The sequence below is a fragment of the Eucalyptus grandis genome, chromosome 5 (genome assembly GCF_016545825.1).
Source record: "Eucalyptus grandis isolate ANBG69807.140 chromosome 5, ASM1654582v1, whole genome shotgun sequence".
NCBI classification, from domain to species: domain Eukaryota; kingdom Viridiplantae; phylum Streptophyta; class Magnoliopsida; order Myrtales; family Myrtaceae; genus Eucalyptus; species Eucalyptus grandis.
In genome coordinates, this window is record NC_052616.1 from 36,111,186 (window position 1) to 36,183,274 (window position 72,089).

Genomic DNA, 72,089 nt, shown 5'->3' on the forward strand with positions numbered 1-72,089 from the left:
AAAATTCTTAAGTTCTTGCTCAAGTACCAAGTGTTATCATCTCTATGGAATCGATCCATGTTGAATCAATTCATTTCTTTGGCTTGGACGATTCTAGTTCCGTTCGCAAAAAACAAATGTTGAAATACACGTTGGCAACTAACTCCATAAGAGTTGGTAATCCAGAATTCATTGATTACTTAATTAGATAAAAGTCATAATTCACTTGCATAAAAAGTAGTTTCATATAAGATTTGGTAAATCTAAGACATAGTTATAAAGATAAATAAAATTGGGCAAATGATAATAATATAGGTAATTAAAAAGAAAAAATAAACTTGGCAAGTAGCTGAATGAGAGTTGACAATAAAAAACTAGTTATCAACTTAATCAGAAAAGTTGGTAAGTGACTTTAATTGAGGCTGGCATTTCCTACAAAGAGTCGGTAAATAATTCAAATGAGAATTTATGACCCACTACAAAAGTTGAAATTAAAAAAAAAAGTATTTATTTGTAAGTAGCTAAAATGATGTTGGTAACCCAAAACTAGTAGGTGATTTTTTTTTACTAAGACAAAAGTTAGTAAGTCACTATAATTTAAGCTGGTAATTTGATATAAAATTTAGAATATTTGAACGAGTATGTTATGCTAATCAACTTTGATAAGTTAGTATAACGATTGCTAACTTGCAAACTATAAATTAATATTGTAATTTCATATAAATGTTGGTAAGTTACTAACAACTTACGTGAAAGGAAAATGTCCATATCTATTGCTCACCAACAGTTTTTGACACTTACCTGCACTTATTGAAAGTCACCGGCACTGGTAAAAAACCTATTTTTGGGCGTGGAACAATTGAATTCCTCCTATGGTTTTGATGAGGCGTTTCATTTGGGTAAGTTCTATAGCTCTTTCTTTTGGATACTTGTTGCCCTCTCCAAAGTATAACAAAAGTTCTAAACGATTTGTGTATGGGCTATTTGAGTTCTTCAAGTTTCATTTTTGTCAATTGAGCTCTACAAATTTTCGATTTTGGTCAACCGAGTTTGAAACTCGCTACCAGTGGCCTTTTAATTTCGAAAAAACACATATGGCTAACCATAGAATTGACAAGTTGCTTTTTCCAGTTATAAGAAATTGATACTAGGATGTCATCGGCTGAAAAATTTACTGACTCATTTGAATTGAAACTAGATTGACCAATGGACAAAATGTTAAGTAGTTTTATTGCACTTATCCCATTTCTTTGGAAGGAATAAGAAAGTTCGCAACATCTGATAAAGGATTATTAATGTGTACAGGCCATGGTGGGCAATGACATCGTGCTTCAGGGTATTTAAGAGTTTTTGAATTGAAAATCTAGACCAACGTTAAAAGTTTTAGATAGCTCTTTTTGATTAAGTGTGCATATATGAAACATGTATCCATCATAAAGAAAAATAAGTACATCGTCATGTATTTATCAAAAGAACATGAATTATTTGGATGACTAAATGTTGAAGCCTTAACTTGTTTTAACTTGTTGGGAATACATATTGTTATGGTTGTGATCATCAGAAAATGTGATGCACTGCTTTGTCATTTTTGGCTGGTAATTGCTCGATATTTGCTTATTCAAATTGCTAAAATTGATCCTACAACTTCTTTTTTTCTGTTTTTATCAGAGATGAGTCAGAGCTTATAGAAAGAATCGTGAAGGAGATCTCCACTCTTTTAGACCGAACACCTTTGCATGTTGCTAAGTGTCCAGTTGGGATTGATTCCAAAGTGGTTAAGCTAAAATCTATGTTAAACCTCGAGTCTGATGATGGTGTTCTTATGATGGGATTATGGGGAAGGGCAGGCATAGGGAAGACAAGCTTAGCTAAAGCCATTTATAATGACATTTTCAGACAATTTGAAGGTTCAACTTTTTTGGCAAATGTTCGAGAAACTTCAAAAAATTGCAGGGATTTAGTTGCTTTGCAAGAAAAATTACTATCTGAGATATTATCACAAAAACAAAGATTAGTAGTGTCCAATGTTGATGCCGGTACTCATCTAGTACGGGATAGACTTTGTCGCAAAAAAGTTCTCCTTATCCTTGATGATGTGGATGACTTGCGTCAATTAAATGCTTTAGCAGGAGAAGGCAAGTGGTTTGGTATTGGAAGTAGGATCATGATTACCACAAGAGATAAACACTTGTTAACTTGTCACGGGGTAGATCAAGATCATGTGTATGAAGTTAAAACATTGGAGGATAGTGAAGCTAGAGAGCTACTAAGTAAGCATGCTTTTGGGACACACCAAAAACTAAAAATCAAGGCAGATCTAGTGGATAGTGTTTTGAATCATGCCGGAGGCCTTCCTTTAGCGATTGAGGTGCTAGGTTCCTTCTTATGTGGTAGAAGAGAACATGAATGGAAAAGTACACTAAAGAAACTTTCTAGGAATCCTAACAAAACCATTAATAATGTGCTCAAAATAAGTTATGATGGACTAGAGGATAATGAGAAAGAGATTTTTCTCCACATTGCTTGCTTCTTTAAGGGGTGTGATAGTGACTACATAAAGAAAGTTATTGACAGTTGCGATTTCGAGATAGATATAGGATTAGAAATTCTCATTGAGAGGTCCTTGATAAGTATTGAGCATAGAACTGTAGAAGTCCATGGCTTGATTCAATTGATGGGCATGGATATTGTGAACCAAGAATGTCATGATGATCCCAAGAGACGTAGCAGGCTATGGATGTATGATGATGTTCTTGACGTTTTGTCCCATGACATGGTAAGACTTGCAAATACAATCAAAATTGTGTTCCTTATCTTTGACTCTAATTACTAAATACGCATTATTTAAATAGTCTGGTCTTGTATATACAGGGAGATTGTGTAGTAAAAGCAATAGTATTGGAGCCACCAGAGCACAAAGAGGTATATATCAGCCCTAATGTTTTTACAAAAGCGAGTAGGTTGAGACTACTCATCATGCACAATGTGCATAATACTTTCAAGGTCCTATATGTCTTCCTAATGAGCTAAGATGGTTTGAATGGGTTGGAGGTGCTTCTTGGTTTCCTGAATTTTCCCCTGGTCCAAAGAAATTAGTGGGACTTAAAATGAGCAAAAGCAATATTACTGGATTGCCAAAACAATTTCAGGTGAGCATTTACCTACTTGAACTTTTTTATCATCACTCCGTTTGTATATGTATATATGTATTATATGTACTAATACACAAAGAAAGTGTTGTTCCTATGTTTTAGAAAGAACTTCTCTTTTTTTCGTTCAAAAATGACACTAATCACTTGCTTTAGAAATATTCTTTTATGCAGCAAAGTTGGCCTTTGAAAAATAACGCATAAACAATTTTATTGGATATAAATATGCAAAACTAGGAAATTGTATAAAAGTATGTGGGAGGAAATATAATTCAAGATTTGAATTTTTTCAATGAAGGTCATTAAATCATAAGAAAAAGATATTTAGAAATTTAAACTTTTTTTTGAAGGTTATCACAGCATAAGAAAATTGAAATTTTAGTATTGAAATATTGTCGTAAGATAATGCGGAAGCTATTTGACCTTGCAACTAAATCAATGTGAAATTACTAGTGATATAAACAAGAAACAATAAAGAACACGAGATTTACTTAGTTTGGTTTAGTATCAATACCCACTTCAATGGGATATCTAACGGCAAATAGTTCAATAATTAATCGGAGAATTATAGAGTTACATGTCACACCCCGATCTTCGGGCACGCGCCCATCCCTGCATGGTCGATTAAATAGCAACGTCCTAGGATGAATCGCCGACCCATTCATTTTAATATGCATGCGGAAGCAATTAAACAATCCCCAAACTATAAAACAATGGGATAGAAAAATAAGGTCATATTTTTCATAACTGAAAAACCATAACCACACTTTTATACAAAGCAAACCTCATAGTATATATTACAATACTATTCATAGAAGTCTAATCTATTACACATAGTTTCACGACTTAAGGTTTGCAAAATAGGATGGGGGTCTCAGTTCTCATTCAGGTCATACTCTGGATCCTCCTCTGGATCCTTCTCAGACTCCTCTTCTTTAGGGTATTCTTCTTCTTCTTCTTCTTCCTCTTCCTCAGGCTCCTCATCAAGGTCTTGCATCTCTGATCTTCCCCCAGTTCCTCCTCCTCAGGTTCCTCCTCTTGCTCAACAATTTCCCCTTCCTCTTCGCTCCAGTTAGCGCCCTTGGCTGAATTCACTAGAGAATGAGAGACGTCCTTGAGCTTAGGGTTCTTGGCATCCATTACCGACCCATCCTTAGGGTCTACCGTCCCCATCCCAAACGCTGCCTCTGAAACATACAATGGTACGTCACCTTCCGAGATGGGACCCTCTCTTCGCCCATCATAATAGTGATGATACCATGATCAATACTCATGGGGCACTAGGTCGTCTTTACCCACGTCAACCCAGACTTTGGACTCTACCAAAATGTACTCTAGTCCTTTCGGGTGAGGGTGTATCGAGAAGTGATACCCTACTTCGGTGATTTCCTCGGGGATGCCAAAATGCATAGGAGGACGAGGAGGTAGAGGTGCTGCCACCTAGGGGCCTGAAATTTTATCCCACAATGAGGTGAGATAACGTCTAAAAAAATTCTACCCTCTAAGACTCGATTAGAAGGCCAATATGCCATAAGGGCTGCCTATGCAAAACACGAATCGGAGGACATACCTTAGCCTCTGTTTCCTTCCTGCAAGTCAGTATATTTCAAATATATACAAACCACATCAATTCACCCAATTAGATCGAATTATTGATCAATCGACTTAGTCGATTATATGTCAATCAAACCATTTCGCGGTCATTTTAATCCGTACTATGTATTCTCCAAGATGATATATCTAGTCACCAAGTCACGTGCATTCTCTAAGATGACATACTCAATCACCGAGCCACATGCATTCTCTAAGATGATATACCCAATCACCGAGTCACGTGCATTCTCTAAGGTGATGTACTTGATCACCGAGCAACGTGCATTCTCCGAAGTGATGTATCAAATCAATGAATCACGTGCATTCTCCAAGGTGATGTACTCGATCACTGAGCCACATAATACAGCATTCTTTCTCACCTTTTATCATACTCGATAAAATAGTAGGTGTGGGTACATGATTGGCCTTAGCCAAAATACTATAATTTCCTTTCCACAAATCCCACCATTTTCTTTAGTCAATCAAAATATTTTTGGCGTTGTCAACCGACACCCGGTAATTTTCCAATTAATTACCAAAATGAATTAATTTAGGAATAAAATCCTAAATCACATTTAAATCAATACAGCATGAATTGGCGATCAAATAAATAAACATATTGCATCACGATAACCAGCATAAAATTCCGATCATTGACCATCCCGGTCTAATTTCTAGAAAATAAATAAGTAATTAAATAATTACGGAAATTATTAAATAAATACAATAAATCCAACTTAGGCCTGTTTTAGCCTAATTGGAAGCCAAGACGAGCCTAGAAAATTTCCAAGGTTCGTTCAATAAATACTAGAGCCTATTTACTCGCTAATTGCTATATCTAACCACCTAAGATGCATCGGCAAATATCTAATTTAATTACTCTAATCTAATCTATCCACCTAATCACACTTAATTAAATCTAATCAACCCCTAAACGTCATTAGCATACTAAGTGAGGATTAGTGAATTAAACTCACTTGTTAATCGAACCGCTCGGTTCAATTCGATGGGGATGCGACGGGGGCCGACTTTTTCCAAAGCAGGCCTAGGTTTCAAGACCGGAACACCTTCAAAACAGGCCTAGATGGTGGCTGGAAACCCACTAATATTCTATTATGTTATTGCTAAAACAGAAGAGAACAAAGCCGATTTAGAGTGGAAATTGATCGGGAAAGGGGAAAAAGGGCAAATTGGGCATCGGCGGGGCTTATCGACAACGAAATGACGGAGCACGGGCTCTGGCTAAGCTCCACAAGCTATTGGACAGTGGTTGAGATGGTGTGACAGGGCTACTGGGCGAACGTACACTAGCGGCGACGCAGGTGGTGGCGTGTGTGCGTGGACGGCAACAAGCGTGCGGGGGCAAGGGCTTCAGTTGGCTGCTCCGGTTGTCTCCTCTCTTGTTGCTGTTGGTCGAAAATGGTGAGGGGGAAGCAAGGTGATGGCCAGCTTGCTAGAGGGAGAGAGAGAGGGGAACAAGGGTCTTACCACTTGCTTATCTTCCATCCCATGGTCTCCTTGACCATTCTTGGCAAAGTGTGGATCATTGGCTCTCAATGAGCCACCAATGCCTCATCTTTGGACTCTTAAAGTGGTCCAAAAGGCTAGGCAATGGGGGGCATACGAATTTGCAAGGGAATGACTTCAATTGGATACTTAAACTCTCATAATTCAATCCCAACCGGCCTCAATAAATTCCGTTATCAAGTCAATACTCAAATTAGTATATTTCCTCATCAATTGAACCATCTTGCATCCCAATTGCACGATCAAAAACAATCCCGGCCTCTTTCTAAACAAAAACGGTCATATGCCGTCTTTTTCCCAAAAAGTCTCGGGTTTTAGAAAAATCTTCTGAGATTGAGTCGATACTCCTAGAATTTATTGTGACGTGACATAAACTTCAATTTCTGAAATCGAACTCAATTTCATGATTAATTTCCATTTGGCATGTTTTTAGCGCGACCTAGTCTATCAGGTAACTTCCATAAATTTTTCAATTCAAATGACCCATGGTTGATTTTCTTCAAGTCACAATGAACCTACTCGACTCATTGGCGACTCTCGGTTGTCCTGGAAATCTCCATAATTCAAATACGGACACAGGGTACTAAAACAATAAGAAAATTGGTCTAGTGCCGGCCGATTTTCTAAATTTAGTAGTGTCACCCACGATTAGCCACACCTCTCAGTCGAACCGACCTATCTTTGATCTCAAATCGATTTTATACTGTGTTGTAATGGCCTCTAAAGATGAGCACAGTCGAGAAGCCGATTCTTGGTCGAATTCTCAAATCTATTGCCTTAAAATTCCCTACTGATTTCTCCAGATAGTCTAGTTATCTCGAGAGTGATCAGCTCTGAAAACAGCCCTATATGCGCGTCAATAAAATGCCCGATTTAGTCAATAGAAAACAAGATTGGAAATCTGAGATGTCACATTACAATTACTCATACACACAACCCATAATGAAGAAACAAATTAGTTCAGATGGAAAACTCATTGTACAAAATATCATTGTGCGCTCCTACTCCAGTGCATGACTAAACAAGAGCTTCCTGCTTGTTTCTCTTTTGTGCGGTTGCAGATGAAGGGAGACAAAAAAATAAATAAATAAAACCCCCATTTTATTTTCTTTCTCCAACCAACCTTCGGCTTTCTTCAGAGTGTCCTCTTTTGTTTCCCCTTGTGCGGCTTTTTAAAGGAAAGTCCACTATGAGGCATTCAAAGGAGTTCAACTCTTGGTCTTCGTCAAAAATTGGATATATCACGCCGATCCTCGGGCACGCACACATCCTTCTAACTTGGTCGATTTTATAATACTATATCCTAGGACTATGTATCGCCGACCCTTTTTTTTTATTAAGCACATGCAGAAGCAGTTATAATCCCCAGACAATAAATACGATGTGATAGAAAAGTAGGGCCATATTTTTCATTTTGAAATTTATAACCAAACTTTTATACAAAACACAAACCAGAGTACTTCACAACTTTTTACTCTATCTCTATTCACATCAAAATGGAGATCTCAAAAGAAGATAGAATCTCAATCCATCAGGGTCATATTCAAGACCCATCTTGATATTATCTTCTTCTTCCAAAAATCCTTCTCCTCAGGTTTCACCTCCGAGTTTTCCTTCTCAGACTCCTCCGCCTCAGCTCCTCATCGGGGTCCTAACATGTTTTCCCCAAACTGGGATGAGACTATGTCTCAGCGAGTTCTACCCCACTAAAGCTCGATTAATAAACCATTATACTATAGGCTGCCTAAATACGCACAAAGCAGATGACTTACTTTGGCCTCAGATCCCACCTGCAAGTCAGAACAATTCACAATAGGCACCCATTTACTCCAAACAAATCAAACCAGTTGATTACTTGTCACACAAATCATTCTCCACTGAGGAGTATCTAAAAGCTAGGTCACGTGTATTCTCAAGGACGACATTCCAAGTCTCCGAGCCACGTGCCTCGAACCTTGGGCCCACGTGCATTCTCTAAGGCGACCTCTTCGCCAAGGTGGTACATCAAGTCACTGAGCCACGTGCCATTTTAGATGCTATTTCTGAATACTAGACCCACGTGCATTCTCTAAGGCACTCATTCGCCAAGGTGACGCATCAGATCACCGAGTCACGTGTCCTTTTTACGATGCCCAAGCCCACGTGCCTTCTCTTAGGTGCTATCTCACCAAAGTGATGCATCAATTCACCGAGCCACGTGCCCTTTTAGATGCCAAACTCTATCACCGAGTCACGTGCATTCTCCAGGAGGACTTGCGAGTCTCAGGAGCCACGTGCATTCTCTTAGGCGACCTCTTCGCCAAAATGACATACTCAACCATTGAACTCACCTGGATTCTCCAGGTGATATTCCGATTCACCGAGCCCACGTATTTTCTTTCAGGTGATTACCAACTTACTTTCGATACTAACAACCAATGTCCAACGATTTCTCAATCAAATAATTAACAATCAACTCAATATGAATAACTCCTAAAAATTCATAATTAAATCAGATCCAAACAAATTGCGGCTCAATTAAATAAACGAACTGCACCATGATGATCGGCACAAGATTTCAGTTGTCGGCCATCTAAATCTTAATTTTCCGAGAAAATAAATAATTAATTAATTAATTTCGAAAATTAATTAATAAATATTAAAAATTCCATTTAGCTCAAAATAAAGCCCAATTAAATCAACGGACTTCACCATAGTCACCAGCATAAAATTCCGGTCCAGGCCATCCCAATTGAATTTTCGGAAAATAAATAATTATTTAATTTAATCCCGAAAATTAATATTTAAATACCAAAAATTCCACTAAAAATTATTGGGACTAACAATAAAATTTAGAGGGGCTGACTAGATTAATTGAAAACTGAAACAATGTATCTGGTAAAAGATAATAGGATGTACTTTGATAGTACCAAAAACAAATTTGAAAGAATCAACTAAGCTGGTGTTACTATTAAACAATTATATGCAATAATGAATATATAAAAAATAGCAGACAATAATAAATAGTGATTTGATTTTATCCCCAAGTTTACAGACAATAATAAATAGTGATTTGTCCACTTTTCTACATAATAGCCTTAACATGGGTTGCAATTCACTAGTTATCTTAAGAGAAGTTATAATCAGTATGTATTGCTCTATTATAAGATATATCACATTATTAGAACGCAAATAACGCTATCACTCTTGTACACGTCCTCTTGTCACCTATTACAAAGCAACAAGAACACTACAAAGAGAATTATAGATGGATAGTAGCACGGTTTGATTAGAACAGAGAGATGATATAATAAAACAAGCTTTCTCTACATCCAACCCTTTTTAGCCACTTTAATCCTTTTTATTAGACATCTTCAATCCATCCCTTGGAAATGCTTTTGAGGATGTAAGAGATATTGGGAATTGAATGGATTTGTCGCTGAGATCTGCATCGCCGATACTATCCTTTCCTTTGGATGATTGCAAGGTTTTCCAAGATAGAGTCTGCAAGCATTGTTAAATTATTTATACCTCTGGCTATTTGACCAAAATAGTCATTGGTGCTCTAACTCATTTTTAGTTCTCTGGCTGAGAACTCTTAGCCTGTTAATGGCTATATTCTACCCATATAATGGTCATCCACAAATGCACTTATTGAGCAGCACCTTTCAAGACTACTACCCAATACATTGCTTCTTATCACCTTATCACTATATGCACCCTTATCACTAGTTCATTGGTGTTGCCCATGCTCAAATTGTATGGAACGACTTGCGATCGATTATCCAATAATCGTCCTAAGTATGTCATCTTCCAAACACTTTACATTGGTGACAGATCGATCATGTTATCTCAAATTCCTCATGAACACCTTGTCTTATTTGACTTGTTCTCCTCCTGGCATGATCCTCATGCTTGTAATCAATCTTCATTGAACTCACAAAGACCAACACAATTATCACAATTTTTCTTAAATCATCATCACGTTATTAAGATGAATGTCTTCACTTATCATAGAAGTAGTAAACCAAGGATAGTTTTGGAATCTCCAAAATACCATAAGGATGTTCTCTCAACAAGAATTGTTGTCAATTGACCAAATCTTGGATTCCTATATTTGAAAAAAAATATTTTATCCAAGATATGTCAATGTCAATTATCCAAGATCATTATCTGAAGAAGGAAACACCAAATCAAAGTCCAACTAAGACTTTCTTTTTATACCGCATCCATTCTGAATAGATCTACTTCCTCTAATAGGGTTGGCTCCAGTATAAAGGCTCAAACTTAAGATATAATTTAATAACTCTCTACCCTAATGTTTGTAGCCAAGTCCAACTATTCATCCACCATAGTAGCTCTCTCAATGCCTTAATAGGTACTTATTCTCTACAAACGCTAATTGAGCTTGAGCTCTGGCATTATGTCTAATGGGTTCTTCATTGTTGTGATCTTCTTCACATCAGCCATATATTTCGCCACAACATCTCAAATGAAAATGGTACTTAATGTCGTTGTACTTCATTCACTCATGATAAATTAGATTACAAGCTAGATATTTTGTACCCTGGTTATCCTAATGTATAGCAATGTTTTGCTACTCCAACCTCAAAGTCTGAGAGCATACCTCTTAGCCATATAATCTCATTCGTTGTAAAAGACAATGTCATGTACTTTGCCTCAATCAAAGACAAGGTATTTTGGTCTTGTAAGTATGCCTTCCAACTCACTGCACCACTTGCTTGTCTAGTCACATTGTTCGCCAAGGAACTGCACTCATTCAAGTCACTAGCATGATTTGAATTTACATGACCTGTGGTCTCTTTACCATTATCGTCCATTTGATACACTATACCAATATTTGTTGTCCCCTTCAAGCATATGACTATCCATTTCATAGATTCCGATTGTACATGCCATGATATACATAATGATACCCACTACATCAGAATAAGGAACACGGGGCATATGTTCCTCTTCCTTAGTCTATGATGAGTTTAAAGTGCTTAGCTAAAGGTATACTCACAGATTTCACCAATCACATGCCACAATCTTCTCAATATATTTCTTTTTATATAGATGCCAAAACTCTTGTAGCCCTATCACACAATATCTAATACCTAATATGTTCTTTGCAATACTTAAAATTTTTCATTTCAAACTCAGTATTGTGGCACTTTAGCATGTGAATATCAAACATATCCTTAATTGTTGCCAACATGTTATCAACATATAATAACAGCTAAATCAAATACCCATCCTCCAAATTCTTAAAGTCAACATAGCCATCCAACTGAAATTTGAACTATCCAACTATTCATGAAAGCATCAAAACATTTATACAACCACCTAGGAGAATGTTTCAGGCCATGCAAAAATTTCTTTATTGAAATAGTATATCCCTTAAGTTGCACTGTGAAGCAACATTGTTTTTACATTTAGCTGCTCTAGCTTGAGATCTCATTTAACAACTAAGGCAAGTAATAATTGAATAGAAGTATGCCTTATCTTATGAGAGAACATCTTATTGTAGTAAATGTCCTTCGATTGAGTATGCTCCTTCACAGCAAGTCTCGTCCTATACCTCTTTAACCCTACACTAGGAATACCCTTATTCTATTTTTAGACCTAGTTACATCTAACTATCTTCCAGCTTTTTGGTACTTTGACTAGATCCTATGTTTGATTTCGATAAGGTGACCCCATCTTTTTGCTCATAGTCGCTAGTCACTATGATGGCTTAGCACTAGCCATTGCCTCATAATGAAATGAATGTACATTTGTCTCCACCTTATCACCAATAGTCCATGCATGAGCAATATTTGTATGACCATAATATATTGGTAGTTTGATTTGCCTTCTTTATTGCTTGTGGCTATATTGTGTTGCAACTTTACTAGTTATTCAATATCATCAACTTTAGGAACTATAATATCGGCCTCTATTACCTCTGAGTTGTCTAAAGTCTCCACTTAAAAATCCATTTCACAATTGACACCATGACTCATTTGTTCTACTAGTGTTTGAAGAGTCCACCATTGAAGTATAGCAATTGCATCTAATGTCACATCTCTACCAACTAGAAAACCAAGTGATTCGAGACAATTACACTATAGCTAGTAGCCTTTGACCCATGAACATAACCTAGAAATATGCATTTCTTTGCCCTTGCTCAAGCTTAACATCATTTTCATGAGTATATGCAAGACATCCGAATACTTGTAGTCTAGAGTAGTCAATAGGACTCAACCATACTTCCTCATGAGCTTTCACTCAATGACACATGATGGAGATCAATTAACCAAGTAGCAATCTATGTTCACTACTTTAGCCTAAAATTCCTTGCCCAGTCTTATATCCGAAAGAATACACCAAGCTCATTCAATCAAAGTTCTATTTTTTTCATCGTGTGACACCATTCTGTTTTGGTGTCCAAGGCATTATGTTGTATCCTGCAACCCCTTCTCCCTTCCAAAAATTGATAAAATCTTTACTACAAAACTCCATGTTGTTATTGATCCTAAGGCACTTAATTTGTTTATTGAGTGCTTCTCAATATGTGCCTTAAATTTCTTGACTTGTTTGAACACCTTAGATTTGTGCTTTAGAAATCCATACCTTTTTTTTTCATATAATCATCTATGAATATTAGCATAAATCAGAGATGGGCCCAGACTTATAAATGAATATAACAAATCAGTTACTTGGTCAAATGCATAATATTAGTGAATATAACTCCGCTCTACTTCCTAAAGATGTATTGCTCACATAAGTCAAGTTTCTCTGTCTTCTCATCTTTGAGCAACCTACTCTCACTTAATACTAGTCTCATTCTTATGCCCTAATGGCATATGCCATATCTTAGTCAAGTTTGAGAATGACTCATCTAATGAAACTATAGGAGCTCTAGTCATGGTCTCTCCCAGTAAAATTCACTATCTTCCCTTCATCACTGTGGTGGCACTTCAAGAGATTTTCAGTACTCTTACTTCAATAGTACACTTAAACCTGATGTTATCGAGTGTTACAAGAGAAATATGGTTATTCTTTAGGTTTGGTACATGCCTCACGTCTATCAATATGTGCAATACTTCATTGTGCATCCAAATCTAAATTGTCATTGTCTAGATAATCTTTTAGGCTATGTTATTCCTCATTGGAACTTTATCACCATGTGCAGTCTAGAAAGTTATAAACCATTTCCATGAAAAATCATATGATAAGAATACCCTAAATTCTAGCACTATGCATCTCTTGACGAGTCAATAGCACATTCAAGACAACCTTTGCACCATTGGTGCTTTCCTCGGCAACTTCCGTAAAATTGCACTACTTATGGTTTTAGTCAACAATCACACTCAAGAAATCTGAATTGTCATTTTCTTGATCCCATTGGAACTTTATCACCATGTGTAGTTTAGAAAGTTGTAAACCATTTCCCATGAAAAATAATATGATAAGAACATCCTAAATTCTAGCACTATGCATCTCTTGATGAGCCAATAGTCACACTCAAGACAACCTTTGCACTATTGATGCTTTCCTCGGCAACGTTCGCAAAACTTCACTACCTGTGATATTTTGCCTATTATCTCTATTTTTTAGCTTCAAGCAATCTATCATAATGTGCCCCTCCTCGTGATATTCAAAGTATATCACATAATCGACTTTCTATGGTGAGACTTCAATCTATTTTTACCTCTACTCTAGGATTTCGATGTTGATCCCTACCTCAAATCATAAGTCCTCACGCCACCTCTTGTGCTAGATCCTCATCTTGCAACTTTGTCTACCACTCTTTAGAGAACACAACAAATCGTACCTCTCATGAGGTAAATGCAATATGCCCTATAATAGTGAATTAGTGAAACATATCCATGACTCTAGTAGAGAAGCCAACAATAGCATGCCTTATTTTTCATCATCTAGGGTCTCTTCAACGTTTTTCAAGTCCATTATGAGTTTGTCAAGCACATCTAAATGGGATTTGATGGAAGAATCTTTAGTATAACAAACTTGAAACATCCTCTTCAACATGTATAAGCGATATTCAAACCTTTCTTTGCACATCGTGATTAAAGTTTTGCCCACAACGCTAGAGCATCCTTCTCTTCGGGCACCATCATTAATGCCTCATTTGACATATTCGATAAGATTATACTCCTTCCTCTCTCAACGACCTCATCTTTATCAGCATCTTTCATTGTTTCTGGCAACTTAGCCTTGCCACCTAACGCCTCAGCCAAATCTTGGGTTTTTATTAACGCATGCATCATAATGCTCCACAACCCAAAGTTATTCCTCCCGTTAAACTTCTCAAAATTTCTACTATTGTTTACACATAATTGCAATAACAGATTTTCTAAACAATGATCAAACAAGGAAAAATCTCAAATCAAATCCAGAAAATTATAACGGTAGCTCCGATACCCACTATGGCAAAATAATGCAGAATCTAACGAATCTTGAAATTAAATCAACACAATATTACTAGAAAATAAAAGAGAAATAAAAAATGAAATATTTATGTGGCTTGGGACCTATTCCATGGAGATAGCCAGCACTAAAATTCCAATCAAAGAATTTTAGAGTCACAATCATTTACACACTCAAGTGTTTCCCAGTTCTAGACACACCTAAACCCACAATGCTCACAAAGAAAAAAATAAGTTTGGATGTAAAACTATGTTGCATATATATCATCGTGTGTTCCCGCTCCTATGCCGAGCTAAAGAAGAGCTTCCCCGTTGTTTCTCTTTTGTGTGGTTGTAGTTGAAGGAAGACTGAAAATAAAAGCCACTTTATTTTGTACCTCTGAGACCCACCTAGGACTTTCTTTAGAGTATTCCTTTTTGGTTCCTCTTAAGCAGCATTTTGAAGTGTTAGCAATATTAGGTTATTAAATATCTTTTGGACATATTTGTGATATTTTCTCTAATTTTCTATATCTATTTTGAATATGTATATATGATTTGATTTCCTTTGATTTCCTCTATGTAATCCTATAAATAGGCTCTTTATGCACTCTTTTCAATATTTCGAATTATACATAAAATTCCCCAATTCTCTTTTCTACTTCATATTTATCTTGAAGGAAAGTCAACTGAGTGGCAATCAAAGGAGTTCAACTCTTAGTCTCATACCTTGGATAGATATGAAAAAAACCCTTGTTGGTTGACCAAACGTTAGATTGATAAATCCCAACAAAGAAAAAAAATTATAATTCAAGACTATCATTTGAAGAATGCAACACCATGTCAAAGTCCCACTTGAACTTTTCTTCTATGCATCATCCAATACGAAGGTCCACATCCTTCATTCGGGTAGAGTTCAATATACTAATTCAAGATCAAGACATAATTATAATGTATGTGAGATAAAATAGAATAACCAATTTCACATATTTGTCCATGAGTATAATATTTCTAAAATAAGTAATTGAGTATAATTGAAGAAGAAAGAATTTTAAAAATGGAAAAATTGATAGGGCAAAAAAAATGGAAAACCCTTTACAAGAGCTAAGACAAGAAGTACGGATGGATGGTTCTTTCTTTCTTTATATAATAATATAGATGAAGTTCAAATACTTTTAAGTCCAATGTCTCTAACAATCGACATAGTTATATTTCAAAATCAAATCAAATCTACCTAGTGAAAAATGTGAAAGTGCTAGTGTAAACTATGTAACCTCATTCGAATCGTGTTGGTTGTTTACACATAATATTTTCTATTTCACTGAAAATTTGTATGATGAGCATAAAGTAAACAAAAATATAAAGAATGAATCCATTGATATTGTGTATAAAAATGAAAACACCCAAGAAGTAGAGAACTGAATGGCCAAGCGCTTGATTTGGATGTGGTAAATTAGAGATTCTAATCACAACATCTTCCACTGAAAGCAAACTTAAGAGGCTAGTTAGTTATCAAATAACTAAGCCTTACTCAATGTACAAACCTGAATAACAAGATTTACCCTATATTGACATAATTAGCTCTGTCAAAGGGTTTAGTGCACTGTGCTGTAAAACAAGGCATTGATAATTAGTTAAGTCAATTCATAAGGAGCAACATTTCTAAGCAAACATAACGAAATATTTATTAGAAGCTTTGCCAATAATGTTGTAATGCGTTTGCAAATAATGGGATCTAGTAGTGGTATACCATTAGTTTCTTAATCAAAAATTAGAGCTAGATATTGAATTGTACAGGTGAATTCTTTTTCTTCATAATTGCTTTCAAAGTTGGTTTCATTTACTTTGTGTGACTTTGAAGAAATTTAAAATATTATTTATTTTTGGAAAACTTTCATTGTGATAGAATATAGTCTTGACATTAAGCTGTTATATGTAGTCTAAATCAGAATTAAAAAAGGGTACACTTTGATGCTCACCACATGACATTAACTTTGCTTCTCTAATTGGCACATGGCATGACACATGGCTTAATTTTGTTACGTGGCCCACATTTGCATGGTTGATGAATGTCACTTCACTTTAATCTTTTGATTGCTACATGGCTTGACATGCGGTACAGTTTTACCATGTGGTCCGCATCTGACCAATATCCATCAGCTTTTTGATTCATCATCTCTAAATTTCAATCTCTTATAGTATGTATGTATAGATTTGTACTTACTAGTAAAGTTCCTAATTGTTTACAAATTTCTCAATACAAGATATAATTATCAGAAAATCAATTTATAGTACCATTTTATGAAATGTTGGTATTGCTGTTTTTGCAGGACTTCCAAAAATTGAAGTACATTAATTTTAGTAACTGTGAATCACTGGTTCGTATGCCCGACCTTTCTTGTGCTCCAAATCTTGAGGAATTGGTTCTCTGTGATTGCAAAAACTTGGTAAAAGCCCATGAATCTATTGCATATCACAACAAGTTACAATTGTTGGATTTAAGGGGGTGCAGAAAATTTGAAAGATTCCCTGATATTCCATGTAAACTCAAAGGCTTGAAAAAGCTTAGTTTACAAGGGACCGCTATTAAAGAACTTCCTTCATCAATAGAAAATCTTGTTTCTTTGAAAATAATGGATTTAAGTAACTGCAAGAACTTGGTAAGTCTTCCATCTAGCATTTACAAGTTACAAAACATTGAACTCTTGGAAGTTGGGTATTGCCCAAATTTAATAGGATTTCCAAAACACGAGAATTCAGCTGATCCGTGCATGAAGATTGGACTTTCAAATTTACTCTATTTATCTCTTGGGGGATGTAATTTTTCCGGAATAGAATTTCTCGAGAATTCTTCCTGTTTTCCCTTCTTGCAAATGTTAGTTCTGGCAGAGAGCAATGTTACTAGCCTTCCCACATCTATTCCTAAGCGTGATCATTTGTCCATATATGCAATTTCATATTGGCATCAATTACAAGATATACCCGAGCTGCCACCATTTCTGAAGCATCTTTCGGCCAACAATTTCAAATCTCTTCAAAAAAGTGGAGATTCATATTCATCTTGTGTTTTTGTTCGTAAAGTGTTGACCATGGCTGACATTCCCTCTTTGGACCAGGTTAGACTCTCTCTCTCTCTCTCTCTCTCTCTCTCTCTCTCTCTCTCTCATGGAGTATATGCAGGATGTATTGTGCTCTTGTATATTGCAATAGTAGTAGATGCAAAGGCTCAAGAAAAGCAAACACATATAAAGTGATTATGCACGTTTTTGCATGTAATAAAGTTGGCTACCATACTATTAGAGGAATAATTTCCATCACATGAGAGTTGTATGTTAATGCCAACAAGGGTCAATGAATCTCTACTTATATAGAGAGCTCTAGTTTGAAGTGGAATTCACTAGGATTAATAACTAAACTCAAAATGATTTTTTTTATTTGAGAACTATGATTAACAAACTTTAGTACTTTCTAACGGTCTATCCTTACAACAGACGCCTCCTAATTACATAATTTGGCTCCCTGAAGGAGAGATGCCAGAGTGGGTCCTCCCTATTGAAGAGAGTTCCGTATCATTCATGGCTTCGAAGGACTTGTATGACAAGTTTCTTGGGTTGTTTCTCTGTGTCATTTTCAATAATGATGAACAAACAAAGTTTCCAATAGTTGAGATTTTACCACATGTGAATGGCGAAATGAGGGATTGCAAAGGAGGAATGAACTTCTTGGCAATGGATTCTGATCAAATCGTGCTTTGGTATTTCACACCATATGATATGTGGGGAGACGTCAATTTTGGTCAGATTGATGGGAGTTATGTACACTTTAGCCTTACGGTATCAGCTACAAAAGTGAAAAAGTTGGGATTTCGAATAATATGCAAGCCACTTGATGACAATTTAAAGGTTGGGATTCAAGATAATCGGCTAATTGATCTAGCTTTACTCCGCGAGGTTGTTCTTGAACCAACAAATTTAGATGTTGAGAGTCCACTTATGCACCAAGATAGTTTGATCGAGACAGATCTACAGAAAGACTTGCGGGATTATCAAAGGAGTAGTGAGGAACATAGTCAAATAGTATCAAAGGGAAATCCTAAGCTTATTCTCCCTCATGGCATGCGAGACAAGAATATGTTGACTTCCAATTCGATCGGCAGAGATGAGGATGGAAGCGTTGGCTTGCAGCTTTTGTTGTTAGAATGATCAAATAGGTAAATGAACTCGCTGATCTCCGTTACAATTCATTCTTTCTTGTTGTTCTTCTCGCCTTCTTTTCTCAAAAGAACTTGTGACCCGCTATTAATACCTGCTTTTACCCATATATTAACATTGAGGCAATTTATGTGTCCATTTTAATTGGCGTTAACTTGCTAGCTACAACGATGAAAATAAGCATGCAAAGGTTGTGGCTGGAGATTTACATGAGAAGGGGGATTGGGTGAATAATTTCGCGTGTGTGGAGAAAATTTCATGCGAAACAAAGTCGAACAACAACAAGTTCACGTGCTCTCACCTGTGGCGAGTATGCAAACATAGATTTACATTTTTTGATGTTTTTATTTGCTTGCACCTTAAGTTCTCGCCACTTTCATTTCCTTGTATTTTTGTCTCAAAATTTATTTCCGTTCAATGTAATCTCAATTCCATTGCATCCACTTTTATTTGCATTTAGTGAATTTCAATTAGATTCACCCCTCAATTCAAGTCCCACTTGTGCATTTTATAATTGAGTATAAAATCGCGGAACAATCTCGGTTGTTCTCCCTTTACTCAATTATCACGAGAAACATATTCGACTACATGACTCATAAAAATTACCCCATTATGTCATTTTTATGGAAACAATTTTTTTTGAAAACTATTAATATCCAATTTTCACGGAACAAAAGAAATCTATCAAAACTTATTTTGGTCTTTGTCGAAATACCCTTCCATCGTTATAGAATATAATATATATTTGATGATCGCTTGTTTAAATAAACTATTACCTTCTGTTTTTCTCAAATCCCATTAATTAACCCTAGTTAATCAAGGGTTAATTAATTTTATTTCCAAATGGGATTCTGTAAGTCTTTCTTCTCTTTATTGAGTTTCTTTGATTTTCCCGCCGTAACCTCCTTCTTTTTCTCCGCCATAGCCAAACTTCCAACTTCATTGATACGACGCCAATGAGCTCTGACGCATTGAAGATCGCCACTTGCCAACGGAAGTCGACGAACAGAAGAAGAAGCTCGTCTTCCGGAAACAGAATCCCTAGCGAACCGACGGCTGACGGAGACCGCCCAGTAGAGGCGACGGACTGCCACTTGCCGATGGAAGCCATGGAGGCGCTACGTAGCCCGGGTCTCTTGAGGTTCGGGCTTCACGCAGCTTGCTATAAAGATCGAGTAACGCTTGGCAGATCCGAATTTTATTAAGTTGATTTAATACTTGAGAAGGATTTTGAATTTGATTCGGTTGGTGCTGCAATTGCGCGGGAACTTAAAGGATGTGTCGTTGAATTTGTTCGAGTGACGTTGAATTGGTGTTTCTTCGTGAGTTCTGTCTGTGAATGCTTAATAGTGAATTCGTAGGTTATCAACATTACAGGCTGCAAAACCGGGGACAATCTCTGGAAGGTGTAGCTTTTCTTTCTTTGTTTTCATGGGTGGCAATTTATTGAAAGAAGTAGGTGAAGTCTAGGTTCAAAGGAAAAACAAGCAAGGGATTTGGGTGCTTTTTGAGGTGTCTAGGAAATGTGGATGTGTAGTATGTACTTATCATACAGATGTGCAGTGGGTGATAGGTTTGCCAGGAGAATTGAATTCTGAGAAACTCTGGGATAGGGCTCTGTCTGTATGTTTTTTGAGGCGCTTGAAGAGGCAAAACAATAGAGGAATGAAGAAGATGCAGTGAGATGGCAAGCCACCAGGAAAGGTCGCTTGACTGTCGAGTCCTTTAACCACTTCTTGACTCTGGCAACTAGAGAGAATTGAAAAACAAATTTACTTGGGAGAGTGACAGTAATATGAACATTGGTTGTGCCCATGTATAACTGGTTAGGTGGTTATTTTCTTTTGCCCTTTGGACTGTGGATATGAAAAAGAAATAATCACCAGAAACATGGAGTTTACATTAGTTATCCAGTAGAATAGAGACAGAAGCTGATTGTTGATTCTGAATTCTCAAGCCTTTGCAACAGTTTAAAATTCTCTTTTTATACTTATGTGCTATAGCTTTTATGAAGGAAAATGACCCAGAAGCTAAAACTACTAGATGCTTCTTGAATGTTTGAGTGAAACCTGATTAATGAAGGATAAACTTCTGACATACCAATAATAAGACACACTAGAATGAGCAACATGTAGTTTCTCAAATTAGTTGCAGTTTTTGCTTTGGTGTTGTTAGGGCCATATCGGTTAAAGTGTCGGGCAGGATTTGCATCTGAATTACAGGATGAGTATGTATTACTTATCATTACTTGGAAGTTTGTGACCAATATATTATACAGGACCTGCAAGATCTTGATCTTATAGCTAGGAGATATGATCTGAATGTTTGTTTATCATTGCTTCTCCACCCCTTTTTATAAATTTTGGATAGCATTGCTATTGTTCTGAATTGATACCCTTACATTATCCACTCACAGTTATTGTTAATCTTTTTTGTGTTTCTACTTTAAACATTTCTTTAATAAATGCTAATATAGTATATCTGAACAAATCTGTTAAAGAGTGGAATTTTCTATGCATTATGGGGCTGTAAATGGTTTTGTTCCCATTATTCTTTCATAAAATATGACTATGGCTAACAATAGCAAGAATCTTGCTTTACTATGTACAATGTTTCACGATTCTCCTGTGCCATCGTGCTCTGTCTGAATTTCAGACCAAGAATAATCAAAGAAAAAGCTTTAATCAGAGAGAGAGAATAGATAAATTACATTTATTTTATTGATTGAAATAAAGCTGTTGCAAGCTTCTGGACCAGAATGTTGACCGCTCATAGATTGTGCTGTATTGCATGCTTGAAAATGTTAACGTGCTCTTGATGGCCTCAACGGATTATAAATTTATAGATTATTCTGGGTACTATTTCTTGCTTTGCATTACGTGAGAGGGCGAGTTGTTATGGTGGCTTCACCTCTCTTGATTAATAAGGTGTTGTTAGAGATGCAAAATTCTAAAGTTGAGGGAAGCGAGTCAAGAGACTCTGCAAAATCTCAAGTTTGGGGAGTTTAATTGCAATTTCACGTTAAATTTCGAAGAATATAATGCTTGAGTACTAGAAATTAGATCAAATACCTAATATTGAGGAGCAAAGAGAGTTGTCCATGTTTCATGCATAAGATCCTCTCTTAGATTCTCAGTGTTGTGAGTATTTGAAGATAGATAATAAATTTCCGGATAAGGTGTATCGATGATTCTGTCTTACAGAAAGTGATTTTTCCAATAGGATTCATGATCTAACGCAGTTGGCTTTGACGAAAATCCTGTCCCTAGGATACATTGTATGCACTCTAAGCTCCCTCACTTAGTCTGCATACCGAGCAAAGGATGAGCACCATCAAGCCTTAAAAGTATAGTCAACATGGAGCAAATACGAAAGAGGTGATTTGAAGAGGAAGAAGACAACTTATATTGTGTTGTTATTATTTGCTTTTGTTAACTATTTTTTATTTGATCTACAAATGCTCTCAACTCTAAGAGGAAGAAGGAAATGGCACTGAGAGATGCACCTACTCAAACATTAAGCAAGAGTAAAAATAAATAAATAAATGTGAAGGAGAAAACATGTTTCATGAAATTCATTTCCTAAATTATGTTGAAACTACACTAAAAGCAACTTTCCCTCTGACAAATTTCCAAAGTTTGATAAGCTTTCTTTATTTTTCTCCTTGTTTTTTTCCTAGGCAACAAGACATGCAAAAATGGAAGCTCTTGATATTCTTCTTGAGCAGTGGCGGTGGGCTGGATTTCCATCTGCAGAAGTTGCAGAGAAATTTTCAACATGTTCCCTTTATGTGAGGTGAACCATGCATAATGTGTGCAGTAGCAGCATTATCAATCGTTGGTACAGCTGTTGGTCTACTGAAATAATACTAAACTTTCATCAAATTTATTTATTCAAATATGATTAGATGACTCTTAGCCATTTTTAGGTGTAGAGGAAGCATATTAGGGCTGTGTAGATGATAAATTTGGAGGTTGTGGCTCAATAGTCATTGCATTTAAGTACCTCTGAGGTATGCATTAGGTCAGTTTCGGAACTTGCTTTCGTTGCTGATTTCATATCTACTTAGCGCCCCTTTGAAATTGTGACGTCGTCTATTGACAAGTATAGCTTACTAGAGGTTTATATGACTCCTCATGTTGATTAATGATGGATATGGTTTCATAGTAATTCTGTTTGTTGCCACACTTTAATTATTGCGACACATAACCATGAAATGAAATGGAGGTTTATGGAACTAATTTTCCACTTTTTCTGTTCTTTCCAAGTCTAAATCTAAGAAACTCGAGTTTCCAGAAGTGTCAAGAAGTTAAGTTAATATTATATCTTTATTTCCCTTCTTTGTTTCCTTTTATTTTTTAAATCAATGTGACTTGTTAGACATTTACTTTTTTTTTTCTCTCGGTTTGCCCTAAAAAATTTACTTTTCTAGGAAGTACTACAAGTTAAGGTAACCTTAAATTTTTCTTTCCTTTTCCCATTCCCCTCTGTTTCTTCATTTCTTCTTCCTTGTGTTTTTTTCACTCTAGCGAGATTCTTTGATGTCTTTAATGTTCTTAAAACGGTAAATATAACATCTTCAAAGAATTATGATTTTTAACTTTGAGGAATTTATGCTTTCTGATATGCCATGGGCAATGTACGCAATAAAGAAATCTCTTTTCTTGTTTATTAGTTGCAATCGTCTCTTCTTGCATACATGAGGGCATGTGCTTGTTAAATTGTGGTGTATGGCATTTGTTTCCAATATTTAGCAAGCTTAGCTTCTTCAAAGAAATATGATATATTAATTGAGGAATTTCTGATATGCCATGGGCAATGTACTCAATAAAGAAATCTCTTTTCTTGTTTGTTAGTTACAATTGTCTCTTCTTGCATACATGAGGGCATGTGCTTCCTAAATTGTGGTGTATGGCTTTATTTCCAGTATGATTTTTCATCTGTCTAATGCTGCCATGATCTAACATTTCATGTTTTCTAACCTCATTCAGAAGTCATTAATTTTTTACTCAAACTTTGTTGACATAAAAAGTTAAAAACTTAGTGAAATAGGATCTATTTCATTGTGATTGGAGCAGTGCATAAAGTAGCTAATCTAGATTACAGACAACGTCTTTCTGTTGAATTATTAGTTCTAAAAGAAGAAGCTCAAGTATGCTGCTCTTAATAATCTGATTACAAGTGAAATGTATTGTGGGAAATATGAAGTAGCTCATTGCCTTTCTGAATACGACATCAAGCAAGAGGATGCTCCTTGCAGATAAAGGACCACCTTGTGAATCTCAAAAACTATCCCTAATTATTGCATATTTTCATGATAGAGAGAATGAGACTGTTGTTAATAGGGAGCATGGTTCATATGCGACGTTTGGAAGATAGAGCTAATTGAAACCCATCCTAGCTAGTATTAGTATACATGTAATCCATAAATCTTCTCTCAATTAGATCACCAATGCCAATAACTCCATGAGAGAACTTGTCCATCTATATTAAAAGCCTTAAAGTATGCCCTGTTTACAACATGCTGTTTGATCCTGAAGGACGTTAGGTTTAAGCCCTAACCCAAACACACCTCTTTTAATCTAATGCAAGAAGTTTACCAAGTTGTATTGCCTAGTTATTGTCAAATGATTTAAATAGTACACTTCAGAGTTAATATGCTTGCCTGAATATCTGTTTTCTGTAGTACAGACCTAAATGTAAACTTCCTAAGTTAAGCGTCCTTTATCCACGAACTTGTTTTTGCTTGGATGATATTTTCTTTTGCATAGTGCTTTGTCAATTAGTCTGCTAAATTATCTCTTGAATGGTATTTGGACATGTTTTCCAAATAGAATCTGTTTTGGGTTTCAAGCTGACGAGCTAGGTGAAAATGCAGAATCATCAAAACTAGTCGGTTGCTTCTATTAAAATTTAATCTTTTTTCCCCTTTTCAAATGTCTCTGTGATTTATCAATGTTTCAACTTTTTTCTTGTTTCTCTTGCAGTAATGGAAATCTGATCAAATGCAACCTAAGTATAGTTGATTCAATGGAACGGTGTTCAGCCATATAATGGTTGCAAAGAATGGGTGTGGAATTTGCTTAGTAACAAAAGGTAAGAGTAATAGATGCACAGTCTTTCCTTTTGGCCAATTTTCAGATGCCTTTATTTATCAAATGTGGCTTTTTCCTCTAGACTAGGTATTTGTAGCCAGATTGTCATTTGAGAAATGGGATGCCATATCCTTGGTTATGGAAAAAGACGAAGTGCAATATTTTAATAGCTAATCCATTCATTAGACTCATCGAGAGAAGTATCTTCTTGATCCTTATTGTGAATTACTAACATATATGGTTCTTGGTTGAGCAATTCTCCTATTTGAGCTCTTTAGTTACATGTATTTCAAGAGACTGATCTTACCTTAACCTTTTCATGCTTCTAAGATAATTAGTACGCTTTGGCAACTCATTACATACAGATAATATGGCCTTGAAATAATCTGTCTAGGCAATTATATAATTAATTTGATTTCCTTGTCTGCTTTATAGAACTCTGTAACTTGAATATCATTTCCCATCGCCATCTTCCCATCCTTTTTCATTCATTTGATGTATATGACATTGTGCGGTATATGATTAGTTTAAATATTATAGATAAATACTGAATGCTAATATTTGGATTTCAGCTCCAAAGCCTCACGGGTCATGGGTTACTCAGGCTTCTTATTAGATCTGCGTGCATTGCTTCTTCCTATGGAACCTCTCATGGCTTTGCACAACTAGGTAAGACCTTTGGATTATGATTGTCGCTTTTCTGAACATCATGGACAACATGTATGGTATTATGATGCAGTTGCATGTTGAATGATTGTTAGTTACTTGTGCATATAGTAAGTGGGCTGCATGGTGTAACCTTTTATAGTCCTGTTAAAAGGGAATGGCATGAATTATGGTGCTGTGGCGATGTTTCTTGCTGTGGCAATAGGATATGATGCTCATGCTAAGATGGAGTATACCTATAGCTATAAATTTCCTTGTATGATAGTAGCGAGTCACAATGAGGACACTATAGAGGTCTTCAATATTAAGTTAGACAACATCCTTGCTCTTCATTCATGATTCTTGGTTTATTCCAATTATATTGTTCATTTTTGTTATTCCTGTTAGTTAATCTCTTCATTTGACTATAACCTAAGTCAAACTTGCAGTTCAAGGTAGTTCCCATTCTTGAGGTGATCTCGTCATGAAATTACTTCTGAACTATAGTTTTGTGACTCTTTGTATTCTACATGTAAAGCACAAATCTGGATTGGTGCCGATTCTAGCATAAGATATTCTCCTGTTTGTGTGTGATATCAGAAACAATTGATTATTTTATCACAAATGTATGGTCAAACAGCCTTTTGAGTATAGAGACTTGTTTGAATATTATTGGGAATGTTTAAAATTGTATTTTTTTTTATAAGACGATGTAGTTAAACATCTAACATTGCATAAAGTAGCTTTAAATGATTCTATGCACTCTGCCTTACAATGCATGTGCCATTTACTACTTTTCCAATTACAGAATTTCCTCAAGAAGCTCGAGAGGAGAAGGTTGATTCTTGTCCAGATCAGTTTTTGCTTGGTGGTCATGTGTTCACTGAGAATTGAAGCTTCAGTCACGTGTTAATTTCATACTTTAACTTAATTATTAGACCATTAAGATAATTTACGGCATGACCCTATGTAGGCACCATGTTTCTGATGCTAATTTTTGTCATCAACATATTATGTAATCTACTTGATTTTTTTCCTTTTTTTGGAGTTTCTAGAACTTTGAGTTAATTCTAGGCGTGTTATTGATGTGTTTGAGCACTAGAGTTCGGACTATACCTTGTGTGATCCCTAATGATGATAAAAGTGGTATATAATTCAAATGTCATTTGCATGGATTTCCTGGCAAAGAATGCATTGATGGATTTAAGCTTTATGATTGTAGCAATTATGTCGTGAACACACTTGAATAGATAATATTGTTGAGTCGGTTAATGTGGTTATCCTTGTTGACTTTGCCTAGCATTATACAAAATTGTGGGAAAATCTCAATGATTTGATATGGTCACGTAATGACCATGATTGGTTTAGATAGTCAAGTGGTGGCTCCAAGATTAAATAAAGTCTCAATGTTTTGCTCGGTCAAGAGGCAATTTCTTCCCCAAGTGTGCTTTATATTGTTCAATCCTCCATGAGAGATCTTTTTTCTTCCAGTTATGAAATGTTGAATTTTGAGTTCTTTTTAGCTGGTAATGATCATATCACATCCCAATCTATTAAAACATTTGACAATACCAAAACATTTGCTTGAAAGACCAATAGTGTAACACTAATAGGAAGATTGTAATTTTCGGCCATAATGTGTTCAAAATTTCTATAAAATGTGGGCTAATATTAATTGCATGATATTTTGGTCCTTGAAAAATGCTCTGTTATAATATTTACAAAATATATTGAGAATATTATGTTGCTCAATCATGGTTATGTGTTATTATTATATAGGGTTAGCATGTCTTAGTTGCAATAATAAAGTGATTGGCCGAATAGTGAAGATCAATATTTTAATAATGACTTGTAATGAATAAGTCTATTAATACATGCTACATAAATAGGTCATGGTCTTCATTCACCTCCTAATTGCATGCACCTACGGTTTATCCCTCAAGACCATCTAAGGTATGAGAAAGGGGAAAAGGCCTATTCCTGAATTTGTATGGCTTTATCCATATTACATTGGTAATTAGAGAGAATTCCTAGCTATTTGTTGTTGCATTCTCTACCTAAAGACAAGTTTCTAGGAAAAGTACATCAAAATTTTAAATTTTTTTTTCTACCGTCTTTTTGAAATGCTAAATTAAATATGAAGGTCCTAGTTATTTCCAATCATGGGAGACAAAAGTTCTATGAAGAGATTGCTTCTTAATTGTATGGCATTTATATTTCCTTACACATATGTTGAGTTTGTCGTATAGAGTACTTTACAACATCTTGTTACAAAGCGCACCAATGTAGTAATACGTACATAATATCTCCTTTGTGAGATGCTTAGCGCTTGACGAATCACGAATGCATTTTAATAGAAAAATAAATAAGTACAAAAACGAAAAAAAAAAAAAAAAAAAAGGAAGAGTGGGAGAAAGGACAATAATAAAGCTCCAGCCCATCCCTTAAGTTCGGCCCTATGCAGCCCGGTCCAATCACAAGCGCAGCCCAGCCCATTGCTTCAGCCCATAACTCGAGCCGATAGGACCCTTAGCTCAACTCGCCGTGGCTGCGCCTCCGCCTCCGCCTCCGCCTCCGCCTCCGCCTCCGCCTCCACCTCTGGCGCAGCTCCCCTCCCACCGCCGGCATGTCTCTGCCACCGCCGATGGCTCCTCTGTTTGGGTTTTCCCCTCTCCGGTAGCCATCACTATCGCCGCCTCGCCTATGACAGTCTCGATCTCAATCCGACTACGCTCGCTCCGCGATCCTTCAAGCGCCATGCTCCAGCCTCCTCTTCTTCCGTCATCTGCCCCTCTCCAGCATTGATTTGGGCTTCGGCCTCGGGATTGCGCGTACCCGGCGTTGAGTTTCGAGGACGATGGCTTGAAGACGTTTGTGGCCTTCGCCGACTCATTGATGACGCCCACAGCTGAATCGGGTCGTTTTGTATTTGACTAAATTCTAGATATGATTTCAGTTCATTCTGCTTTGCCCTCGCCGTTGTCCGAGTTCCATTGCGGTTGATTAGGCTGTGGAGGAGGAACCGAGTTTGCAAGGAAGGTGTTCGCTGAAATGACTAAGCTGGACTCTGTTTCGAGGAGTACTGTCCACGATAGAGATGATCGACGACTCCGGCGGTGGTGACCTCAAGCTTTGGACTGGTGATCGAGCGAGAGCTAGTGTCTCCAAGATCGAAGTCCAAAGAAGCTCACGAAATGCGCTTGACAAAGCCACGATCGTGTCCATGGACTCTCTCTATCTCTCTCAAGTCTCAACTCAACCAGACCAAAAGAAAGAATTAACCTCGAAAGAGTTTGTACGAAAGGATCGGAACTGGAGATGGTGAAGCAGACATGGTGGGCTCGGGAAGGTACTTGGGATTGACCGCCGAGTGAGCTCACGCCGTACCGGCCATATCACCTTGAGCTCGAACTTGGGGCTCTCCACCTCCTCCAACGCCAGAATCCGCAATCAGCGCAAGAGCAATTCAGGACCCGAAAGAAAGTGACAAACCCGATCGGTGCGGGGAAAGAGAAGAGAGGGACACCTCTTTCCAGAACTCGGCCAAGCGCCGGAAGCCAGAGGATTCTCGGGAGACGTGGCAGAGACACGCCGCCTTTCTTGCCATTTTTCGATTCTGGTTTGGCGAGGAGTGAAGAAGGACTGGCTGAATTGGAGAGGAGCTTTGAGGTAGAGAGGGAAACTCTGGCTTCTTTCTTCTTTTGATTCTGGCTGTTGATTTTTAATGTCAAAAAATTGACGAAAAATTGAAACGTCGTTTGGTGTTTATGATTCTTTTAAATGACAGTGTGTCCCGACGGCCTCCTCAGTTCATTCTTTCTTTCGACTTCTCAGCCTCAAGGTTGGGCTTTGATTCATTGTCCATATGCTGCCCCATCTTAAAATGAGTGATGCAATATCATGCTTTAGATTAAAATTTCCTTTTTCGTCCCATGAATGACAACACATCATAATCTCATTAGAGAATACTTCCCATCGACGATGAAAAGCAGCGAACGACTACGACCGCGACTATAACCTGCAATGATAGACAGCAATAGCAACATTGGCAACCGACATTGGCAACCGACAATGTCCCTTACCGGCAATTGACAGCCAAGAAAGGGAGGCAGCCCATCGAGTTGTGATTTTGATAGTTTTGTAGTTATAAGCTACGGTTAACACACAAATGAAATGTATCAATTAAATCAAGTTTTAAGCTCGCTCACTCATAACATGCTTGTATATTTTCAATATGGGAATATGCCTGTTGTTGTGAATAAATTTGTGACCGATGAGAACGTCCGTTGGTCTCTGGACAGTCGTGCAAGCGTTTTTGTTAAAGAAGATGAGCGAACATCAAGGAGAGACGAAGCAGCCATCTCTATCCCAGATATTGATGGAGGGGCCGACCATAAGGCCTTTGTTTTCGAACTTCCTTCCCCTTTTTTTCTAATTTTCCTTTGTTTTGTTTTGGCCACTCCTAAATTTTCTTCGCTTTTCAATGGAATTATTGTCTCGTCTTCATTTATAGGACCACCATTTCGAAGCTTGAGTTGTGTTGTTGCTCCTGTTGCAGATGATAATTAATTCTTATGATTTTTCTTATCTTTTTTGTAAAAAAAATATTACGAAAAATCATAAACTAATATACATGTGCAAATTTACCAAAAACCAATTTTTGACCACAAAAAATCGTAAAATTACATGCCTGTGACAAATTTACCCTTCGTAAGTTTCCGTTGAAAATTATCGTTAAATTACTAAGTTTGATTATACGTGACAATTGATAGGTATACCGGTTTAAGGTTTTACTCTCCATTTGACCGGTTGGTGGTTTTTCGTGGTATTAACTAGAATGTAAATTTATCGCAAATATATCATTTTAGAACTTTGGGTAGTTAAAAAATTAGTTTATGGTAAATTTATCATAAATGTAAAAATTTAGTATTATTGATTATCAAAAAATTAGTTTAGGGTAAAATTTTATTGGTTTACCAATTTGGAGTCTTTTGTGGTACTAACTATTCTTTTTTAAAATAATTTTTTTGGTCCTAAAACTGCAAATTTGGTTGACTGGAGGTTGGACTATTCTTTTTTTCTTTTATGTGGTTGAACTACTAACGGTGGTGCTTTTGGCACCAACAGGGAGCCATTGGTAACGGATAATTGCTTTGTACTTTTTGCAACAAATTTGTCTCGCTTTTTTCTTTTTTTAAGGCAAAGCTTATAAGTTAGAACTTGAGCCCATAATGCCGAGGATTTGAGACACCTTTTAAATATTTGTTTGTAAAGCCAAAGGATTAAAACGGATATTGGTGATACTTTGATCACAAAAGAATGAATTTCGGTTATTATTTTATAGTCTTTGAAGTGTTTGTATGGTATGAAATTTTGCGTAGAAAATACTATAAAATGCACAAAAGCACGACCTTTTTTTTTTTTTTTGTGGCGGGGATTGGTGGAACAATCCCTGAAGAGATCATAGAGAATCTCGTTAGTCAATTCTCAGTCTATGCATGAGAATTTCAAATATTGAAAGACATGTGAACTAGAAATGATATTTTGCAATTTGACCTTTTTGGTTGTTAATTTGACAATTAAATTATGGTTTCATTAACCATGCAACAATTCTTAGACACTATAAATTATGTGCCCTAATTTAATTTGTGCATCAAGAACTTCCGACTTGAAGATTTTGATATGAATAAGAGAACCGAAAATCATTTGGTGCAATTCACTAATGTCGCGACCAATTTTTTCGGGTGTGAATCACCTAGGGTTTGGCTAATGGATTGTTAAGCCTAGACTTAACTCGGGTTCTCCCAAGCCCCTACCAATTCGCGACTTAAGTTCAATTTTTTTTTTAACATGCAAATAGATTTTATCTAGGAGCCGCCACTAATCTATTTTTGGTGGGTCGATTAGAAACCAAGTAAAGTAACTGGAGTTTTTTTATTGCACTACCAGAGACTATGGGTACGGGGACTTGGTTACACTAGATTTTTCTAATGCCCTTTCCGTACCATTCTTTTATTTTCAAAAATATTTGGCAAGTAGTTTGAATTGATTTAAAATCATTTTTCCTAACATGTGAGGTGATTATGCGGGTGCGCAATACACCAATTTAACACCCAAATAAATGATAAATAAATTGCAAAAACTTACCTCATAGCAACAAAAACATCTGCAAAATAAATTAAAATCCATATCAACAACCCTAGATATGGTTTCTAATTAACACTCAATTTCTTTTCTTTTTTTGTTTTCTCTTAATTAATGAAATCATGCAATATTAACTAAATAACCTAATCCTAATGACATGTAATTTCTAATTAAATGGGCTTAGCAAAAATACTAAATGACATGCATCTCAATGAATCTAACCCTAATGATGTGCATATGACATTTTTTTTTTCCTAAAAGAATGCATTTTATCCTAAATAATAAAACTAATTTAACCTATGACATTTTTGTATTTTTCATGAAATTCGAAATTTGGTGAAATGTGAAAATTACCTAACTAGATTAAGATCCTATTTAATTTATATTAGGAATTAGGTTGAGCCAAATCCTAATTTAAACTAAAACGTTATCTTAACCTAAATAATCCTAAAATGCAATATATCTAAAAATGCCTAAACTTATAATAAATTAAGAAATATATTATCTCAAATTAAACTAGTGCTATTTGACCCTAATATGCAATGACATACTAAATATGCCCTAATTCTACATGACACATGCATAATGGCTTTTTTGTTTTTTTTTTTAAATTAATTTTCGAAATTAATAATTGCCAAATAATTAAACATGCAATCCAACCTAAAATCTAGCAACCTAAATTGATTAATTTGAATTTTTATTTTTTTATTTTCGAAAATTCATGATAAATATAATGGTTAGCCTAAATATGAAAATAACCCTAAAATATGCAATATTCTAACTCAGACATATTTCAAGATAAATAAAGCAATCAAGTCCATTCAAAATTACCTAAAAAATATCACATATCATTCAGATCAAGAGATAATATTTCGCTAGTAAAATCAATAAATTGATCTTAAACCTTAAAAATCAAAATATCAATTTTATTCTCACTTAGTTAATTATTTCATCTAAAGCCTTATAGATGAAATAAAAAAAACATCGGGTGATATATTGAGATTTCCAATTATGCATGAAGAAATATTTCCAAGATATAAAAAATAAAATAAGATAAAATAAACCTACCTAATAAAATAAAGCAAATCTATCTAATTCGATTTTTCTTTTTTTTTTGTTAAAAAAAAAAATCTTGATCACTGGTTCGGGGCCCCGACGAAGGGTTCCGGCGAGGGCACGACGAGCAGCACGTCCGGCGCGGGGCAGCGAGGGTTGACGGAGCTGGAGCGCGGATCGTGGATCGCGGGTCGTTGGGTCACAGGCTTCGAATGGTGGGGCGCTGCAGGGACGGCAGGAGGCCTCGGGCAGCTGCGGCGAGAAGCTTCGGCATCTGGATCTGGGTGTAGGGCGCAGCGTCCTGGGTAGCAGAGGAACACCGTAGGCAAAAACCTACGAAGAAGAAGAACAATGGTTCTTCTTTTCTTTTTTTTCTTTTTCTCTCCTCACATCAACCTCACTTGTTCACTCTCTGCCGCTCACGTCTTTTCTCTTCTCTTCCCCTTTTTTTTTCTTTCTCTCCTAAAACCGAAGAAAGCCCTCCCTTTTGCTCCAAATTTTTTCGAAATTCCTCCCCTCCCAAACAAATTGCAAGCGAGGTATTATATAGGTCTAAAAAAATGTATCTTTGCGGTATATATTTTTTCCTTTTTTTTTTCGTGCATGATACCCCTAAATATATCGTTGAAATATACCCACCTCGCGCAATATTCCCCTTTTGTATTTTTCACATATTCTATCCAAAATTTTCTTTTTTGCTCGAAAATACATCATTTGGTGTATATTGCCTAAAAATATGAACAGCTTGAACGGAATATGTGAAAAATCTTCCATTCACCAGCGGCCTAAAATAAAATAAAATGAAAATAAAATGCTTCTAAACTAGATGCCATGTGTTTTTTATTTATTTTTATTTTAGTAAAGATTAACCCAAAAATTGTGCAAAAATTTAGGTGTCAACAACTAATTTTACTTATTAAAGCTCATAATCAATTCTCAAGTTTTGTTCTACAACATATATCAATTCTACTATGTGAATTTCATGTCATGATATTTAACTAGGTTGCGAAAATTTCGATCTAGAAGTTTCAAAAAATTTCTGAATAATTACCTTATAACTAGGAAAACGAGCTTCAAATTAGATGTTGATTTCTTATCATGCTACCCACAGCAATTTCGGTCATTTTGCATCTTTAATTATAAAAGAAATCCACTCAAGGCACCCGAATCCTAATAATTGGATCATTGTTAGTTTTTAGATGCACGAGTAAGCTTCGTGACACTGTTTAAATGTCCAAATTCCCTTCATTACCGCATTACTCACAGCAATTTCAGTCTTTTTTGCAGCTTTAATTTCTAATTCAAGGCACCCAAATCGAGTTTAATGGTGCAAATTCTTTCTAATTGGAACGTCATTAGGCTATCAGATAAATGGTTAACCTTCGTGAAAAAGGGGGTATAAGCTGGCGAGTGATCTAAAGCTAGAATGACCATACAAAGGAGGAGGAGAAAGGAGAGGTATACTAAGGGAGTAATTTTTCTCGTCAGTTACAAACGGACAGGAGTGATTTTTTTCACGATCTTATGGATGTGATCAAGAAACTATATATCTTGATTCCTTTATGTATGTAAAAATCCTATTATTCATTTCTTTTTAGAACTTTGTAGCCCAAAATGAAAACGAAATATCATCACAAATTGATAGAAACATATGGTTTTTTTTTTTTTTATAATCCTTTTCATCCCTTATAATTTTAAAGTTAATGCTTTCACAAACGGCTTTCTAAATCTAAAAGAGATCAGTCGATAGAAACAAGAGATCTATGCAAAGATGAAATAAAAATACAAGGTCCTGCCCATTGAACCCTCAATAATCTTTCCTGCTTCAGTACTTCCTCAACATTTTATTGACTCGTATATCTATAGATGAGGAATAAGGAAAAGCACCCTTTAGACACTATTATAGTTGTCTCATAGTCACCTACTTGATTAATTCAGTATGCATGCTCCGGTGCTAATGCCGGTGCGGGGACACACAAATGAAATGTATCATAGTTGTCTCATAGTCACCTACCAATTCGTGACTTAAGTTCATTTTTTTTTTTTTAACATGCAAATAGATTTTATCTAGGAGTCGCCACTAATCTATTTTTAGTGGGTCGATTAGAAACCCAAGTAAAGTAACTGGAGTTTTACTTTACTCCTACGAACTAGAGACTATGGGTACGGGGACTTTGTTACACTAGATTTTTCTAATGCCCTTTCGGTACCATTATTTTATTTTCAAAAATATTTGGCAAGCAGTTTGAATTGATTTTAAATCATTTTCCCTAACATGTGAGGTGATCATGCGGGTGCGCAATCCACCAATTTAACACCCAAATAAACGATAAATAAATTGCAAAAACTTACCTCATAGCAACGAAAACATCTGCATATGACATCTAAATTAAAATCAACATCAACAACCCTAGATATGGTTTCTAATTAACACTCAATTTCTTTTTTTTGTTTTCTCTTAGTTAATGAAATCGTGCAATATTAACTAAATAACCTAATCATAATGACATGTAATTTCTAATTAAATGGGCTTAGCAAAAATACAAATGACATGCATCTCAATGAATCTAACCCTAATGATATGCATATGACATTTTTTTCCTAAAAGAATGCATTTTATACTAAATAATAAAACTAATTTAACCTATGACATTTTTGTATTTTTCATGAAATTCGAAATTTGGTGAAATGTGAAAATTACCTAACTAGATTAAGATCCTATTTAATTTATATTAGGAATTAGGTTGAGCCAAATCCTAATTTAAACTAAAACACTATCTTAACCTAAATAATCCTGAAATGCAATATATCTAAAAAATGCCTAAACTTATAATAAATTAAGAAAAGATATTATCTAAAATTAAACTAAGTGCTATTTGACCCTAATATGCAATGACATACTAAATATGCCCTAATTCTACATGACACATGCATGATGGTTTTTTATTTTTTTAATTAATTTTCGAAATTAATAATTGACAAATAATTAAACATGCAATCTAAATTAAAATCTAGCAACCTAAATTGATTAATTTGAATTTTGATTTTTTTATTTTCGAAAATTCATGATAAATAGAATGCTTAGCCTAAATATGCAAATAACCTTAAAATATGCAATATTCTAACTAAGACATATTTCAAGATAAATAAAGCAATCAAGTTCATTCAAAATTACCTAAAAACTATCACACATCATTCAGATCAAGAGATAATATTTCGCTAGTAAAATCGATATTGATTTTAAATCGATCAAAATATCAATTTTATTCCCACTTAATTAATTATTTCATCTAAAGTCTTATAGATGAAATAAAAAACAGCGCATATTGAGATTTCCAATTATGCATAGAGAAAATTTTCAAACAAAGAAACCAAGATATAAAAAATAAAATAAGATAAAATAAACCTACCTAATAAAATAAAGCAAATCTACCTAATTCGATTTTTCTTTTTTTTTGTTAAAAGAAAAATCTTGACCACCGGTTCGGGGCCTCGGCGAAGGGTTCCGGCGAGGGCACGACGAGCAGCACGTCGGCGCGGGGCAGCGAGGGTTGACGGAGCCGGAGCGCGGATCGTGGATCGCGGGTCGTTGGGTCACGAGCTTCGAACGGTGGGGCGCTGCGGGGACGGCGGGGAGGCCTCGGGCAGCTGCGGCGAGAAGCTTCGGCATCTCGGATGGGTGTAGGGCGCAGCGTCCTGGGTAGCAGAGGAACACCGTAGGCAAAAACCTACGAAGGAGAAGAACAGTGGTTCTTCTTTTCTTTTCTTTTTTCTCTCCTCACATCAACCTCACTGTTCACTCTCTGCCGCTCACGTCTTTTCTCTTCTTTTCCCTTTTTTTTTTCTTTCTCTCCTAAAACCGAAGAAAGCCCTCCCTTTTGCTCCAAATTTTTTCGAAATTCCTCCCCTCCCAAACAAATTGCACGCGAGGTATTATATAGGTCTAAAAAAATGTATCTTTGCAGTATATATTTTTTCCTCTTTTTTTTCGCACATAATACCTCTAAATATATCGTTGAAATATACCCACCTTGCACAATATTCCCTTTTGTATTTTTCACATATTCTATCCAAAATTTTCTTTTTTGCTCGAAAATACATCCTTTTGTATATATTGCCTAAAAATATGAAAAGCTTGAACGGAATATGTGAAAAATCTTCCCTTTACCGGCGGCCTAAAATAAAATAAAATAAAATGAAAATAAAATGCTTCTAAACTATATGCCATGTGTTTTTTTTTAATTTTTATTTTAGTAAAAATTAACCCAAAAATTGTGCAAAAATTTAGGTGTCAACAACTAATTTTACTTATTAAAGCTCAGAATCAATTCTCAAGTTTTGTTCTACAACATATATCAATTCTACTATGTGAATTTCATGTCATGATATTTAACTAGGTTGCGAAAATTTCGATCTAGAAGTTTCAAAAAATTTCTGAATAATTACCTTATAACCAGGAAAACGAGCTTCAAATTAGATGTTGATTTCTTATCATGCTACCCACAGCAATTTCGATCATTTTGCATCTTTAATTTTAAATAAAATCCACTCAAGGCACCCAAATCCTAATAATTGGATCATTGTTAGTTTTTTAGATGCATGAGTAAGCTTCGTGACACTGTTTAAATGTCCAAATTATCTTCATTACCGCATTACTCACAGCAATTTCAGTCTTTTTTGCGGCTTTAATTTCTAATTCAGGGCACCCAAATCGAGTTTAATGGTGCAAATTCGTTCTAATTGGAACGTCATTAGGCTATTAAATAAATGGTTAACCTTCGTGAAAAAGGGGTATAAGCTGGCGCGTGATCTAAAGCCAGAATGACTATACAAAGGAGGAGGAGAAAGGAGAGGTATACTAAGGGAGTAAATTTTCTCATCAATTACAAATGGATAGGAGTGATTTTTTCACGATCTTATGGATGTGATCAAGAAACTATATATCTTGATTCCTTTTGTGTATGTAAAAATCCTATTATTCATTTCTTTTTATTCTTCGATGAGATCCGACCCATCAGGTAGTAAACTAACAGCTGTGCTTGTGTATGTTGTATCCTAGAATTGAAGTTCTAAGTATTTCTCTTGGCCAATTGGATGCGATTTAAAGGGCGAAGTTTGATACGAGTAATGGATATTGCACTTTGCAAATTACATATATACTACCTTGGCAGGCATGGTACATAGAAAAGGAGAAACATGAAAATTTAGTTATTTTAGTACAACGAAGAACTCATTCTAACACTATTAGTAAAATGTATTAACATGAACTTTGTATTATGGTATTTACATATCAAAACGTCCATTCATCTAATAACTTACGTTTCTAAAATAGTTGACAATGATCTTATATAACTTTCCATGGTGCCAAAGTACGGTATTCGAAATTTTATGCTCAAATCTCTTGGGGTCTCTTTCCTATTACATATTTCGGTCCTTTAGTGTTAGATAAAATCAGAGCCTACAAGTAAGAATGTTACAACCGTTAAATATTAAAACATGTCTTCATCTACAAACTTCATCATGTTTATATTAGATGTTATTCATCCATTTTGCGGCGATTCTTTTTTGTTCTTAATTGCAATTTTAATCATACTACTTATAGAGCTTTCTATCTCAATTTTCTTTTAAAATCCAGAATGATGTCCAATAAAATAATCTTGTGTCTTTTTTATTTTCTAAAGATACTTAAATAGGCCAAGTGCGGGAAAAAAGCACAACTTTTTTTTTACTGTGACCATATTACGACCTTTCTCATGTACTAACAAAAGCGCAACATTCATTTTCCCTTTGTAACACAACCTTTCAAGTATACAAAAAAAAATAAAAAATGCACATCGGTTGACCTATGTGACCAAAATCACATCTATTAGTATTTGGTCCATAACCGGAATATCTAGACCTCTATCCGTAAGATCCAATTTTGGAAAAACAATTTATGTACTTCTTTTAGGAGGAGGGAATTTTTACTTATTTATTTAGAGAAAATAAAGTGATTTGAGTATCGAGAAGATACCATGAAATCCACATTAAGATGGAAGTGGGCTGTTATTGAGGGATTGAGGTACGTTGGTACAAGACATTACTTGCTGTCAATGTAGAGTGAGTCTGGTAGGCTAACACGTGGACATAATAGTAGAGACAGAATGGATGGATTCTTTATACTCTTTTGTCAAAGTAATAACATTTTATGCAATTTTCGGCTAAGTATGAAAGCCTGTGTTACATTTCTCTGTGGTAAAATGGAAATTTCCAATTAAGGATCTAAGTGGGGTTATTTTCTCAAAAGAGGGTCTAGAGTAGGTCATATTCAAAAAATGGCCTGAAGTGGCCAAATCAATCTCTAATAAAGGTCTAGCCTCACCGGAGGGCCATTTTCGACAACTTGAACGGGGTAATTTTGGTCAAAATCTGTCATTGGATAAAAAATTTAAAAAAAATCCCCAAATGACTTTCTATTTTCACGTTTTCTTCCTCTCCCTCGTTGCTCTCGCCTAATCCTCGACCGTACCACTCCCGATCTTTGCCACTCACCTGATCCTCGGCTGTGCCACTTTCGGTCTTCGCCACTCACGTGGTCCTCAGCCACGCCGCTCGAGTCTTCGTCGCTCGCCTGATCCTCGTCACTTGTCACCCACTCATCGCAAGCTTTAGTCCACCGTTCGCTGTTCACTGTCGGCTCTTCTTTCCTAGATTCATCGTCCATGATCTTTAAGTCGTCCATGAGCTTCAAGTCCGTCGTCTCGTCTGAAGCTTCACTCACTTTCAATCGAAGTGAGTGTCGTTCATATCGGCGTAGTCCATTAAAATTGCATAAAATTTTATGTTTTCATAATATCATACTATAATGAGGCAAGCTTTTATATAAATGAAATAACTAAAGCACGACAATATGAAATAATATGTGGTATGATTGGATACGTTTCAATGAAAAAAAGATCATAGGAAGCTCTAGACCTTATGTATAAAACGCAATCTAATTATTAATTATTCATTTGATACTATCAAATTTTAATCTTTTTAAAAGTAATCATAGCATGCACTTTGAGTGTTAAAGAAAAAAAAAAAGTCTACCCAAGCTGCCCAATTTCACCGTTGATTTAAGAGAATGAGTAGTATGATCTTCAAACCAATGGAAGATAAGGGCCTTTGTGTAATTATTACACACAAGTTTATTGTTCCTCTTTCTAAATGTGACGAAGTTTATTGGGTATTAGTAGAGTAATTTGTTCAAGTAATAGTGTCAGAGATGTAAATATGCAAGAAATGGAGAAAATATGATCATATAGTTGCATTACTTAAAAAAATTTCTAACTAATTGGCAAAAAAAAAAAAAAGGCTTATCACTCAACTGCATTCGACGAATAAAAATTTCGTGTTTTTAATATGCTTTCTATCATTTTTCTTTTCTAATTCAAATGTAAATTTTAATTTTTTAAATTTTTTAATGTCGTTTTGTCTTTTCAAATTCTAATGGGTCAAGATTATAATATGGAAGTGGGGCTGAAGTCTACAAAAGAGGCCAAACATACAATGCATACATATATTTTTTTTTGGTAAAATACAATGCATACATATATTCATAGATGTATTCTAACAAAATTAAAAATTCTAGACTCTACTCAAATAAGAGATGCTCCATTTTTTAATCCAGTTTAGATGTTCACATGTAAATCAAGTTTCATTAGGTTTCATTTGGGTTAGATCAAAAGGTTGTACAGTTGTGATCATGTTTGAGGATATGTCGGCTATTGTTTACAACGCCATCGACTTGGCATCTTCACTGGCAGCGCAGCGCGGAGGTCTGACGGTGGCACGGCCCCGGCCATGCAATGGTCAAGCGCCACGAAGAACTTAGGGCACCATTGTGGGCTCCACCAAATAAGGATTGCTAGAGCCCATTTTAATCGTTGGGAGGGAGCAGGAGGACTTTGCTGATATTAGTTGGGTCTTTCAGGGAGATAGGGAGGAGGCATGGTGGTGGTGTATTGGGCTTGTTTCGGGGTGGGGCCTGTATGATCAAGCTTTTTCTCAAGCTAGATCCAACCCATCAAGTAGAGGACTGAAGTCGTGCTTCTTGATGTTGTATCCTGGAATTGAAATCCTAACTATTTATCGTGGCCAGTTGGACCCGGGGGGGGTGGGGTGTTTGATACAAGTGAATTTATTGCGCTTTCAATTTACATATATACTGGCTTGGCTACCCGTGCCATGCATGGCGAATAGAAAAAAGAAAAGCATGAAACATTAGTGATCTTACTATAATGAAGAACTTATTCTAAAATTATCGGTAAGACGTACTAATATGAGCCCTTTCTTATGGATAATTATAAATTTAAATGCCCATTTCATTTGATAACCTGCGCTTCTATGATAGTTGACAATTAGTTTGTGATAAAGTAGGAAATCCAATATCGTGTACTCAAATCTCTTTCAAATTACATGTTTCTACCCTTTAGTGTTCTGAAAAATCCTAGTCTATGAATAAGGGGGAGCGTTCCAACTTTTAAATTTGAAATATGCTCTCATCCCCAAAATTCCTCATATTTGTATAAGACGGTTTTCATCAATTTCATGATATTTTACATAAAGAGAAAGTGATTTGTTTTCATTTCTTTCTCTTCTTGATTGTAATTTTGATCATGCTATTTATTGAGTTTAAATTTTTATTTCTAAAGATACTTAACCAGTTCAAATACAAAAAATACAACTTCTCATCACTATGACCATTTGAACACAACATTTCGAAGGTACAAAAAAGATGCACAACATTTTTGGTCCATAATTGGAAAGTCTAGACCTTTATCCGAAAGGTCCTATTTAGGAAAAAATAATTTCATGTACTTCTTTAAGGAGGATTTATATATATATATATATATAGAGAGAGAGAAAATAAGGTGATTAAGTTAAAAAGGGACTGTATATTGAGGTTGAGGATGTGCTGGTTCTAGTCGTTACTGGTTCTAGTTGTGCTTTCTTTGTCATAGTGGTAAAACGTCGTACTTTGGCCTACTTAAATATAATTTATTATCATATATTGCTCTCATAATTGATTCTTTCTTTCTTGTTAATTTAATAGTTATTGACAATTTGTATATGTAATAGTAGAAATCTTCTTGAACTTTGTAACACAAAATTTTCATTATATTTTAATGCTACTTATGAAATAACTATGGTTCTAGAAATTTGATAGACATTGACAATTTTTTAATAAGTTTCAAAAAACTCATAAAAAGTTTTAGAGAAATTTTATTTTGTTTTGACATAAGTTTAACTATTTAATTTTACTTTGCATCTTGTCTTTTTTGTAGTATCATGTCTTATTTTACATGATGGATGTCATGTCCCGGACCTTACCCTCGTTGTGGGAATGTGACATCTGCCACATCGGGGTCACATCAGAATTAATTTGTGATATCTCAAGAGACGTTGCCGTTCCATTGATTCTTATTTTTTCATTAAGCATATGCGGAAGCATGCAATTTTCAACACCCAATCAACAACAACAATGGATAGTAAGGAAAAATACATACACATATCACATTCTTCCATGTTTTATTTATTTATTCGGAACATTTTAAAATTTACAAGCCCTCCACTTTAGGGACATTTCGATTCGGTTCACAAGTTTCAAGGGGAAATCTGTCTCCTCTAGCAGAGATTTAACCAAAAAATGCCTCCCTTACGAGGACTTGCTACCTAGGCACCATCCACAAAACTTAACGGCATGGGAGATTGCGTTCGTTGGTTGAATCGTAAAAGGTCCTGTTGCCGATTCGAGCGTTCGTCGCGATGCAAACGTCACGGGCTTGGTTAATATCTATTATCCTTGCTCTGCTTTCGATAGATTTCGATTGAGATCGATGTTCTTTCTTTTAGGATTAAAGCACGCGTTTGGGCGTGATTGGATTGTTGCCTTGCTCCCAGTGCTGCTGGTTGATCTGCTTCGAATCAGGCGGTGAATTCGAGCCTGAGACAGCGTAATTTTACTTCCCGATTGGTCGACCACCGAGTGTTTGATAATATGCCTCTTGGTTACTGCCATTGAATAGATTGCGGTTTTGTTCGAACTGAAGATGCGCAGATGTAGGCCCATCATTTTCTTAGTGCATCGATTCGATTCGGGTTATGTTTCATCATCGTCAAGATTGGTTCTAAACGTGTTCTGTTCTGTTCGTCTCTTCTTTGTATTTGGCATGTTTCTTTGCTGCGTTCGATCACAATAGCCACTGACGAGAGGAATCGGCATTCAAAATGATGGTCCAAGCATTCCATCTCTAAGTTCTGAGGCACTGGTTTGATTGCGGCGCTTGTTTATCCAAGTACGTCCCTGTTCCTATGCTCTGCGTTTGAGTGATTATGGCCTGCATGTGAGTAACGGTGATCTGGTAAGGAATCGAGAGGCCAATAATGAAATTGAATTGGTTCTGTGGTGAACCGAGACTGTGATGGAGATCCGGGGATGGTTGCTGGCATCGACGGCAGGCGTTGAGGGGAAGGAGGTTTCCGGGAAGGAAGTTGGCATCTCTGGATCTCAAGGTTTCACTGGCAATATAGTTTTGTCTTATTTATTGATGACGCTTCATTCAGCTTTTTGAATAAGGGGAAGAAATCATCGACTCTGTAAAATCTGACAGCATATGAGCGGTTTCAACTATTGGAAGACTTCGATTTGATGCTCCCTTCCTCCAAGTTCTTTACAACTTGTCAAGTACCAAATTATATTTAATATGTTTCTCTAAATAGCATGGTATATTTATAAAGGATGATGTTTTTGAAATGAAACTCAGGTTGTTATAAAGAAACCTTGTTGGCTGACTACCTTTTCTAAAAGGTTTGATGTTTTGCGAAAAATATGGTAAGTTTAAAAGTCAGTAGTACTTCTCAAAATTTAATTTGAATTTGGGTCAAAACCAGAACTAATGATTATTTGGATTTAATGCGAATCACTAAATTCAACTTTTGACGAACCTACATTTGGTATATTTTTAGTAGGCTCGGCTTGCTAACTTGCATGTTTTGCAGCATGTTAAATATTTAACATAGCAAGAGTCAATATTTGAAGATTCTCAAAGGGAATTCATGCATATCATTGTTAACAGTGGTTACCAATGTAAAAAAATAAAGTATTTTGAAATGTAAGTTGTGACATGATTTCAAATCGAAAGCTTCAACACCATTAACATTTTCGGCTGCTTCTTTTAACATTCTTTACAAGTATAGTAAAGTGTTGTATAGAATTGCTTTTATCAGTGGGAGTGACTTATATTATCGTGTTGGTTATTATGTTTTAACGTTTCATAGTTGGTTCCATCTAGAAGGAACTGAAAATCAATTGAAATCATTTTATGGCATATTTTCTCATAGAAATAATGAGAAATCTTTGCAGGTGCATTACATTGCCAAAAGATTAATGATTAGATAGCAGGGACCTGAGAATTTATTTTTTGTTTGAAGATTTTGGAAATGTTAATTGATTTTGATCAAAGGACTGGAGTACATCATTGATCTTGTGAGATTTTGTTGGACAATTGCACCATTACTAAGGTCTAGAAGATTTGAACTTATGAATTCTTGTTTTGATACAATGTGAGATTTTGTGGGACTATTGTAACTGTTCTAAAAGCTCAAACTATTAGATAAATATGTGGTTTAATATATATGCATTTTGATCTTTTTTTTTTTTTTTTGACATGTGTATAAGGTATTACTAATTCTAGTAAGAAGTCTCGAGATCGGATGGCCATTTTGGGTATGATGGTTTTGCTAAAAGGATATCTTTCAAGGAAAATAACATAAAATATTACCGCAAGGTTAATATCATAAGAGACATATAAGGCGTAAGTGTCAATTGAGTTTCTCTGAATTTTTTTGAAGTATACAATTTTAGATAGAAATCAAAGGAGGACCGGACTTTAAAATAGCATTAATGGATCACATGAAGAAATGTTATTTTCGACTATGTCACCACATTGACCCATCCCGATAGAATAGCATATAGCACTTGTAGTCATGGTTGTCTGACATTGATTGAGAGAGGGGTTATGATGGCTATGGTTCGATGCTGTTGTTTTTGTGGGTGGTGGTTGTTTAATGTTTTAGCAGCCTTCAAGTTATTTTATAAAATTTGGTTTTTTCAAAAATGTCTTGCAATTAACGTTGCCCAAGTGAAAGGATGTTGAAAATACTTATGAACGTGAGTTAACATTAATAGCACAATATTTTAGTTTGTGAAATAGATTGTTATAAAGTTAATAAAACGAGACAATGCTAAATCACCAAGTTCGTTCATGTAATTATATTAAATTGGGCTTAGCACATCTTAGTTATAGTGATCATAGTTGAATGGTCAATATAGGTCTGTATTTTAATAATGACTTGTGATAGATGACTCTCTTAGAATATGCTATGTAAATATGCTATAGTCCTCTCTCCTCTCCTAATTTCATACGCTTACTATTTATCTAATGAGACCGTCCAAAGGAGAAGGACAGGAAGACTTACTCTCGATTCGTACGATTTCATTTGTTTTCATTTGTTTTGATCAGTTCAAGAATGATGTTTGGCTAAACTAGCTACGTGTTTTTTATTTAAGGATAGGTATTTCAAAATTATGTATACAAATTTTAGGTTGTTGAATTTCTTACATTATCAAGCCCAAAACATGGAGTGAAACGGCAAACTGTTTTTTCAAGCCTAGCCCTCGAAAATATTGTGAGAATATCTTTTATCGATATTCCTACCTTGATGCATGAATATTTTAAAGATTAAAAAAAAAAAGGGGGCCAAATTCTTATATGAAAAAAAAAAAATACATCACATACGGGCATAGTATCGTAAAACACCACAAGTTCTCTGATAATTATTTCCACTCATGTTTCGTTTTTTATTGTCAATTAAACATATAAATAAATGTTGCGTATCTGGGCAAGCTTCCGAAACACATGTTTTTGCATTGGGCGGGCTTGGGCCTAGGGAAGGTCCCTGGAAAGTCCGAACACGATTAGCTTCGGCCCGAACCCGTCTAGGTCCGCACGGTGATCAGGTCTAGTTCAAACTTTAAACCCGCGGCACATCAAAGACTTTGGTGATAGAGAATGCTTATACGCAATTTTGACATGTTTATTGAATATTGGATTGTTTGCCACTCCTCCCATATATTAGGAAACCCACTGTGATTTTTCACAATCTAATCGATGTGATGAATGAAACTATTTCTTGACTTTTTCGTGCATGTAAGAATCGTGTTGTTCACTAGATTTGATGACTTGCTAGCCGAAAAAAAAAAAAAAACAAAAAACAAAATTTTTGTGACATCGGGAGAAATGCTAATCCTTGCAAACAGATGGAACACTGATTCCTATTTTTTTACCCCTTTAAAATTTTAATGTTATATGCTTTCAGCTTTCTGACCTGGGAGAAATTATTCAAGATTAAAAGAGAGAGAGATCTATGCAAAGATGCAATGAAAATACAAGCTCCTGCACATTGAAGCATAAATAATCTTTCTTGCTTCGATACTTCCTCAGCATTTTATTGATTCGTATGTTTATAGATGAGGAGAAAAAAACACTCCCCCACACACTATTATTGTTGTCTCATAGTCACACGATTGATTGAATTAATATGCCATGCTTTGGTACTGATGTTGGTTCTAGAACAATGGCCTTATACAGTGACATTACATACACCTTCCAAAGTTAATCCACAGACTGGTCAAGTAGGATCTCGAAGAACGCAATGAAGTATGATTGCTCCATCACCGCGTTAAGGTCCGACACGAACCCGCACCTTAGCCCACCGCAAAACTCCGGAGAATGTTTTGCCACGGTGTACCCATCGTTCCATCTAGGATCAGGCCCTCCCTGGTGGCCAATACTTTGATGGCCATCCAGCCTTTAATCAGATGTAGTCGGCGATGTAATAAGGCCAATTGGGGCGGTATAATTGTCAGAGGATACCCATGAACTCGGCCTTTACATCACCATCGTAGGACTGGAGGTAGCCGAGTCCACTTGGAACTGGTACCGTTGTTGGTCGTGATGGTGGGGGTACATCCATTGGCAAGGAAGCTCTCGACTATGACAAGCTCCATCGGGTAGCCTCTTCCCCCACCTTCACTTTAATTGAACATCTCCAAGACCAACTCAAGTCCCAGAATCTTGTGTCCACACCATATCCAGATCCTATCTCGTCCCAGAATCTTGTGTCCGGAGTGTCGGAGGCATAGTCGAAGACTTCACAGCTAAAGTCTCGAGCTGCTCGTGTTGGTTTCAAAGCAATGTGGACAAAGGTGAAGAGAAGAAAGAGCTTCAAGCGTCTCATCTTGAAAAGATGTAAAAGTACCAATGGTGGGTTCGTGTAATCTTGAGTTTTTTATGGAGCATATACATAAGATGTCACAAGAATGAAATGAAACACACGAGATCCATTCAATTAATGTAATTGATTATTGTGTTTGCATATGTTTTTGTAATTATTCATTACCGTCGCAGTCTGTTTCTATGCCAGGAAAAGTCCTAAGAAAATTATAATCTTGGAATTATAATCTTGGAAGGGCATTACTCTTTGTATTTTTCTCTTCCTTCTAGAAATATATATACAATTCCTTTCATTTTTGTTTTTGTTTTAGAATCTATCCTTCTAGTCCAGGTAAAAAAGGAACGACACTTGAAATGCATGAGCAATCACATTGAAAACAAGTAGTCCCTCTGTCCCACCATTGTCAGTCTGTCACATAGGGGTGACCAATGAAAAGTGTTTTCACTTGATTCTTCAAGTATATGATTAGGAGGTATATTTTGTGTTTAAGGCTTGAATCATCTCGACCAACTGATATTCTATTCCGCATAAATAAAGATAATAGTCAATATAAAGGATATGGAGCTATTTTTTTTTATCAATATAAAGGATATGGAGCTATTTTTTATTTTTATTTTTTTTTATCAATGAACGGGTATACTGGAGCAATTTTCGAGAAAAAGAGAGTGAATCCATTTACCTGATCCTTAAAAAAAAATTGCCGTCGCGTTGGAGTTGCATTAATCATACATGAGAAATTACTCCGACAAGATATTACACCAAGTAAGAATTGAACATGAGACCGTGCATTGAGCCTAGATTTATTTGGGTCAATGATGATCTCTTGGAAAATGGACCCATTTCACCAGCAAAAGTTTTATCTGTTTACAGGAACAAACATCACATATAAATAGGTTGCATTAGTATTTAGTGAGTTCTGTAAATTAAAGACTCAAAATTAAAGATGCATGGAGTTTTGGTGATAAAGGTTATGGTGTTCTTGAAACAGAAGCGCATTTCATTTGTAGTATTCAAAATTCTTATCCCCACTAGATTAGGTTGGATTGCATAAAATAAAAGAACAGTATCTAGCCCCACCAAAAATAAACAATGGTATTAAAATGGTAGCGCAGGATATCAAGGGGTTGCTTTAATATCGTGTTGCCAATTGAATAATTGGTATAAAAAGTGGAATTGGAGTGGTCTTCCTAAGCTAATAAAGAATACTTATTGATAATATCGGTCACTAGGAAAAAAAATCCGCCTGTCATTTGGAGGCAAAAACAAACAAGAAGATCCGGTGATAATTGTGGACCACAATCAAAAGACACAAACGTTGACGGACCGGCCCAATCGACAATAAAAAAAAAATGGGCTAAAGATCTGGTAGTACGAATTTTAGCCATGGATTTTTGTGTTTTTATTATATAATACTATTATGAGAGAACATTTTATTTAAGTACAAAATCTAAAGCATGCCAAATTACATATCAATCGTCAAATAAGAATTTTTTGTGAAAAATCAAGATAGTTACCTCTTACACGAAGTAATGTTTGTATGATAAGAAGTTACAAACCTTTAATATTTGATACAATCCAATGCCAAAAAAATTACACAAGCAGCTTAAATCCACCATTGAATTAAGAGTGGGTAGTTATATTGCTCAAATCAATAAAACCCCTTTGATATTGGCGATTTATGCTTTATTTTTTTTCTCTTTAATGTGATGCACTTTATTGGATATCACTATTGTATATTGCTCATGCGATGGTGTTAGAGATTTGAATGTACAAGACAATGGAGAAGTTATAATCAAATTGACTAGACAGTCTTTTAGGGAAAATAATTAGGATTTTGGTGCATCATTTGAAAAAATTATAACTCATTGGCAAAAAAAAAAAAAAAAAAAAAGGCTTATTACTTGACTAAATTCCATACATAAAAATTTCAAACTTTTAATATGTTTCTTATCTTTTCCTTTAATGAAAAATTCAAATGTAAATTTTAATTTTTTGCGCTTTATTAGATGTCATTTGGTCCTTTCATATTCTAACAGATCAAGTTTATAATTACAAAAAATTTGCGGGGTGGAAGTCTACAAAGAGATCAAAAGAGGTCAAATATTTTATGGTGGTGTGATCATTATGTGTGGTTCCGGTACTACAAAGAGCGTCAAGGTACTGTTATTGATGCATATTATTTTGAATAAATTGTTATAGCAATGAATACGCAACTGCCAAGATAGTTAAGATCTTAAATCAAAAAATTAACTCCTACAGTTAAACTGGATGTGCTTTATTGTTTGCCTCTCCCATTTAAATAATTTCAGAGGATGCATATTGTTTCTCTCTCTCTCTCTCTCTCTCTCGTTATTTTATAGATCACGTTTTTCTCTTTTTGGAGGCTTGCAGAGCAGACCCAAGGAGAAGAACAGAGAAATTTCTTGCAAAGGTTGGATTGGTCGAAAAATTGGGAAGCAAGTATGACGTGCTTTTCTGGTTCAGTTTGCTTACTAAGTGCGTCATGGCCACCTCTTCTTTTGCCTTCTCAAGCCCTATATATACCTCGCTTCTCACCCCCTCCCCCTTCTCTCATCACCTTTCTCTTCATATCTCAAAACACACAAATTACAAAATCACTCCCAATTTAATTTGAAGCAGTGTTCGTCAAGCTTGGTGAAATGGCAATGTCGTCAGAGAACGAATAGCCAGTGAAGGCTTTTGGATGGGCAGCCAGAGATTCTTCGGGACATCTCTCTCCCTTCAAGTTCTCAAGAAGGTAAGATACCTTTATTTTTCTTTTCTTTGTTTCTGTTTTCTTGGTGCAGCTGAAAATCCAACAAATGTGAGATCTTTTTTTCTCAAGATGCATTAATTGTCTTCTTTATAGGGCCACCAGAGAAAAAGATGTGACTTTTAAAGTATTGTACTGTGGTATATGCCATTCTGATTTCCACAACGTCAAAAATGAAAGGAGAATAACTTCTTATCCTGTTGTACTTGGGTATGAGTTCTAACTAATGTCATCCTTTTTGTTTTACTTAAATAAATAAACAAAAATTGTTAAAGAAGTAATTTTACCAATTAGCCATTAGGCATGAGATTGTTGGTGTGATCACTAAAGTAGGCACCAAAGTGACAAAATTCACAATTGGAGACAAAGTGGGTGTTGAGTGTATGGTCGGATCGTGTTGCTCTTGTGCAAATTGCAAAGACAATCTTGAAAATTATTTCCCCAAGATGATCCTATCCTATGGTGCAAAGTACTACAATGGAACCACCACTTATGGTGGTTACTCAGACATCATGGTATCAGATGAGCATTTTGTAATTAAAATCCCTGACAACTTGCCTCTTGATGGTGATGCTCCGCTCCTTTGTGCTGGGATTACTGTTTATAGTCCATTGGAGTACCATGGGCTTAATAAGGCTAGAATGCACTTAGGGATTGTTGGGCTTGGTGGGCTTGGGCACATGGTTGTAAAGATTGCTAAGGTCATGGGCCTCAAAGTGACTATCATCAGTACCTCACCTAATAAGAAGAAGGAAGCCGTGGAGCATTTAGGAGCTGATGGATTCTTGGTCAACCATAATACATAAGAGATGCAAGTATGTTAGGTACACAACAAATTATTTTCTTTTATCATGTATAGGGATAAGGATAAAATGAATATAGATTAATGCTAACATCTTTTATAAACTGCAATCTGCAATGGATACAGTGGATGGCATCATCGGCACTGTCTTTGTAGTGCATGCTCTTTTGCTTTTGATCGGTCTCTTGAAAACTAATGGCAAGCTTGTCATGGTGGGTGCACTGGAGAAGCCACCTTGAGCTACTTGCTATGCCACTTCTCATGGGTAAGCCTAAGCAAGTCTTTTAAAATTTTATCATTTGTCGAAGAAAAGACTACCTTCATTTTGGTGTTCAAGATGAGATAACGACACCTTTAAGATTTAGTAAAAGGTAACCTCCAAGTTTTTTACGGATGGGAAAAGTAACAAGTAAGACTTACAATGACATAAAGAAACATTGGGGAAGGAAGTGCCATTGGAGGGATTAAAGAGACACAAGAGAAGATGGATTTTGCAGCAAAGCACAACATAGTCACGGATATTGAGGTTATTCCTATGGATTATGTGAATATTGCCATGGAGCGCTTGTTAAAAGCAGATGTTAAGTATCGATTTGTCATCAACATTGCCAATTCATTGAAGCCAATCTAATGATCATTTCAACAGATTACTACTTGGTTGCGCTTGGATGAAGATTAGGTCTCTTTATCTTGTTTTCTCAAGTTCATGTTTTACTGCTAAGATGATATTTCCACTTCATTATTTGCTTCTACTTAAGTGTGGTGATCATTGTCCCCTTTGGAATAATAACCACTACTTTGTATATAGAGCAACCACGTTTTAGGTTGCTATTCTAAAAGTATGCAAAAGAATTCATTTATGTGTAGTAAGAAATTCTTGCACTCAAGGCCAATGCCCTTTCTCAATATTTTCTATGATTGTGTGAAGGAAAAATTAAACAACACCAAGGATTTGGTCGATTAACAAGACGTTTCAAGATCCAATTTCTCATTCGATAACAATTGTTAAAGCATCAACAATATGCTTAACCCACATAATATGCCATACTATTTAAAGAATATGTCATGAAAAATTGAGAAAAACTATCGATGTAGTTCTAAAAATAATTTGTTGAAATTAAAAAAAAAAAAATTGTCACTAACTTGTGTCACAACACCACTTTGCATCCACAACTTTAAAATTTGACACTATCCTGAGACTTATAATTAGATTTTAAATTACATCATATATTAGTTGATGTATAGTTTACGAAATTGTCATCTTCTTCAAAAATACATATCAATAAATAAGTACATATGAAACTGATGCATTTGTCCATTCTCAACCATAAGGAAAACAAATTAATGGAACTTTCTTGGAGGGCTACTTAGATGTATTTAGAGCTTATACAAATTTTATGTGAGTGGGAAGTTTAGAGGAACTATTCAATTCAATTGCTATATTCCATAAATTTCAAAGAACCATTATGTTTCTAAACTTTTAAAATTTGTATTTTACACTAGACACGTGTAATCTAAAACATTTCAACTCCCAATTCTATATTCAACATACTGGAGTTAATTCTATCTATATATTTACAATTATCCTAAAGACATTATTCTAAAACTAATCAACTTCCAAGAACATATCTAATGTGATTCTTCTAAAAGACTACTAATGACCTTGCCCTCATTTGTCGACCCTCCTAATAACTAATAAAAAGAGAGAAATGATATGAGTGATTTTTATTTTTTTTAATGATTAATGTGATTCATGAACTTTGTGATTCTTGAATTTTTTTTGTTTGTCCTATCAAATCCCTTAATTTTAAAAGTTTGGTCGTTACAGTCCTTTCGTTCATTGTATCGCCACGCACATATTTGTAATATAGATTGTCAGGTTAGCATTTATTGGGCCAAAAAGTGATGTGAACTATCAGCCTGCTCTCCCAAGTCAGCGCTTATTTTTAGCTTTCTTAGTATTTCTTTTTTTGGGCTGACATGTGACGTTTCCTCTTTCCAGAGGAAAAGATAAAGGAAAGAGTCTTTTTTTTTTTTTTGGTCGAATAAAGGAAAGAGTTGAATGGTAAAAGAAAAATTCGATCGTTTTAATAAAATGAAGGAATGCTGAGCAAGTTGTACTTGTCCGGCATCCGGGCTCTGTGAAAGTACGATTGATTATGTTGGGTCTATAAAAAGCAACGCACCGAACTTCATGTCCAAACTGATGCAAATTCAATAGCCCGTCAGAGGGCAAAGTGGGCCTGAGTCCACTTTAATCAATTCGAAGCCCGGGACTTTCGAAAGCACTCTCAGATGCACGAAAACGAGGCCCAAGACAGGGTTAGCAGCTTGCTTTTTTCAGCTAGTCGACTCGCGATCCCACCTCGAACTTGGTCATGCTACGAGTTCCGAATGAGTTGAAAAGGTTACCGAGTTTTGACTTGTGAACCCATGAGATTTCACGAGTTGGCTAGTTGGCTCGCGATCTTAATTTTATGGGCCGTTTCTTATGTTTTATATGCGATTGATGCATTTGAGATGAAAAATGTTTCTATATTGAGTATGATTAAGAGCCCGAAATACTTATTAACGAAATTACTAAAACATTACCAACCCATCAGTAGATGTAAAAGTGTTCAACTTTTAATGCAAATTAATCAATGCAAAAGACATTGAAAACCACATGTACAATAAGATGAGGAGTGGTGCCGTCTGAACATCACTTTTTAACTTGTGTTTGCCGAGCGATTCCTTTCCAAGAGCATTCATCTCTAGTTTGACTATAATGCACTAAATCAATCAACTTTTCGAGAGATAATGGATCCCGCACATTATATCACAAGGTTTATTTAAGATATTTTGTGCATTATAGTCGAGTTTTTTGTCAATAGTGTAGCATTGGAATAAAATTTCAGTTATTACTAGCAGACGTTAGTGTTTGATGTATTGCGAACTGTCTTTGATATGCGAAAAGATTACCCTATTTTGATTTTATGCAAATTTTTTCTGATAATAAACACCAGTATTTGTAAATTCATTTTTATTTGGATTTTGTGGAATTTCTTACTTTTTCTTGGAATTTTCAGAGTCTTGGAATTTTAATTTATAAATTGGAAAAAAAAAAAACAAATAATTGGCCCTCCAGAGTGACAGGCCTTGCCTAGCCAGATGATTGGACCTCTAACACTTTGCATCCGAGCTGTAGAAAGAACCTGGAAATTATACATCCAGGAGGAAAATTTCAACAAATTATTCATTAGTCAATTGATATAGCAATGTTTTGAATGGGGTGTCAATGGTTCGGTTTGGTTCGATTTTTTTGAAAAACCGAACTAAACCGAACCGATAGAAAAAACTTCGAACCGAACCGAATTGAAATTTCGGTTCGGTTCGGTTCGGTTCGGTTTTTCGGTTTTTGGTTTTCAACTTTTAGTTTTCGGTTTTTTTTTTTTTTTTTTTTTTTTTTTTTTTCTATTGTATTTCCAAGAAATAAGCTCTTATCGATTTATTGGTTTGGTTCAGTTCGGTTAACCGATAAAATCCGAACCGATAAAAAAAAAATTCGGTTTTTAATGAGAACCGAACCGAATGAAAACCGAACCGAAAAAGCCGAATTTTTTGGTTCAGTTCGGTTCCGTTTTTGTTTCGGTTTGGTTTTTGGTTCGATTTTTGACACCCCTATAGTGGGCACAGAGGGAGGGACGAGATTCCACGTTGGTTAAATTGCTAGTTATTAATAATTTTCTACATAAGCCCCACATCAACATATTTTACGGTTGTTTAACGGTGTTAGTGTTAGATCAATAATTTCAGTCAAGTATTAAACGGAAGCTCACATTGAGCATAACTTGAAAAGTTGAGGTATTTAATTGTTAAAAAAGAAAGGATTTAAAAACTTAATTGGAAAATTGACAAAGTTTTGTCGTACTATGTTGGGATAATGACACAAATAGTCCTTGAACTTTGATCAAATGTGCCGTTTGGTCCTTGAACTTTTAATTTGTTCAATGTGGTCTCTAAAATATAATCCAACGTGCAATGTGGTACATGAACTTTTAATTTATTCAATGTAATCCCTGAACTTTTGGTACATATTCAATCCAATTCTCGAACTGTATGAAAATGTTCAATGTAGTCTCTCGTCTTGAAAAATTATGGAAGGACTACATTAAACACTTTCATATAGTTCAGGGACTAAATTAAACATGTTCCAAAAGTTCAAGGACTATATTACACATTGGATTAAAGTTCAGTGATCAAATTGAACAAATTTAAAAGTTTAAAGACCAAACTGCACATTTGGCCAAAGTTCATGGACTATTTGTATCCATTTCCCTACTACATTTGAAAAGGTCCTTCCACAAAGGGCCTCTATTTCTCCATCCGCAGGTTGCAAGGACTACATATATGTTCTTCGTGATAATCAACCACAGGTTTGAAAAATGCAGAATAGGAATAGGTATGGCGTCAAACCAAATTTTTAACACTTACATGCATGTGTAAGCCCAATTGATCTTACTTGTTGAATTTCATGGCACGTGATTGAATGGTTAATATGGTCTTGGTTCATGTGCGTCAAGAGCAATCACATATTTCTCTTACTAAATTGATATTCAAAGTGATGACGCGAATTTTGATTAAGCCTTGAATGTGACCCCCTTTTTTGACAACCTAATCACATTATGCTTCATTGCTTGACGTCGACACCAATCTTGTGCGCTAATGTGGACAAGTTTTCATATATTTTTGAATTTTTATTAATTTTCTCTCTTTTCTTTTTCTTTTTCCTTTTTCCTTTTCTTTTTCTTTTTTTTTTTTGCATTCACCGGCCATTGCCAAGCTCATCAATGGCTGATGATCGCCGGCCTCAAGCAAGGACCACCCTCAAGGTGTTCCTTGCCCGATGCCAACAAAGGAAAAAAAAAAAAAAAAAAAAGAGTAAAGAGGGAAGGAAAAAAGGAAAAAATTAATAAAATTTAATCAAAACTCTAAATTTTCGCAGCCATACCTCAGGTGGGTGGAACCATTTGGGGTTTAGCTAATGGATTACAAAATCTAGACTTAGCGGCCTTTCTCAAATTTATACCAATTCGCAACTTAGGTTCACCTTTTTAGCATGCAAATGATTTTTATCTAGAAGTTGCCACTAATTAGTTTATAGTGGGTCGAGTTAGATACCAAGCAAAGCATCGGGATTAAATAAGTTCGAGGACTTGATTTCGTTAGATTACTCTAATGTTCTTTTGGTACATTTTCTCTTTTATTTTCATTTTTTTTTGTAGGTAGCTTGAATTGATTTTAAGCTATCCCTAACATGCAAGGTGGTCATGCGGGTTGTTCATCCATTAGTGAACACTCAATAATCAAGGCAATAAATAAGTTGCAAGTATAAGCAAGGAATACTTACCTCGATGCAAACACAAGTATTTGCAACAAATATTAATTAGAAATACACATTTAACCTAAACATTATTTCTAATTGTCACAAAACTCCACTCAAATCTCTTTTCGGGTTTTCTCTTATTTAAATGAAAAATAAGCTATATGTCATGCAATTTAATTAACTGGTCTAATTAGAGTTCTTTCCGGTCCTCAATATGTCTTCAAAATTGCTCCCTTCTCTCTACACCGGTAGAGTCGCCTCTCCCATGGAGTTTCTCTCTACGCCCTCTGGGTGGTAGTCTTTCCAAACCCTAATCCCAAGATATCTAGACTCCATTCGTCCCACAATGGCAAATCCATCCCGTCAAACCCCCAGAAAATAATTACCCATAACCCATAAAATCCGAAAACCCTTAAACCAAACCAGAAAATTTAGAAACCCTTCAAATCAACTGCCATTGCCGCTTTCCCTCATCCTCTTACTGAGATCGCAACTGTGTTTTGAAGGGAAGCATGCAATGGCTCACTTCTCAAAGGGACTAAGCCCCCACTCATCTTCCAGTTGGAGCTCCCTTCAATCGCACACCAGGAACACATCCAAATTAGGTACGACGTCCTCATGAGCTGATTCTGCAAAAGAAAGGTTGAAAATGGAGAGTGATGAGGAAAACCAAATTCGTGTAGCAGCTTTGTGTAGGAGTCTGGGGCATTTATGGTCAGAAAACGATGTGGTAGCTGTAAGGGAGGAAGCCCCAACAGATAAGATTATCGAATGCCAACATACTCTATTCGGTAAGTTACTATCGAAGCCGAATGTAAACTTCCAAGCATTTTGTAACACGATGAAGAAGGCATGGAAACTAGAAGCAGTCGAAATCTCCCAAAAAGAACCTGGGTTTTTCTCTTTTGTCTTTGAATCAGAAGTTGACAAAGGGTTATAAAATCTGGTCCCTGGTCATTCGCAAGCAATTTACTGGTTCTGAAACAATGTGTACTTGATATTCCCGAACACTGCTATGACTTTTCACGGTATGATTTTTGGGTCCACATTGTTGGCCTGCCTCCTAGTTGGATTATGGAAGAAGTATATACTGATGTGACTGGAAAAGTGGGGAAAGTGAAGGAAATTCAGTTAGAAAAAAGATGAAATCAGCTCTATAAAATAGGAAAAGCAAGAGTTGAACTTGAACTTGCAGCTCCTCTTAAAACAGGGGCTCTTGTGAAGATAGGGGAGAAAAAGCTATGGGTGGAGTTTAAATATGAACGCCTCCCCCACTACTGCTATTCCTGTGGAAAGTTAGGGCACTACACCTCTAATTGCGAAGAAATACCCTATGAAAAAATGGAATGGGTAGCAAATAGACCAGGGAAATACGGGCCGTGGCTTAAATCAGAGGTAAGGGACAGGAGCCCTCATTGGGAGGCTTTATATGGAACAATAATATCTACTTCAGAGGAAGAGGACTACGTACTTGAAATTCCCATCTAGTCTAATCTTGAGATTGTGGGTTGTAATGGACCAGATCCTGGACCTAATCGAAGCAAAAAAAAGGGTAGGAAATCCATCATCAGATGAAAACAGAGCAGAAGATATGAGGGAAATAGCAGCTAGAACAGCAGCAAGGAAACAACCATTGTACTTATTAGACTCGACTGATGCAGGGCAGACTGAAACAGGAGGCATTCACAGAAAGGGGCCAAAGCTAACAAGAGCAAAAAAACAGAAGAAGAGTGAGGACTCAAGCTCGTTAATAATAAAAGAGATGGAACTACTAGAGACACCTATCCAGCTGGTGAAAGAGGGGAATGATTGGGCTCTGGTGGCTGGCCCTAATAAGCCACCGGCGACATTATGAAGATTGTGAGCTGGAACTGTTAGGGGCTAGGCAACCCCCTGACGTTCCAAGAGCTTCGAGCCTTAGTGGCTCTTGAAAGGCCTAATGTGGTTTTCTTGATGGAAACCAAAAACAAGGAAATCATGGTGGAAAGGGTAAAGAGGAGACTTAACTATCAGCAGTTCTTTTTGGTTCATCCTATAGGAATAGCCAAGGGATTAGCACTCATGTGGAATGAAGAGATTTAAGTGAAAGTCAATTGCAGCTCAAATTATTTAATAGATACGGAATGTGAAGACCCAACCAGTGGCAAACTAATGAGGATTACCTTCCTTCACACACTGACAAACTACTAGGTAAGAACCCAGTTATGGCAACAACTACGATGTTTTCACACATCAAATCGACTACCGTGCCTTTGTATGGGAGATTTTAATGATACTCTATATAATTGGGAGAAGGAAGGTAAAAGGGAGACGGATTATTACCGAATTGCAGCCTTTCGGGATATGCTAAATGAATATTCACTGATGGATATTGATAGTAAAGGCTGTATGTTTACGTGGACTAACAATAGAGAAGGGGAGGAGTTGGTAAAAAAGCGATTAGACAAAGCAATATGTACTATGGAATGGCGGGTTACCTTTCCAAATGCTGAAGTTTTTGCATTACCAGCGGTGGGGTCGGATCACAGCCCCCTTCTTCTCTCCTTATATCCTATTCATGGCAAAAGAAAAAGAGAATTCAAATTTGAAGCTTACAGGTTAGATGAAAAAGAATGTTGGGATGTTGTTATGGATACTTGGGCTGAAAAATTTCAAGACCATAGAAGTTTGACACAGAAAATCCAGCAAGTAACAAAAGGGCTAGCTGAATGGAGCAAATAGAAATTTTCTAACGCATCATGTCAAATTAAAGCACTCAAGAAGTGCCTAACGGAAGTAGCAAACAGCAACTCCAGAGAAACCAGCAAAGGAGAAATCCAGATGTTAAAGGCAAACATTGATCAACTATGGAGGCAGGAAGAGATGTACTGGGGACTAAGGTCCCGAATCAATTGGCTCTAATGGGGAGATAAAAATACGAAGTATTTCCATGCCACTACAATTCAGAGAAGGCAACGAAACAAAATCACAATGCTGAAGGTTGATGAACGGGCTGGAGTAGGGATCCCAAGGTGCTCAAACAACACATTAAAGACTAATATCGTACTCTCTATGACTCGGTAGGATCAAGGAATCTCCAGCCCATATTAAATCAATGCCCAACAGTCGTCATAACGGAGATGAATGAATACTTGATGGCTGATATATTTGAGGAGGAGGTCAAAGAAGCTGTTTTCCAACTAGGCTCCCTAAAGGCTCCAGGACCAAACAGTCTAAATGGGCAGTTCTACCAGCACTTCTGGGAGGATATTAAAATGGATGTCATGCTTATGGTCCAGGAATTTTTTCAGTCAGGTAATCTTGATCCCATTCTCAACAAGACATACATTGCTCTTATACCAAAAGTTAAAAATCCAGAGAATATAAGCCAATTCAGACCAATCAGCTTATGCAATTTCAGCTATAAAATCATATCGAAGGTACTAGCAAATAGATTAAAACAATGGCTTCCACAGATAATTTCACATGAACAAAGTGCTTTTGTTCAAGGTAGACAAATCCAAGATAATATCCTAATTGTTCAAGAAGTGCTGCATTAAATGAGAATCAAGAAGAGGAAAAAGAAATTTCAGGCAATATTGAAGCTGGATATGCAAAAAACATATGACAGAGTGGAATGAGACTTTCTTCAAATGAGCATGCTAAAGATGGGCTTTTCTAACCAGTGGGTTCATTTGATTATGCAATGTGTGTCAACAGTTTCTTTCAATGTGAAAGTCAATAGAGAGCCAATAGAATATTTTTTTCCTACACGTGGAATTAGACAAGGAGATCCCCTATCACCCTACTTATTCATATTGATAGCCAATGTACTCTCATGGATGCTACACTAAGCCCTGGAAGACGGATGTATTAAAAGAATCAAACTAAACAGGTATTGTCCTACGCTATCCCACCTCCTGTTTGCAGATGATGCTATTTTCTTTATGGATGGGACTGTTAGAGAATGTCAAAGTTTGGCAGCTGTCCTAAATCAATATTGCTATGCGACGGGGCAAGCAATTAATCTTAATAAATCAGGTATGTTCTTCAGCAATAACTGTCCACAGGAGTTGAAAAGGAATATGACCCAAGAAATGAGAGTGCCAAGCATTGACAAAGTTGGAAAATACCTTGGCATACTGTCAGACTGTGGAAAAAAAGAAGAAGACATGTTTGCATGGATTTTGGCAAGAGTAGACATGAAGCTAGTGGGATGGAAAGAAAAATATTTGTCTAAAGCCGGGAATTATACCGTTAATAGTGGTTATAACAGTATGCACAACAAGTCCCCACAATAGGACATAAACAAAGCATCATCCTCATACCAGCCTCCCCGTGCCCTATGGACAAGACTATGTAACTTATCAATCCCCCCCAAATTGAAAATATTTCTGTGGAGTCTATGCTAGGACGCAGTACCAACAAAAGAAAAACTCTATCAGAGGAAGATCTTACCTGACTCGCTATGCCCTCTCTGTTCTAAACACCTTGAGACAGTCAAGCACATCTTTTTTTTTACTGCAAAATAGCCCAGAGAATATGGTTAGATCATCGAAGTAACCTCAACCACAGTACAAGCACGGTTACCAGAATCGACAAATGGTTGGTGGAATTTTTAGAAGTAAAAACACACTCACCTAATGAAGAACTAGTCATAGAGGCGCTTTGGCAGATCTGGAAAAACAGGAACAATTTCGTCTTTCGGAATAGGAAGGCACAACCCGAGGCTTTAATTGAAAGTGCCCTAGCACAAAATCAGAATTATCAGCGCTGGAATACGCGCAAGAGAAAAGAGACGAGAGAAATGGCGACATCACCTGCGAAATGGATAGTGCCGGAAGACCCAGATTTGAAACTGAACGTGGACAGCTCGTGGGTGGATGGAGAAGAGCTTAACTCGATTGCTGGCATTCTTCAAGACTCCAACGGCATCATTGTAGATGGATTTGCCAAAAAAACTCACGCATCTTCGTCCTTGCAGGCAGAAACCCTAGCCCTACTTCATGGGCTGCTCCTGCTGAAATAGAGAGAAGCACTTCAAGCAAACACAACACACGAACTGAGACGGAGTGTATTTTGCGAAAGTGATTGTCGCACGCTGGTTGACTCTGTTCTGAGTTGAAAAGAAGCACCATGGGCCGTGAAGGAACAAGTACAGGAATGCAAACAAATTTTGGCCCAACTGACCAAAGCAAGTGTTGCCTTTTGTCCGAGAGAAGCCAATCATGCCATAGATTAGGTTGCAAAGGCACTACGCCTTAAATTTCTTCCTTCCAATTGGTAGCGTGAACCACCCACCCCCGTTTGGACTATCTTATGTTTTGATTCCAGCTTATCTTTTCCATGTAAAGATCGTCGTTTTTAATGAATGAATGAAGCTAATTATCAACAAATAAATAAATAAATAAAATGGTCTAATTCTAATGGCGGGCAATTTCTAATTAAATGGACCAAGCAATAATTACTAAATAACATGCATTTTATGAACCTAATTTTATATTACATGCACATGATATTTTTGTGTTTTTAATTGAAATTCGTAATTAAAAATTGTTAAAAATAAAAATCTACCTAAAGTGAGGTATTATCTATTTTAAGTTAGGAAGTAGATTAACCTAAATCCTATTTTAACTTATAAACTTATCTCAACCGGCAATTCAATTCAAAAATATTATCTAACATGCATTTTAATTTAATTAGAAAAGATTCAGAACTATTGTATCATGCAATTATATCTAGAAAACCAATTCTAAATGACATGACATGCAATGCAATTATTTTGGTATCTTCGGGATAAGAAAAAAATCAAAGCAAGATAATTAGCAAATCATTTGAGCTCAAAGGTGTCATCCAATTAATTCCATATACGGAAACAATATCTAATTACCTAGAAATTTTACAAATAAAATTGATAAATTGATCTTAACTCTTAAAGATCAAAATATCAACTTTAAGAATTCCCGCTAAATCAATAATTCCATCTAACATCTTATAGATAAAATCAAATATTATATGCGATTGCAAATTACATCCTAATGGATAATATGCCTATCACTTGAAAGGATCGGATTAGATATCAATCTATGTAAAATAGGCAATAATCAAATAATCACATTTTGAAATAAGATTTACCTAATTTTGCAGATATGATTTCCAAATATGAATCAGTGGATGAATGGTGATGATGGACGATGGCTCACGGTGTCGTTGGCGATGGCTTGCGGCACTCGTCGGTGGAGAGGGTTCTCCGTGTGGCTATCTCGGTACACCTAATGGAATAGAACGATGACAAGTGAAAGGAGAAATTTGCGGGGCATTGATCGGGGTCGCCACCAGAGTTTTTTTTTTTTTTTTGGTCAGCTAAAAGCTACTCGAGTTGACAAGTGGTTGCTTTGACAAGGCTAGGATGCTTCGACAAGACTAGGACTTCCTTGGTGTTGGGCTGAAATTCACTGGTACAGCAAGAGAAAATTCACATGCCAAGAACTTGTAAAGTGGCTGTGACGATGGGGCGTGTTGCAGGGGTTATAATATCAATAATGGGACCCTACATTCACATTATTCCCATATTTAGTTGATTTTGTTAACATTTATTATCCACCTTATGTTACGTGATGACTGCCCATTATATTGTAATCGCCCAAAGGGTATGATAACGTCTCGATGGAAGACATTACATGAAGGGGTGCGAACGGGGATATAAAAATAGGGTCTAAGCCAAATCCTCTTTGTTATTGGAAAACATACATCACGTTCGAGAGGAAGATTGGCTAGCAATACCCATTCACCATTGGTTTAAATTCAGGTTATTAATTGAACTACAACAATGGCTGGAGTTTAGTAAATTATTTTCACGTTTCCGCATTTGACTCTGGACTTATGGCAATGAGAAATTCTTACAGCGGGCGCCAGAAATTGTCCGAATTTGCCGATGGGGCTTGCTGGACTCAACAACAAGAGCTGCTTCGATGGGGGTGCAAGGGGAGACTGTCGCGTGCCTCCACGGGCAGCTAGTGCGATGCTACTGTGTTGACTCGGCCAGGCTGGTTTCACGGGAGCAGCCGACGTGGTGGTGGTGAAGATCAGGACAGCGGCTTGTCGTCTCGGTCCAGTGCAGTGGTTTGGCATCGTCGGCAGCAGCTCATCGAGCCCAACAGTACAGGTGCGACGCCGCCGCAACAAAGGACGACGATAACAACGCTGTGCGGGGCGCTGGGTTCGAAACAGAGAGCAACGCGTTAGGTTACGGGTGGACAAGCATGGCGACGATTCAGAGACGGCACGGGAACAACTTGCATCGGGGTGAAGCTCGCAGCAAGAGAGCAGTGTCGGTCGTGGAGATGGAGGAGCGAGCTAGGTCGCGGTCGTTCGGGGAAGAAGACACTCCTCTTTTTCTCCCTCTCTCCTCTCTATGTTGTGGCCAAAAGAGAGCTCCTATTTTTCCGTCTGCTAAAGGTCCCTTTTATAGGGAGAGGGCTCGAACTGTCAAGGAAAGAAAGCAGATTTTATTTCCTCTTCTGGACGCTCAAAATATTATATTCCGTCCTTTTCTTCACCGTGATTGTTTTTATTTCTTCCTGATCACGCCTATGGACGCGTGGAATCTTCCTCGATGGCATGCTTTTCGACCAATCCTCTCCTTTAAGTATTTATATATCCTTTCTTTCTTTGTATAAAGATATTGAAAGAGACAACGTCGCAGTCCTTCCTCATGAACAGCAAATATTGTCGATGTATTGCTCAAATAATGAGATCAAATATATGTCCCTGCGTGAGATATTACCCCTTACTCAAAATCCTTTCTTGTCCCCTCTGCACGCCTGTACCCTTTTCGCTTCGAAAACTTGAATGTGCCCAAGATATTGCTTCCCATTTCATTTTATGGCCGAATTCTCATGATTTCTGCATAATATTACTCTCTGATTTTTCAGTTTTGATTATCCGCATGCGGCGCTTGCAATTTTCGGCCACTGGGGAATTCATTGGCTTTGAATTTTACACTTCCGTGGGCTCAATCTAATTCTTCACCTTACAGGCTTCATTAAGCTCAGCAGGCTAAGTCACTAAGCACCTAATTAAAGTCTAATCCCTACCCTTAAACTATCCACCGAAGGTGTCATGCATTGATAATCGAAATTAAGTGCAATCAGTTATCAATTCAATTACAAAAAAGTCAAATAGACATGCATTGAGGCTAATTAGCCTTAGAAACCACAAGATCAATTAGTTGAAACTTCTCTGTTTTTACTTGATTCTGACCATCTAAGTTTTGATCCAAATGAAGGCTTGATGAATTCCAAATCAAGGGATTCCAACTCTTAATTAAAGCTTAAGATGTCCTCTTTAAATTTTATAAAGATCAATTTCTTAATTGTGGCCCAATTAATATAGAAAATTCGATTAAACTCCATTACTCTAGATTTTACCCTGTTCTCATCCGTTTCTATTAAAATCTAGAAAAAAAAAATACTAGAAGACAACCAAATGGCCCCCTAATTGACAGACAACTATATGCGTTTAACAATTTTTATGTTTTGAATTTTTGTAAATCGATCCACCAATCATGTGTAGTTATGTAATTTACCCTGAGGATTCAATTTGTATCAGTTTGTAGGCTAAATCTGAATTTCGTCTTATTTAATTTAATTGACCAACTTACCCTAAGTGATTTTTTTTAAAAAAAAAATTCGTGTCTGCAGTTCAACATCACTCCTACAAACTTTCATATTTTGAGCTTTTGTAAAGTCGTCCTCCATATTTATCATTTGCAGAGCAAAATATCATCATCGAATCCATTTAATATGTTCTCAAATCATGATTCATGCAATATCATCTTAGAGCTAATTGGCCCTCACATGAACATCCAATCAAGCCACTAAGTGTTTCGGCTACCTCATGACAGCAAAGAATTCAATATACAAATCATGCTATTAAGCTAGGTCTAATGCTAATTCTCAAGTATTATTATCTAAACATGCAAAATCTTGTTTGATTGGCATGAAATTAACTAAAATTAACTTTGATAGTCATCTAGGATACTCCTGCCAGCAAGGAATTGGAGTTCTAAAGTTTATCAAACAATCATAAATCTATAGACATCTTATTCTAATTACACCAAATCCCAACGTATCCTAACTTAAGATTAATCATAAATTGAAGATTATGATCAAATTAAGTATTTTAGGAGTCATTTCGAATTCTTACAAGAACTAGAGCTCCTACCTTTGTTTAGGATCATTGAATGACGAAAAAGCAAATCGAGCGAATTGAGGTGTTCCAATGACTGAAATGGAAGGCGCCTACAACAACTTGGCCAAGGACAAACCAAGGAACATGGTTGCGTGAAGAGGCCAGTGTGTCAATGTCGAAATTGATACGGCGATGGTAAGGAACCGGCAGGAGGGAGGGAGGGAGAGAGAGATAGAGAGAGAGAGAGAGCTTTTCTTTTCAAATTTTTGTGAGAATGAAATTGTGAGAGAGGGGTGGTCGGCCAAGACTAAGGAAGAGGGAAAAAATGGAGGCAAATTTCAAATAAGCCTCTAATCATATCCCTTGATATTAATTTTAATCCTATTGTCACATTCAATCCTTAATGAGCCAAAAAATGATATTGTTGGCTCTTTTTAGGCCACATGGATCAAGGAGAGATGACATGTCACATCCTAAGGTCTTGATTATAGGGAAAATGAATGGCTAAGATTAGCCTTTCTTAAGGATTGATGATAATGGGATTTTTGTAAACAAAGGGGATAGAGGGCTGGTCATAGGGTCTTGTGGACCGAATGTGATAAATTTTTGGTTGACTTGGTTCAAAATTGATCAAACCAAGTTGATTGGGTTGACCCGAGATCTCTCAATTGTCCTATTTCTCTTCAAATCAACATGAGCTGGGCTATCTTGCTTTGTTTGGCCCATTGGGTCGAAATGGGCTTTAGCCCTTTAGGCCAAATCAGGTTGACCCTGGTTCGACTCGTTGTTCCCGATTTGTCATTTTATGCTTGACTTCTTCAAATTTTCCAAATGCTACACAAATTGACATTGAAATTGAATTAATTTAGCCCAATGTTTAAAATATGCTCCTTGACTTCATCGTGAAAAGTCAACTCTAGCCATAAACTCATGTTTGAATGTTGACCATCCTCTCCATGTCAAGAATAAGCGAAATTGGGTTTGAAATGTTGAATTATGATAGTCCCTTAATCAAATGTCTAAAAAAAATCAAATAAATGAATTTTGGAATTCTTTAATCGAGGGTCAAAATCTTTTGTTTGACTAAAAGTCAACCCTTGATCCATTGTAAAAGTGATACCTATATACAAATAGAGTAGATTGCTCTATATTTCTATATACTCTAATGACACACAACTGACTCTTTTTTGTCGAGAAACAGGCTTGCTGCCATTAGGAATCTCAACTTGAGTTTTAACTTTGTTGGACTTGTCCGCGAAAATTTAAGTCAACAACGAATATCCAAAATGGAAGAGGAGTTGCCGATCTCACATTTGATGGGGGAGCTGTTTGATTGATTTCTCAAGGGGATTCGAGGAACAATGTTTTTCATGAATCATGATGTTGCAGATCCACTGGTGAAGTTGAGGAGGTGATGTTGAGGTCTGTGGATGATAGTGCAAAGCAATGGGCGATGCTATGAAAATAAGTTTAGAGGAATTGAATGCTAGCTTGAACTTGAAGACAACGTGTTCGTATGCATTTTTAGGATTTTCCCCTTAATTATAGCATATATCGTCTATATAGAAAGGATTTACATAAGTGGTCTTATAGTTACACCTAGGGTGTGCAACCAAACGGGTTCTATCTAGGAACTGAATTGGATCGCCCAAAAAATAGGTTCGGGAATCGGTTCCATTGAGAACCAGTCCAAGAACAAGTTCCAAATTTTTGGAACCGGTTGTAATTGGTCCGGGAACAAGTTTCGAGTGAATATCCACCCAAGAACTGGACCAGACCACCTCATTATGGAACCGGTTTCAAAACCGGTTTTATAATCTAAAACCGATACTATGATTTCTTTTTTTCCTAAATTCTAAGCTTTGAACTCCTTTGGGTGCATTTGGTTAGACTTTTGGGAAAAGTCCTTAGAAAAAAACAATGATTTTAAGTAAAAGAGGTTTTTGAAATACAAATTGCGTTTAGTAAATTGTAATTTAAGAGTCCATTTTGAAGTAGCCTTGAGCAAAATAGCGTTTCGATAAGTTATATTTGCAAAACCTTTATTATTAAAAAAAAAATTGTTTGGTGAAGGGCAACGGCCACCGGCGAGGGCCGCCCGAGGTCGACGACCGCCGGCGCGGCCAGGTGAGACCCTCGCCTAAGGTCGCGTGGCCTTGGCAAGGGCCGTCGATGGTTAGGCGACCGCCGGCGAGGGTCATGTGACCCAATTGAGTCCCTTGCCGGGGTCGCCGACCACAGGCGAGACCCTTGCTTGAGGTCGCGCGGCCTTAGCGAGGGTCGTTGTGTCGAGGGTCGCGTGACCTCAGGCGAGGGTCTCGCTTGAGACCAGATTGCGCGGCCTAGATACCCACTGGAGGTCGTGTGACTCACTGGCAATGGTCGCCATGATTGTCACCAGCCTCTCTCTAGTCCTTGCCCACCCTCCGTAGCCCTGCACAATCCAAACATCCGCCTCAACGAAGAAGATGAACAGTAGAAATAAGGGAAAACCAAAGCTAAAAGCCCAAGGTACCCCAAGAGGTGCTTTGGGCTTTCAGCCTTCATAAGGCCATCTTTCCTTTAATGGGGTTTCTAAAAATTTTCTCAAACACCTATTGTCCTTTGTCCTTTCTTAGAACTCCTCGCCAGTCTTTCCTTTTCCCCTAAATTTTTATGGATGAATGGGGAATGGAATTTTAAAATTAATATTTTGTATTACATGTTTGAACTTTTTATCGTTTATAATTGTACGTGATTATATATTCATATTATGAATTGTTGTTTAAGGCGAATTAGTATTTCTATCATTCATCTTTTACTTTGAATCATTTAACCTCATACGATTTTGCTGTAAAAAATGAACCGAAAAGAGGAACAAAAAAGTAAAACGGGTCCTCGGGTAGACTCCGAAATCAGACCGGAAAAACAGAGCAGGTTTCAAAACTAATTCCATACAAACATAGTAGGTTTCAAGGTCCAAATATTAAGAACTGGTTATTGCAAGGTAGGTTCCAGGTTCCCACTCTGGAACCAACCCGGTCTGAACCCAATCACCCTTAGTTACATCACTGACTTAAAGAAAAAAGGTATTATAATCCTAACATCAATTGTGGATAGGTCGATTGTATAATTTTTTATTATTATTATATGAAAATACACCCAAGGGTGGCCTAGCCACACAATATAGAGAACTTACCTCGCCTTAGTTCCCTCCTGCGCGTCAACACAATTCATATACACACAATTGCATATAATCAAGGCACACAACAATTGAAACGCCTCACCCAACTCAAACAAACATAAGGGGTCTCGATTAGAAGGCTAAACTGTTATGACATGTCCCATACCATACCACACAATTTTGTCTCATAATTAGGCACATCTAAAACAAACCATCATGTGTTCCAATTGTTAATTAAATCCCTCAAGGGTACGACCAACTCTAAGTTTGGCCATCTACTAGCGTAACCAAGCATCGTCTCACCACCATTGAGCACGGCTTCGTCTCTCAAAGATGGCTTTCCCAAAGGAGCATAGATCCAAAATCTACTGCGACCCAAACTTAATGTTTAGGTATCCCATATAGGGCAATGTCTATCTGACTCATTTCGGGGACAAGTTCTCTTAACCAACACACGACTATTCAATCTCGGTCCAGGACACCATGCTTTGCACTCAAATGCCTCAATTAAAATAGTGATCTTAGCCAATTTTTTTCATATAAAAAACACCCGGTAAAAATAGTCATGTGTGGGTATACAGTTAGATCGAACAGAAAAAACTAATACACTTCCTTTCTAAAATCTCACTGTTTTATATAGTATGTCAAATCATTTTCGGTGTTAAAATCCGACACTTGGAATTTTTTGAATAAATGTTGAAATTTCGCAAATTTTGGAATAAATGACCAAAAATCCAATCAACACTCAATTTGTACAAATTAACGTCCAATTGCATAAACTAAACACACCATTGCAACCAGCACGAAATTCCAATCACTTGCTATCCAGTCTAATTTTTGAAAAATAATTAATAATTAAATAATTACCAAAATTAATTAAATAAATCAATTTAAATGCCAAAAATACTAACCTAGGCCGAAAAAGCTTAATTAAATACCGAGACGGGCTCGAAAAATTTCCGAACCAATCTAGATAAATAATACAACATCTCTAATCTCTAATTAATCTAATCTAACCACTTAATATGCAAAATTGGATAATTAAATCACTAATCTAATCTAACTAACCACATAATCCTTAATTAATTTAAACTAATTATCCATAAGCATAATTAACCTCATAAGCAAGGTTTAGTGAGTAAACTCACCGGATTTGATAACTGGTGAGTCCACGGCGATGGCGATGCGGAGATGAGCAATAAATCTGAAGTGGCAACACCAATGGGAGCTCGGATTGGGTCGAAAACAACCAACAACTTTATGCCCGAGCTGAAAAACTGAAGCTGCTCAAGGCTGGTTGAGGGCTGACTTCAGTGGAGCGGAACACTGGAACGGTGAGTTGGCTAATCGGCAAGGTTGCTGGGCTCGAGGGAATGTGGAGTAGATGGGCCGTGACGTTGTTGCTGGAGGGGACGTCGATGCAGCTACTGCAGGAGTCAACTTCAGAAGGCTTACTGGGATATTTGACTCAATGGAGTGTGGGTATGAGGTAGCAAGAGAGAGAAATGGAGGAGGACGAACGGGCAAGTGGCAGCTAAGGAAGAAGCAGCTTCGACGGTGCTGCTGACGTTGAAGAGGAGTCAACATTAGGGAGGGGGTTGACGGTGGGGGACAAGTTATGGTGGAGGACACGCGGATGAAGGGGGATTGGTGGAGATGGCAGCCTACTTCGGTGGTTTTGACTGGGACGCGTGGTAGTGAGATGGATTTCGGTGGAGTGTGGGTTGAGCTTCAGTTGAGGGAACAACTGAAGGTGGAGCAACAGCACATGAATGGAGGAAAGAGCTTCGCTAGAACAAAATGAAGGGAAAAGCAGTAGCCGAAGGAGCAAATGAAAATGGAGAAGTAGAAGTCACGAAGGAGGAGTGAACCGACCAAGCTTGCAAGAGAAGCTTAGAGAGGAGGGGCCAAAAGCCAACAAAAAAATATCTATACAATTAAAGCTTTGTCCCCATAAGCCTCCAACCTTATCCCACTTGTCCCAAATTACTTTCTTGCCTATAAAATCCCATAAATAATCCAATTTGATGCCAATGATGCAGCCCCCATGCTAGTCTCCGATTTTCCTCAATTTTGAACTCCAATTTCTTCACGAAATTCCCCAATTTGATGTCCAATTTAGACGAAGAAGAAGCCCACACAATTTCTACAATTTCCTTTCACCAAATAGCTTGGTTTGGATGTCAAAAATTCCTTCGATTTGGCTTATCCGAATTTCCGTTCTTTTCCAAATCGTCCAAATTGATTTTTCATAAAAATCCCAAACTTGCCGAAAATTATTCGAAGGATGAGTCGAGGTTCCTAAAATGACTTGTGACATGACAGAACTTTCAATTTCTGAAATCGCAGTTAATTTCAATCTGACGCGATTTTCGTGTGACATAATCTACTAGGTAACTTTTATGAATTTTTAGTGCAATTGACCATGGTCGATTATTTTCGAGTCACATTGTGCATCTTCAACACATTAGCGACTCTCGGTTGTTGTGAAAATCTCGAGATTTCAAATACGGACACATGGTAAAAAAGGACATAAAAGTCAGTTTATTATCGTTCAACAGAAATTTTGCAATTAGGTTGAATCACCCACACATTAACCAGATACCTCTATCAAATCAACATATCTCCAGTCTCTGATCAATTTTGACAGTGCCGTAATGACCCTTATAGACTAGCACGGTTAAGCAGTCAATTTTTGGTTGAATTCTCAAATCTATTGCGTTAAAATCCCTTAATGGCTTCACCTAATAAGCTAATTATCCTTTGAGTGATCAGCTCAGGGAAAAGAACTATAGGCACGTCAATGAAAAGCTTTACTTATTCAATCGAAAACAAATTCTGGAATTCAAGATGTCACAAGTCTTATTCTCTTATAAAAATTTCGTCCTCGAAATTTAAACCTATTACAAATTTTAAATAAAAAGGTAGGGGTACAGTCGTCTCTTCAAATCTTTACTTTCCCAGGTTGCTCCTTCAGTACCGTGGTGTTGCCAAACCACTTTAACCAACGGGATCGTCTTGGTGCGCAAAATCTGCTCCTTATGATCCATAAGTTGAACTGGGTTTTCAACGTACAACACTTTGTTGTCCACGTCGAACTCTTCGAAATTCAGCATATGGGTGGAGTCAGGCTCATACTTCCTCAACATCGACATGTGAAAGACATTATGCACTTGTGCCAACCTCAGTAGTAATGCAAGACGATACACTAGAATCTCAAAGGGACCTACGTACCTCGAACTCAGCTTTCTCTTTCTTAACAAAGCATGAAGTACCCTTCATTAGTGACACCTTCAGAACGGCATGCTAACCAACTTGGAATTCCAATGACCTTCAACGCTTATCATCATAGCTTTTTTGGCAGCTCTGAGTGGTCTTTAGTCTATCCCTGATGATGGCAACTGCATCCACTGACTATTGGACTAACTCTAGGCCTGTGATCTTTTGTTCTCCGACCTTATTCCAACAAACTAGCATTCTGCATGCTCTGCGATACAATACTTCGAAAGGAGCCATCTAAATGCTCTGTTGGTAGCTGTTGTTGTAGGCAAACTCGACAATATGAAGCTGTTCCTCCCAGCTTCCCTTGAAATCCAACACACAAGCTCACAACATGTCTTTGAGGGTTTGAATAGTTCTCTTAGATTGGCCATTCGTTTGAGGATGATAAGCCCTACTATACTGCAGCTTTGTTCTTAAAGCGG

General features: G+C 36.6%; 2 protein-coding genes and 2 long non-coding RNA genes across 5 annotated transcripts in view; all 4 read left to right on the plus strand.

Moving 5' to 3' along the window:
* Positions 1-3,009, plus strand: part of LOC104444955 (TMV resistance protein N) — a 3,428-nt gene extending 419 nt beyond the window's left edge. The window contains exons 2-3 of the mRNA XM_039313651.1: positions 1,648-2,755; positions 2,851-3,009. Coding sequence (XP_039169585.1) covers positions 1,648-2,755; positions 2,851-3,009 — 1,267 coding nt within the window. The remainder of the gene's footprint in view (positions 1-1,647; positions 2,756-2,850) is intronic.
* Positions 3,010-22,529: 19,520 nt separating this feature from the next.
* LOC104444771 lies at positions 22,530-25,569 on the plus strand. Its single transcript, XR_005550875.1, has 3 exons — positions 22,530-22,647; positions 24,840-24,948; positions 25,520-25,569. It is a non-coding gene; the product is annotated as an uncharacterized LOC104444771 (long non-coding RNA).
* A 16,861-nt stretch (positions 25,570-42,430) lies between these two features.
* On the plus strand, positions 42,431-43,507 carry LOC104444752. Of its 2 annotated transcripts, XR_005551628.1 has the most exons (3): positions 42,431-42,551; positions 42,669-42,769; positions 43,016-43,507. It is a non-coding gene; the product is annotated as an uncharacterized LOC104444752 (long non-coding RNA). The 2 variants fall into 2 exon arrangements; XR_005551629.1 differs by lacking the exon at positions 42,669-42,769 and having other exon boundaries at positions 42,431-42,601.
* A 6,264-nt stretch (positions 43,508-49,771) lies between these two features.
* On the plus strand, positions 49,772-51,317 carry LOC104446813 (probable mannitol dehydrogenase). The gene is given in 6 exon segments (XM_018873342.2): positions 49,772-49,869; positions 49,981-50,094; positions 50,186-50,672; positions 50,767-50,919; positions 50,921-50,955; positions 51,119-51,317. Coding segments are annotated over 6 exon segments (1,086 nt in total).
* The last annotated feature ends 20,772 nt before the right edge of the window (positions 51,318-72,089 follow it).